Raw genomic sequence first — 72,089 nt, 5'->3', positions numbered from 1 at the left:
TCTACCAAGCGTTTACACAGTTATACTTTTATGTAGTGACAAAGTTACAGTTGGGGGCATCCGTGTCCTGTGGACACATTTCTTGTTAAGCTAACCAGAGCACAACGTGCTCATGGTGAGCTTTTGTGATGGCCTTTTGTCTGTCGTGCATCGCGCACCGTCAAAATTTGCCTTGTTAACTCTCTAGAGGCCACATTTATTGTCCAATCTTCATGAAATTTGGTCAGAAGATTTTCTCAATGATATCTTGGATGAGTTCGAAAATGGTTATGTTTGCTTGAAAAACATGGCTGCCAAGGGGCGGGGCATGTTCATTATAAGGCTATATATGGCTACAGTATAATCTTGTTAACACTCTAGAGGCCACATTTATTGTCTAATCTTCATGAAACTGATCAGAAGATTCATCCCAATAAAAAATATCTTGGACGAGTTCAGAAATGATGCTGGTTGGTTGAAAAACATAGTAAGACCTTGTTAACACTTTAGAGGCCACATTTATTTTCCGATCTTCATGGAACTTTGTCTGAAGATTTATCCCAATAATATCCTTGATGAGTTCAAAAATGATAACCTTTGCTTGAAAAACATGGCTGCCAAGGGGCATGGCATTTTTCCGTATATGGCTATAGTAAAATCTTGTTAACACTGTAGAGGCCACATTTATTGTCCAATCTTCATGAAACTTGGTCAGAAGATTCATCCCAATAAATCCTTGGAGAGTTCGAAAATGATGCCGGTTGGTTGAAAAACATGGCTGCCAGGGTGTGGGGAAGTTTTCCTTTTGTGGCTATAGTAAAACCTTGTTAACACTCTAGAGGCCACATTTATTTTCTGATCTTCATGAAACTTGGTCAGAAGATTTGTCCCAATGATATCTTGGATGAGTTCGAAATGGTTTCAGTTTCTTTAAAAACATGGCCACCAGGGGGCGGGGCATTTTTCCTTATAAGGCTATATATGGCTTTTGTAATACCTTGTTAACACTCTAGAGGCAACATTTATTTCCAATTGTCATGAAATATGGTCAGAAGATTTGTCTTATTAATATCTTGGATGAGTTCAAAAATGGTCACGTTTGCTTGAAAAACATGGCTGCCAAGGGGCAGGGCATTTTACCTTATATAGCTATTTATGTCTTTAGTAAAATCTTGTTAACACTCTAGAGGCCACATTTATAGTCCCATCTTCATGAAACTCGGTCAGATAATCCATCCCCATTATATCTTGGACGAGTTCAAAAATGATGCCGGTTGGTTGAAAAACATGGCCACCACGGGGACAGGGCATTTTTCCTTATATGGCTATAGTAAAACCTTGTAAACACTCTAGAGGCCACATTTATTTTCCGATCTTCATGAAACTTGGTCAGAAGATTTGTCCCAATAATATCTTGTTATCTCTGGTGAGCGACTTTGAGCCTTTCAGGCCCTCTTGTTCCCTATATGGATATATACGACTTTGGTAAAATCTTGCTAACACTGTAGAGGCCACATTTATTGTCCGATCTTCATGAAACTTAGTCAGAAGATTCATCCCAATAATATCTTGGACAAGTTTAAAAATGATGCCGGTTGGTTAGAAAACATGGCCGCCAAGGTGCGTGGCATTTTTCCTTATATGGTTATAGTAAAACCATGTCAACACTCTAGAGGCCAAATTTATTTTCCAATCGTCATGAAACTTGGTCAGAAGTTTTGTCCCAATGATATCTTGGATGATTTCAAAAATGGTTTTGGTTGTTTTAAAAACATGGCCACCAAGGGGCGGGGCATTTTTCCTAATATTGCTATATATTGCTTTAGTAAAACCTTGTTAACACTCTAGATGCCATAATTATTGTCTGATCATCATAAAACATTGTTGGAAGATTTGTCCCAATCATATCTTGGACAAGAAAATGGCTCCAGTTGCTTGAAAAATATGGCCACCAGGGGGCTTGGCATTTTTCCATATATGGTTTCATGAATCTTCATGAAACTTTGTCAGAATATTTGTTTAAATAATATCTTGGATATGAATGAAAATGGTTCTGGTCTAAAGAAAAATGTGGCTGCCAGGGTGTTCACTTGTCATGAAAGTTGGTACGAACATTTTGTTAACCCCCGCCATCGGCGGAGGGATATTGTTTTGGCGTTGTTCGTCCTTCCGTCCGGAGCCATATCTTGTAAGTGCTTTGGCGGATTTCATTGAAACTTGGTATGAGTATATATATGGATAAGAGGATGATGCACGCCAAATGGCATTGTACACCATCTGTTAATAACAGAGTTATGGCCCTTTGTATCTTGAAAAAATGCTTTTTTGAGTGTCAAATATAACATTTTTGTGTCCAGAAGCATTTTGGCGGGGGATATCAATTAAACGAATTTGCTTGTTCTTATGACATCTTGGGCTGCAAAGAACAGGTCAGTTCCTTTGAATCTCAGGTGAGCGACTTTGGGCCTTTCAGGCCCTCTTGTTTTGCCTATACATTTTCAAATGTTGAGAAACTTGTTTGCTAGTTTGAGTAGATACAACACAAGAATACAACATTCTGCTTGACATATGTGGCATTACCGGTAATGGTTGCAAATCATGTTTTCAGGAACATTTAAATATGTGACAGAAAAGTGAAGGCAACTCTGATTTATAAAACCCTATTTTGCTTCACCAAGACAAAATCACCATTAAAAGAATATTTTTGACAGTACTGCAGCTGAAGTAATCTGATAGAAATTCTGATGAGCAGTACAAATGTAATTGCAATACAACTATATCAGTGAAACCAAGTGCATCCATTTTAAAGATTTATTTGATATTGCAGATATTTATCAAGTGTAAGAATTAGGTAAACCGGCTGATAGAGAATAAACTTGCATCAATGAAAGCACCTATCAGAATGCGACTGTCAAGAACATATATCGTCCAGATTTACTAAAAATTGCAGATGTTTATCAAGTGTACTAATCTGATAAGACTGCAGACAAAAAGGGCTTAATGTTGCAGGATTTGTAGATGTTCATGTCAAAACATATCCTTTAAAAATTGCTAATGGTCTTCTTTTGTGACTATTACAACTTTCTACTTATTACTTATTTATTATTTTAGCACAAAATATAATGAAGTTATGCATCACTAGTGTGCCAAGTGCTACTTCAGATGAGATTTGATTTTTAATTGTCATTTTCGCTGAGCATCGTAATTTCTTTTTATTGTCTGTCATCTTGAAATTGTGACATGGGTGCAACAAAACAAAAAATCGTAAATGTCCGACTACTTTGTGTTGCGACCATGCGGAATAATTCAACTTTTGGAATAATTCTCAGAATTTATCAAATTTGAAATGTATTACTGACTTAAGAAATTTGGCGACAATGAACTTTTTATATTCGGAAATATCATAATCGGGTAACCGCAAAATATGTTGTTCTGATAACTGCAAGTGGGTTACAATTTTTGAAAAAATACCTTTTTAATTGTTCGTCGGCAATATCCGATGGGCTTTCGCCATGTCTGTATAATATAGTATGTCCTTCCATCTCTCTGTCCATCATTATGCCTACTTCTTGTTTGGAGCATAACTCGGGAAGTTGTGAAGGGTTTCAAATAAAACTTCATACACCTAAAGAGGGGTTGAAAGGGAAGAGCATAGTGCAAGAACCATACCTTTCCTATCAGGGGTGATTTCCCTTTAGTAAAATACATTTTCTGGAGTTCTTTATTATTGATGGTATTGAAATACAACTTTGAAATTGATAGATGACACTTACAGTAAATGCGAAGTACAAAAATCACAAGTCTCTTAATAGTATTCATGGAGTTATTGCCCTTTGCACTTGACTTCTTTTCCATGCTATTTTTCTTATGCAGAGCACAATTATATATTACACAGCGTAATTGCAATGTGCAGATCATATAAACACAATTATAAAAGGGATTCAAAGTAAATTTGAGAGAAGTTTCAAAGTACAAGAATCATAACTTTTATTTGATGCATATTTTTATCATGCTATGCCCTTTGTTTTGTGTGTGTAAACACCAACTATAAGTGTGAAATGTATTATAATGAACATTCCCAAAACACAGGATTTCAGTTAGGTAACTGTTTTTTCCAGAAAGAAATGAAACTTGTCTTTTCTCCCAAACTCTGAAGGTCAAAAACACACTTGTGGGTGAAGAAAATACTTCAGTGCCTGCAGTACTTAACCTTTCCCCTATAAGAAGCCAAGTGAAAATAGCTTTTGCAACCAGAATAAAACCAGAGCAGCCTGCGAGTAACTCGCAGTCTGTTAAGGTTTTATGCTGTTGGCTGCTCATCGGTAACTTACGGTTGGAAATGAAACCTTTAAAACTTGAATTTAGTGAGAAAGGTCTTTAATTAAATTCAACTTTTTAAGGGACTACAAATGCCTGAAAATACGTATCTAAGTGGGAAAGGGTTTAAGTGACAGAACTAGGCTCTCTGCTTTAGAAATGTTATTGATGCAGTTTCATATGATGTTCTCTGTCAATTTCAGGAACGCTATAGACCCAACCTATCCTGCCAACCAGTTTGTTCTCTATGATGATGTGCCACTATACTGGGACGCATGGGATGTCATGGACTATCACATGGAAACTGGGTCAGTAGTCGATGTGGTATAAAAGAGACATGTGTACACTATGAAAAATAGTGTGCTTCAAATAATTTCCCTAAACGCTTTCAGATACTGCATGACATTAGTTTTTGTGTGAGAGTCTACCTACATTACTGACTGTTCAAGTTTGAGTTTTACTCTCGTCCATTGATTTTTATGCCCCTCTTCTTCGTGTATATTGTTTTCCTGGATGTCCGTCAATCTGTTGGTCGGTCGGTAGACCAGTTAGTTTCCGATCAATAACTCGACAATGAATTGACTGATTGGCTTGATACTTCACAATTCATGTGCATTGGCCTTGAACAGTAGATGACCTCTATTGAAATTGAGGTCACTAGGTCAAAGGTCAAGGTCAGTGCCACAATAAGTGTGAAAAGCGTTTCCGATCAATAACTCATCAACTAATTTACCGATTAGCTGGATACTTCCCGTGTGCATTGGATGGACAGTAGATGACCCCTATTGAAATGTTTCCGATTACTAACTCGTCAGCATTGACAGATTTGCCTGAAACTTCCCAAGTGCATTGGACTTGGACTGTAGATGACCCCTATTGAAATTGGGGTCGCTAGGTCAAAGGTCATGGTCACTGTCACAATAAGTGGGAAAAACATTTCTGATCAATAACTCGTCAAAGAATCAACCGATTGGCTTGATACTTCCCATGTGCATGGGCCTTGGACAGTAGATAACCCCTATTGAAATTTGGGTCACTAGGTCAAAGTTAAAGCTAATTGTCACAATATGCATGAAAATTGTTTTCAATTAATAACTTTAGTCAACAAATTGAACGATTTGCTTGATATTTCACATGTGCATTGGCCTGCAACAGTAGATGACCCCTATTGAAATTGGGGTCACTAGGTCAAAGCCCTGTTTGGGGTGCATGTGTCTTCGACCGTGGAACTCTTGTTATCCCCCGCCATAGGCGGAGGGATATTGTTTTGGCTATGTCTGTCTTCCCGTCCGTCTTTCCGGCTGTCCGGCCATCTGGCTTTTTTTGTGTCTGAAGCCACACTTGAAAGTGCTATTGTGGATTTCATTGAAACTTGTTCGAGTATATATATATGGATTAGAGGATGATGCACGCCAAATGGCATTGTACACCATCTGTTAGCAAAAGAGTTATGGCCCTTTGTATCTTAAAAAAATGCTTTTTTAGCTGAGTGTCAAATATAACAGAAGCATATTGGCGGGGGATATCAATTCAACGAATTTGCTTGTTAACAAAGTTATGGGCCTTGAAAGGTATTCTCTAAAATAGCTGATGTGTGGCTTTTAAATGCATAAGGGGGTATTGTGTTTCACAAACAAATCTCTTGTTATTGTGAGGATTTGCCTTTACAATTAAAAACCATTAATTGCCTCATAGTCAGATGCCATTTCTGAGATTGAAATAACTTTCTTTGCAGACCGTACACTAGTGAATTATGCAACCAAACTTCACATTGTAATTGCATCTGTTCAGGGAAATACAGCGATAAAAAGGAATTCATTTGACCGGATTTCGTCTTAAATTCTGTTATGTCTGTTCAGAAGAGATCTTCAGTACTTAATTTAATGGAAAAATTTGGATGCTTGAGCTTTCAGCATTAAATTTGGCTGTTGTGCAAGGCATTATTATATTGGGAGCAATAAAGCTAAATGAGTCTTTATAAATGATTGGATAATTAACATTAGGGTTAATGGAATACATTTTTATCTCACATTGAATAGTCATGAAACTTCTTGTTTTATTGTAGAATTGTTCTGAGTGTATCCTTTTTCTGGTTCATCTTTCCTTTTTTAAATCCCTGAATTGACTAACTTGGAAAACTGTTGAATTAAAGCATATTTTATAGACTAAGTAACATAAAAATAAAAACACATAAAAGAACAGTACTAATTGAATCAACTTTGGAACAAGGGTACTGATGTACATGTACCAGTTGTTTGTGCAATTCTGTGTTCTTTGAACACTTATAATTCACCTTATCACATTTAGCATATCTCTATAAATCTCTCAGTGTACTTGAGAATCTAATTAAAACGCTTTTCTGTAATTGTAAATGTACGTTCACGATTTAAACATCGCATAATGTGATTAATGCTAATTAAATTTGAATAAAATTGAGAGTTATGTAAATAAATTGAGGGAAAGGTAAATAAAGAATCAATTAGATGTGATAAGAACTACTTACACTATCACTAATTTATTTTCTACTGGCACATGAGTCTATTAAAGTCTCTATAACGCTCAAAAGCAACGAAAATTTCGTTAAGTATTTCGTAAAATAAAGTTAACACCTTAACAATCAGTGTTCCTTATAGCAATAGCCAAAATTTCAACGCTAGATGTGGTATGATTACATAGATTTTTGTAGATACAAAATGCTCGTCTTTATTTATTTGTGGCCACAATTAATTCCAGCGAATATATCTATTCATACGACACAAGAACACCATTTAAGTGTTCATGTGTCGTATGAATAGATATGCAAAACAAAAATAAAAACGAGCATTTTGTATCTACAAACATCTATTTTACCAGACCACATCTGACGTTGAAATTTCGGCAGTTGCCATAAGGAACACTGGTTTTTAATTGGTCAAGTTTATTTTACAAACAATTGTAAGAAATCTTCGTTGATTTTGAATAGTAATGTTACTTTAATATATAAAGCACATGGTTTCAATGTGCATGTTTTTTTTAATAGGCATATGCACATGAAGAGGAATTGTATGCTTATATCAATAAATGATTATAAAGCAAAATCAATATTCCAGTGTTTAATTTTAGTTTCAGTTTAAGAATGCTTAATTAAGTATTTGCTTGTAATAAATATTTTTAAAAAAGCTTTGATAAGCCTTGAAATTGCAACTGAAATGTATACATTGACCTTTAAGTATAAGCCTGTGCTTGATGTTGTGTTTTTACAAACCTAATAGAAGTTATCAAAGCCACTAGTCTCAGATTATTTGCTTATTAAAATATTATTATGCCCCCCTTCGAAGAAGAGGGGGTATATTGTTTTGCACATGTCGGTCGGTCGTTCCGTCCACCAGATGGTTTCCGGATGATAACTCAAGAACGCTTAGGCCTGGGATCAAGAAATTTCATAGGTACATTGATCATGACTGGCAGATGACCCCTATTGATTTTCAGGTCACTAGGTCAAAGGTCAAGGTCACAGTGACTCAAAATAGTAAAATGGTTTCCGGATGATAACTCAAGAATGCTTAGGCCTAGGATCATGAAACTTTATAGGTACATTGATCATGACTGGCAGATGACCCCTATTGATTTTCAGGTCACTATGTCAAAGGTCAAGGTCACAGTGACTCGAAATAGTAAAATGGTTTCCGGATGATAACTCAAGAATGCTTACGCCTAGGATCATGAAACTTCATAGGTACATTGATCATGACTGGCAAATGACCCCTATTGATTTTCAGGTCACTAGGTCAAAGGTCAAGGTCACAGTGACTCGAAGCAGTCAAATAGTTTCTGGATGATAACTCAAGAATGCTTATGCCTAGAATCATGAAACTTCATAGGTACATTGATCATGACTGGCAGATGACCCCTATTGATTTTCAGGTCACTAGGTCAAATGTCAAGGTCACAGTGACTCGAAACAGTAAAATGGTTTCCGGATGATAACTTAAAAATGCTTGCGCCTAGGATCATGAAACTTCATAGGAACATTGATCTTGACTGGCAAATGACCTCTATTGATTTTCAGGTCACTAGGTCGAAGGTCAAGGTCACAGTGACTCAAAACAGTAAAATGGTTTCCTGATGATAACTCAAGAATAATTAGGCCTAGGATAACGAAACTTCATAGGTACATTGATCATGACTGGCAGATGACCCCTATTGATTTTCAGGTCACTAGGTCAAAAGTCAAGGTCACAGTGACAAATAATGTATTCACACAATGGCTGCCACTACAACTGACAGCTCATATGGGGGGCATGCATGTTTTATTTTATTATTATTTAAAACATTTTATTGAAAAATGTAGCTGTAGCAAATGTACATTATATTTAAATATATTCAGAAAGTGCAAGATATGTTTGTTTTGTTTTCTGAATAAGATTTGGTACTTGCTCAATATGTGACTTTTGTTTAGTTCAATGTGGTCAAATTGATTTCGCCGTATTTGATTGAAAAGATAAACACATACAATCATTATATGAAAGCGCTGCTTTTAAAATAAGTGCTATTTATTACAGGGATGTTGCATCTTAAATTTTGATGTACAGGTTTTGTACTACCAGTAATGGTTAATAACATCAAAACAAAATTATTCTAAAGTGCAAGTCTAGACGTATATATATCATTCTAATAAAGATGGAATTTGGAGATAGATGATCTGTATTTCTATAAAACAGTATAAAGTAATTTATAGTTTACTGGTACAATTAAACGATAAGTCATTAATTTAATGGATTTTAATTGGATTTTGAAGCTCAATTTCAATGGTGACCTTTTACTAAATTAAAATCTGGCATTGAACATGGCAATCAAACTAAATTGTTCATGCGGCAAGATAATGCGATTGCTGCTCTTATATTTTCCTCTTTTCAGAAACCATTGATTAATAAAAGATAAGATGCCTTTACTATGCTTTACTGCAATTGTTTAATTCACACAAATGGTTTTCTTATCAAGACAATGTGTTTCTGAATAAATGAGCACAAATGATCACTTCATCAAGATCATGTGTCTCATACATCAACTATTGATGCTCATCCTAAAGTCAAGGCAAGCATTAACCCTTTCCCTTGCAGAAGCAAAGTGAAAATGGCTATGCGCAAACAACATCAAACCAGAACAGCCTGAGAGTAACTCGCAGTCTGTTTTGCTTTTATGCTGTTTTCCCCCATCAGTATCTTAGGGTTAGAAATTAAACCTTTTTAAATTAAATTTTGTAAGAAAGGTCTTTAACTGAAGTTTTCTTTCGAAACTACAAATGCGTCAAATACAAGTGACTTATTTTTTAATGGCAAAAACACGTTTTTACTTTCAAATGTATTAGGTAATCATAAACTCGTCTGAATGGCTCTTGAAGATTTTTTTTGTTACTTTACATAAATCAGATGTTATATTAGTGTAGGTAAAGTCTTATAGATGCAAACAATAACAGCTTCTATATGTATAGCAGTCTCCACATCAACTACCAAAGGATTGGCCCAGTAAACAAACTGGTTCTAACATTGTAAAAAAATACATATTGCCAGTTTGGCCAGATTGAGATGTGATGGTTTACGGCTCACAGTCATGCATTTTGGCTTTAAATAGGGTGCAAGAATTTTGAAAATGAACAAACAGTACTCGCGAAAATGATTTTTGATTTGCATTTTACCAGTGTGTGAGTGCTTACAGTTGACAAGGAACATACATTGTGCTTCATTTCTTCATTATCTTGTATGATAACTGTATTTCTTATGATAGTTAAAATATTTTATACATAAATGTGGTACTGCAAAAACAACATATCTGTTACACAACCTACATTTTGGCGTCCAGTGACTTTTGTAGGAGGAATCAGTGTCCCATTGAAACATTTCCCGTTTTCAAAGATTTATGGATCAGAAACTTACCCAATCCAAACACCCTATCAACAAATGTGTATTCTCTATTTTATTGTAGGAAACCAGTACAGACTGTGATATCAGAAGCTGAGATCATTGAGAAAGGACCACTGAGAGCTTCATTGAAGGTAGGCTTGTTAGTATGAAGACTGAACAATGTTGAGAAGTCATGTACCCCAACAATATGTGGTAACAATATGTCAGACTGTTGTATAAGACATTCTGAAAAGATTAAATAAAGGCAAAAAACAACAACATTTGAGCTGGTGATCCCTACCTGTATGTTTAGCTAGAAATCTACAAAGAGTTAGTTTTTATGCCCCCCTTCGAAGAAGAGGGGGTATATTGTTTTGCACATGTCTGTCGGTCCATCCACCAGATGGTTTCCGGATGATAACTCAAGAACGCTTAAGCCTAAAATCATGAAACTTCATAGGTACATTGATCATGACTCCCAGATGACCCCTATTGATTTTCAGGTCACTAGAACAAAGGTCAAGGTCACAGTGACTCGAACCAGTAAAATGGTTTCCGCATGATAACTCAAGAACGCTTTCGCCTATGATCATGACACTTCATAGGTACATTGATCATGACTCGCAGATGACCCCTATTGATTTTCAGGTCACTAGGTCAAAGGTCAAGGTCACGGTGACAAAAAACATATTCACAGAATGGCTGCCACTACAACTGACAGCACATATGGGGGGCATGCATGTTTTACAAACAGCCCTTGTTATTGAGTTATTTAGTGTTACTCAATATAGCTTATCAGTCTGACTTGTTGTTTCAATTTGAAAATAAAAATGGCCAACTTCAGTGAAATATAGTAAAGTAGAAGGTCCTTAAATCACTGTAAAAGTTGGCTAGGCACATGACCATGCATTTAATATATTTGCAAAAATCAAACTTGACACTCATGTACACCCACCATATAAGTCTATCTTTTGTGCACAAGAACCATAAAGCTAATGTCAGGGTCGATGTCATATTTAGAGGTCACTGGTCAGAACACAGCAGATTTTTCTTCAAGAAAAAAAGGCTTGGCCAAGGCCAAAGCATTACGTACTTCTTATAAAATGGCGCAAATATTAATCTATATGGTATACATTTATTTGATTGTGAACAAAAATCCCATAGCTACATGCACCAAGTACATGAGGAATAAAAATACAGCATGTATAGTCAAGGCCATGCATCAGTGTCAAAATGATATTTTTGGGTATTAAATCAAATCACTTATAGTGATAGTTTGTGTTGGTATCATTATTTGCAAAGTATGCAAGTTAGAATTTCTTCATTATAAAGGAATCATGTGTATTTTGTACATGATTTCAGGTGAGCTTACAGATCAGCGCTCACAGCTCTATCACCCAGTACATCAGTCTGGATACTGAGACCCCATATCTGCGTTTCCAAACAGAGGTAAGTGACAACTGACACAGCACTGATTTTTTTCAGTAAGTTATATTAAGGCATTTTCAAAGAAGATGCCTTGTTTTACTCTGGAATAAGAGTCATACCTTATCAGAGATCTTGTGACATTATTAGCTCTCAACACATACAAATTTATTATACACCAATTACCATTGGAAATGGGGGCTATATAGGAGTCACTTTGTCTGTCTGTCGGTCAGTCTGTCTGTCACATAAATTTCAACCAATCTTCACCAAACTTGGTCAGAAGTTGTATCTAGATGATGTCTAGGTCAAGTTTGAATATGGGTCATGCTGGGTCAAAAACTAGGTCCCAGAGTCACTAAGTGCGTTTCAAACCGAAAGTTTGTCCCAACCATAACTATGTCATTTATCGTTAGATTTTAAAATGACTTGGTACATTTGTTTACCATAATAGAATGGTGTGTCATACGAAAGAAGTACGTCAATATCTCCAAGGTCAAAGTCACTCTTGCCCATAAATGAGTGTGACCCAGCCATAACTATGTCATTTATTGTGAGACTTTAAAGTAGTTTTGAACATTTTTTACCATCATTGGATGGTGTGTCATGCGAAAGAATTACGTCGATATCTCCAAGATCAAGGTCAAACTTTGAGTTCAAAGGTCAAAAATGGCCATAAATGAGCTTGTCCGGACCATACCTGTCGTTCACTGTGAGATTTTAAAATTACTAGGTACATTTGTTGATAATCATTGGACGGTGTGTCATGTGAAAGAAGTACGTCTATATCTCCAAGGTCAAGGTCACACTTGGAGTTCAAAAGTAAAAAATGGCCATAAATGACCTTGTCCGGGCCATTACTATGTCATTCATTGTGAGATTTTAAAATGACTCTGTTTATTAATTTTGTTCACAGTCATAGGACGGCGTGTCATGCAAAAGAATTCAAGAGTTCAAAGGTCAAAATGGCCATAAATGATAATGGCATAATAATTCTTAAAAATCGCCATAAATTAGCTTCTCTTTTTTTGTGAAGACAGCATGTGAAACATTCTGCGTCAATGTAGCATGTGGGGGTATACATCACGTCTTTGACAAAGCTCTAGTAATCAATTTGTTAATACAATATAGGGAATGCAAAAGATTGAACTAGTTGGAAAAAAATAACTGAAATGATTTATCAGATGGTTTCCAACTCACCACTACAACAATGTCATACTGATAAAGTATTTAGTCAGTCTTGGAACCTTTGACATTTTACCATTTCAAAAAAGCATGATTAAATATAAATGTGTATTTTAATAAATGTTTAGACTTGTAACCATTTGGGAGCTTGAAATAAGAGAAGATTGGGAGTAAGTTACTCCCAATTTTAAGTTTCAATACAATATACCCTCAAACTGAAGTTGTTGAGGTATGAACTTTTGCAAACAAATGCTTGAGGAGTCATATATCAAAATCTTGGAAGTAAGAATTCTGAATTATGTTAATCTTTTGCAAGCCCTGGATCACTACTCAAAATTTGCTAAGGATCACTTTGTATTTTCACATTATCTTCACTTTTGTATAACGTTCATTTTAAATTGTTATTTTGCAGGTTTTGATATTAGAATGTGTGTTTTTGATTTTATTTTTATGTACTGATTTATCATTGATGCGTGACGCTGGCTGAATCTAGCTAAGGGGTGAACTTCAAATTACACATACTATAAAAAGTGATCCTTATCAAATTTTGAATAGTATAGTAACAAAATTGCTATAGGTCTAAAAAATAAAGCAAACTGCATAAAATGAAAAGTTTCACTGCAGCAAAGTAATAGCTTTACTTAGAGTAGTGATATAAGTTGTACTATAAAACTTGTAATGTACATACTTTTATTGCAAAATACTGTTAAATTTCCTGAAGACACTTAATAAAAGTCAGCGGCAGATTGTTGATAAATGTTTTTTTTAAAGGTTAACAAAAGCTCTGTGTGGTATACTGTTCAGGTGAGCTGGCATGAGAACCGCAAGATGTTGAAGGTGGAATTCCCAACAAGCGTTCACACCCGTGAGGCCACATATGATATCCAGTTTGGGCACATCAAGCGGGGTAACCATAGAAACACCTCCTGGGACACCGCCAGGTTCGAGGTAGAGGATTTGTCATAAAGATTATTTAAAGTGTCTATTGAAGAATTTTACCCCAAACTTGTTTTTTACATCAAGGTAGTATGTTATGATAGTATTATCTAACCATGCATACAGTCAGCTTTTTAGTTCACTTTTTGTCCTATATATATGTGCATCTTCAACATTTAATCTCTGAACACTCTAGAGGACAAATTAATTTTGAAACTTTTTTATCATTATTTATCTTGTTGTGCATGTAAAATGGAATCTTATGCAAAATGTAGAACTGTGTTTAATTTACAGATACAAATCATCAAATAACAATTTTTGTTAAGCAAGTTGAAAATGCTGGCTATTAGATTTGGGTACAGTAGGCGGTTGTGAGAACAGGCAGCATCAAATAAGTGGTATCCAGTAGATATCTAGTATGCATGGTCTGGTCTGCATTAGACTTATGATACATCAAGCTGGTACAGAGACCACATTTGGATTGTATTTTGGGCATGTCATGTACAGGTCAATATCACTGTTACTAAAAATAGAAAGCAAAACTGTGCCTGCTCAATAACTTTCGCTTTTGATCAAGATAATTACACAAACATTTTTTGTAAACATAGTGGGGCCAGTAGGTTAGGGCAAAGATCACTGTTATATTTATTTTGAACAGCAAAAACAAAAATAGGTGGTTTACAGCTGATAACTTTGAATTGAATTGATCAATCTTGATGGAACTAAAGATAGAGAAAACTTGCATAGCAACCCTTTAGATTATGATTGTATTTTGGTTGTTGCAAGTTAAGGTCAATATCACTTATTACCGTTTGAAAAATATCTAACTCTCAACAACTTGAGTTTGGATAGAAGAAATGCATGTACTGAAATAGATACATAGTGCATGCAAACTTAGTATGGGGTTTTAGTTTGGAGCAGTCATTTAAGGTGTAGGTCACTGTGACTATACGTAAGAAGAGTGGTTTCCAGTTAGTAACTTAATGGAAATATTGCACTGAATTTTTTACTTTGCACTGCTGCATACATTTTTGCAAATTAAAATAAAAATGAAAATGGTAAGTACAAATACTATCACAGATTGAACACAAAGAAAACAGGTCTCTTGATGTGTCATTATTCCAATTTTAGTATTTTGGATAATATTAATAGAACATCTTTTTGTTTAGAGGTTCTCTGACTTCAATTAAATTACAATAAGCCATATTGATTAGAAGACCAATAAAAAACATGTATTTGAGTTTTGATACAAAATTGTGTTTGCAGGTAGCATACGTGTAGACATAGCTTGAGATTGAATATTTATTTTAATGTATTTTAATTAAATCTTAGACCTGGAGTTGTTGTGTTGGCAATTTTCTTGTTAGAGTGAACATTTGATATCTTAAATCATATATGATACTTTTTTATTTAAGCCCAATATCATTTGAGTTATCTATTTGCCATTTTTTATTCTTGCATGATTTGATGTGTTTTGAGCATTCTGTGAAAGATTAATAATACCAGTGCCTCTGATTGACCTGTTTATCATGAGCTTATGACGTCAACTTGCCACATTAATGACATCTTAGTCAAAACAAGTTCTTAATTATTACTAGAGAAATGTGTTTGCTCTGTGTGTAAAACTAGGCTGAGGGGATTATATACCAATTATCAAACACTGCTGTGATGCAATAATGTCAGCATTGATGAATGACAGATTTTCTTGACAAGCGATATTTTGGCTCTATCAATGTGACATATTTTCCCATCTTGCTTATTGCTTATTTATCAGATATGTCCTAAATAACTCACAGTGAAGACCATTGATATTGTTTATCAAGCTACATTAATCATTTTCAGAAACACATCTCTTGTTATGTGTTTCTGACAAACACATCTCTTGTTATGCCCTAAGATCGAATGATCGGGGGTATATTGTTTTGTCTGTCTGTCATTGTATGTGTCTGTCATTGTATGTGTCAAAAAACTTAAACCTTGGTCATAACTTTTGCAATATTGAAGATAGCAACTTGATATATGGCATGCATGTGTATCTCATGGAGCTGCACATTTTGAGTGGTGAAAGGTCAAGGTCATTCTTCAAGGTCAAAGGTCACATATATGGCTTTAAAGCGGTGCATTAGGGGGCATTGTGTTTCTGACAAACACATGTCTTGTTTTCCATAAACTTATAAGTATATTGGCTTTAACTGGCATCAGAAAGGGGTTTCGTTAGCGCAGTGGTTGTTTAAATCCTTTCTAGTTTCATTGACCCTAAATCAATTCCCAGTCCCTAACCATGTGAGTTGTGTTGGTGTAAGCCATACTTAACAGTTTGCGTTTTTTCCAAGTACTGTGGTGTCCTTCCATATGTTATGAAACACTCAATTCAGGGTCATAGTATCAGACTGGAATGCCTTTTCTTATATTGAAAATATCAGGTTTCAACTTCTGGGACATTCCTAAACAACGCTTGTGTTGGATTCTTGGACATTGATTGTGTTAAGATCCGTCACATATATGGGGAAATCATTGGGCTGATGTATGTGTGTATGCCATCAATCAGTGCCCAAGGAAACGAAGACATGTCAATATCAAGTTCCATTATTAATTGGGAACTGGCCATGTTTTGACCTCAGGGATTAATAAACAGTCTGTTGGGACTTATATGTGGAGGCAGACGCGTAAATATTTCTTGACCTTGCATATTAGTCTGGTGTGAGATTTATTAGCATAATTGTCTTTAGAATCTAGAGACTTTCTTTTGTTGACATTTCTGATGTTATGATTTCAAGGTTCGTCCAGTTGTTGTGAAGTGTTTTGGGGCCTGTTATTAAAATTGTTTTGTAACAATTCGTTTCTGTCAACATAATTATGAAATTTTGCATCCAATACAAAATAAAAGATTGTTTTTGTTTTCAGAGATAAAAATATTCGAATTAAGAAGGGGTTTAAGAAAACATTTCTGTATCAGGGCTACATATACAATTGTCGACCAAATAAGAAATAAAATCTAACAAATATATTAGTATATTGTTTAAGAAACTGTACAGATAGTGAGGCAAACAAAATCGGTAGTTAACAGTGTTTATATCTTTAAGCTTTAAATATAATAACAAAAAATAAAGAAATTAATTTTAAAAAAGAACGAACAAAGGAACACACATCTATTTTGTAATGGCAAAGACAAGAGAGACTAGTAGCTTTTTCTTTGGAACCAGCGTAATGCATTTGTTCATATATAAATGATGAACCTATGTTAATCCCATTGATTGCAGGTTTGTGGACATAAGTGGTCTGACCTCTCAGAGCATGGGTTTGGAGTGTCAGTCCTCAATGACAGCAAGTATGGACACTCAGCCTTGGACAATGTGCTCAGGATGTCGCTGTAGGTGAAGAGCTCCAGCTTCTTTTTGTTTGTACCATCAGTGATGTACATTTATGACCCATTTTAATTGAAATTTGGCTTTCTCCTCGGTTTAACCCTTTTACTCTCAGGTTCACACTTTGATGCATTTTTATTCTCTTAGCAAACCAAATTAAATTTGAGATCTTTTTCAATCTTGAGGTACTGAGAAGCAGCAAACAGCATAACACCCGAACAAACTGTGAATGACATGCAGGTTGTTCTGGTTTTATGCTGGTTGCATATATAGCCATTTTCACTTTGCCTTTGAGTGGGAAAGCATTAAGAAGCACATATCTATATATTTTGATACATTTGAAAAACTTAAATATTTGCACTTGTCATGAATTATGGCAAATTAAGAAACATATATTGATTAAAAAAATGAACTCGAAGAAGAAAAAATAAAAACCTTAAACTATAAACAGACTAGGAATTGTATGCTCATAATAGTGCTGATTCAAATTATATGTGACCAAATTAAACACTGAAAAATGATGTTCTATTATTGAGTACTGAAGAGAAAACATATTAACTGTGTTCAAAATGGTGAATGTTCATGCATTTGTAGACTGCGATCCCCAAAGGCTCCTGACAATATGGCGGATATGGAGACACACACATTCACATACGCCTTGATGGCACATCATGGTATTGGCAAATAGTTACAATTGGTTTGCAAGTACATGTACTCACATTCAATTATTTGTTCTTTGTTTGGTTGTGTTTGATTGATAGATTTTTTTGGACATATTGAACAATATTCGATTTACAGATTTATTAGTCCCCTACTGGTGAAATCAAAGAGGGACTGATGGTTTGTGCTCTGTGTGGCTTTCAGTCTGTCACATTTTTCTGGATCCTGCGATAACTTTAAAAGTTCTTCATATTTTTTCATGAACCTTGAAACATAGACAGATGGCAATATTGAGATTTTGCACTTCATTTCATTTTGTTCCTACGTCAAGAATTCTGGTTTCTATGGCAACAAATAGACTAGAAGTATTGCTGAAAATGGTGGATCCTGCGATAACTTTAAAAGTTCTTAATATTTTTTCATGAAACTTGAAACATGGACAGATGGCGATAAGGAGATTATGCACGTCATTTCACTTTGTTATTTCGTCAAGAATTCCGGTTGCTATGGAAACAAATAGACCATAAATATTGCTGAATATGGTGGATCTTGCGATAACTTTTAAAGATCTTCAATCTCTCTAAAATAACTACCGGTAGGGGACTTTTACTGCTTGGCAATAGTCTTGTTTATATTTATTCTCTTACCATACTAAAAATGTTATTAGCAAGCTTGGCCATTCCTACTAGTTCACCTGAACATAATCTAATGCGAGGACATGACTACAGCTGTATTAGTATCTGTTCTAGTATCAAGAATTGCACATCTGCATTTAACATGTTGACTCTGATTAGCCTATGCGGACTGCACATGATATTCTGGGACAGCGTTTTAAGTACTTGCATTAAGTCATGGTTTTCCAAAGGCTTTTGTGCTCTTTCCAGGATCATTCCAGAAATCAGATGTTAACAAACACGCCTACTGCTTGAACAACCCTCTCATTGTACAGCAGCAACATGAGGACAAAACTCCTGCGACATTATCTGTGTTCAAGATGTCTTCAAACCAGGTCATCTTGGAGACAGTGAAAAAGGTGAAGCATTTAAGTTATGTTTTATTACTGTCATACTCAGTTGTCCAAATAAGCTACGGCTGAAAGAGACAGGTGATCAGGAACGTGTTGACATTTTATTTTTGAATATTTATTAAAAATTAGTTCATTGTGTTTCTGACAAACGCATCTCTTGTTGTTTATAATTAAATCATTTAAATTCTATCTTATTGTCCAATATGCACAAATTTCCTCCCTTTTCCTGTGCACAGCATCACAATAATCTCAACATGAGTTGTTTTTGAGCTCACTTGAGCACGCAATATAACAGAGTTGCAGTATATATTGAACTTATTTAATTTTGAATAACTCATTTCTTTTGAAAACTTGCTGAATTGTGAAACATACCATGGTATTCTGCCCTATCGAATTTCATAAAGTGTGAAGTCAACTTTAGTTTTTTGCTATGCATCGGTAACTCGTGATTTGTTGTTTGTGAACAATATTAAATATTTAAATGCATGACACATTCAACAGATTAAAATAACCTAATATGATACTAAACCTTAATTGATTAACTTCTCTATATGAAACTGCCTAAAACATACTTTTTACATCAAAAAGGACAGAAGGTGTTTTAGTAAGATATATATTTTATACAAGATATTTAAGGAGTTAATACATAATCACTATATACCGGACTTTCAATTCTTTTTAACTAGATGTGTATCTGCTAAAGTAGATTATTGGTATCATATATACCAAGTTAGAGTTCATTGCTTTAGTCTATATTCAAATAGATGATGTTAGTACATTTTATATGATGTTTTCTAGAGTGAAGATGACAAGGCCTTGATCTTGCGTTTCTACGAGTCGTTTGGAGGAACGTGTACTGTTACTATGACAACCATGTTGAAGTTCAAACTAGTGCAATTGTAAGTTTTGTCTGAAATATATATACTGTGTGAATTTTCTATGAAAGTAGGGTCATGTTCAAATGTAATGCATGTCATCTGTATGTGCACAGGTTACACACATTTTTTTTAAATGAATTTGTAACTGGATTTAAGTTTCTAATCTACATAACAAATATCTATATTTCAGAGTGAATGGTCTAGAGGAAGATATGGACATGTGGCCTGGTCTCAATCTGACACATTCAGATGGCAGCATCCACTTCACACTGAGGGCGTTCCAGATAATTTCGCTCAAACTTCTTCTCTAGATTGGACACATATAATCACATAGCTCAGTTATATCCAGAGTAGCCTCATTGTATGGATATTCATGGAGACAAATTATATTTGTTGTTATTTGTTTTGTTTTTATTGTGTTAATCGGTAGCTGTTAAAATTTGATTCACTTTATGATTATATGTAGTAATATAATCAGTATTTATCTTATTTTTTCTCTGATTCTTGAACTTGCTTTGTTCATGTGCATATTAATCCTGGCAGAAAATGATGTAGAATTGGTAGGTGTAATTCTTATCTTGCCTAAGTGCGTGTGTGTGTGTTCCCGACCATATCAATTTTCTGTGCATATCTCCTCCAACATTTAACAATCGATTTCTACGTATTTTATTGCCGTTTTGCTTCTCTTTTTTTCTAAATAAACAAATTGCAAATGTTTACTTATTTGGATAACACTCTACCTGTTGCAGGATACACTATCTGGGACAGCTTCTTGTATATATTTACTTTTATCCCACAATAGCGAGCTGAGCAGAGCTCCAGATAAGGATTTGTGAAATTAGTAACGGTACTGCCACTGACAGAAAGAAAAGGAAAGACGCTGCAAATCAATTAGTACATGTACTACCATATCCAAAAATACAGGTAGTACTGTACTACCCGTGTTCTTGGATATTGAAGTTTGTATAACTGACTTTACTAAAACATTTGCAGCAATTATAATAAATATAGTTAGCGTCTTAAACAGTTACTTTATAAGGTTTTCCATTCTGAATTTCTGTTTAGCCGGCCTTCCATTGAGCGCAGACTTTGTTTTTGATGGGTTTACGAGTTACCGGAAATCACGCGACAGAATAGACAATAATACTGGAACCCATTCTATAACTTTTCGGTAATTAGAGACCCACAAATCACTCCGCGCGGACGTATCAGTACGGCCAGATTTTTTTTGTAAATGCGTAAAAGGGATATAAAAGTCGTAATTGTACGTCCAGCTCATAAAAATAAATGCGTAAACCTTCATGAAAAAGCCGTATTTACGGCTGTGCAGCCCTTATCTGGAGCTCTGGAGTTGAGAGTGGAAAAAAGTTTGCATACGACATTTAATACTGGTACAGAGCATATGTATACTATGCAAATGTTTACTTATTTGGATTATACTATACCTGTTGCAGGATACACTATCTGGGACATCTTGTTGTATATATTTATTTTTATGTTGTAAAAATTAGCCATGTGGTGTATGTTTTTATGGTGTAAAGTTTTATTAATTCATATGATTGATAATGTTTTCCCTTTTCTTTGTTGTTTTTCTTAAAGATATAACGCGTTTATGTATATTGTAAACATTATCTTTGTGGTGTATGTTTTTATGCTGATAAGTGTTATAAATTCATGTAAACTTTTGTAAAGTTGTTTAAAAAAGACCACTTTAATTGTTGTTTTTGTTAAAGAAAGATTGATACAATTATACAATTGATGAGATCATTGCAATTTTGTATTTTAGTTTTATCTTCGAAATCAAAATACCAAATCCTTGAATCGTTTATGTACGACTAGCGGCTGACATAATATTGTTATTTTTGCCATGAAGGTTGAAGAATATTACGCACAATAATGAAATATAAACATGTAAGTGTGTACACTGTATTTCAAACATTGAAGAAGCAAAAAACTAAGTTGCGCATAAAGTAAACCGTAACGAATAAACAAACTGCACAAATAAAATAAACACGGACATATCGCTGTATGTTTTTGTGTTTAAAACATCATATTGCTCGTTGCTTTGTAAGTTAAATAATTAATATGTATTTACCAAAAATGAGTTGACAATTAATAACCATATATATTGGTCCGATTGCAAATATGTAAAATTAGGTCTTAATTAATATAGCACCATTTATAAGTGCTTGCAACGTCTTACAAACATTCAGACCTTTTACCGCAAGGTTGTATATAACGGCCACTTGAAACACTTTGCGAAACCGAAATTTCGCAAATTCATATACACTTTTCTTAAAGATTTGCCTCTTTCAGAAAAAGTATGTGATACAAGTTTAAAGTTTGATTAATATTTGATTATGTTTAAATATAAAAAGCGTTTTTTTCACTATAAAATTTATCAGGAAAGTTAGTTACGTTTGCACGCGATGGCTATGACGTACGCGGCAATAGCTATGGTGTGCTCAAGCTTAAGCTATGACTTGCGCACGTGAAAGCTATGAAATGCGCATACGATAACTAATACGTGCGCACGTGATAGCTATGATGTGCGCACGCGATAGCTATGAAATGCGCACGCGACAGCTATGAAGTGCGCAACCGATAGATATAACGTGCGTCCGCTAAAGCTATGACGTGCGTACGCCGATAGCTATGCCATGCGCACGCAATAACTTGTACGTGTGCACGCGATAGCTATGACGTGCGTTCGCGATAAATATGACGTACGCACGTCATACTTTTCCAAGGATAAAACGCATTAGATGAGCCATTTAATATAGAAAAATAATATAATGTGTTATTTCTTTACGAACGCATTTAAAATTTGTAAAATCCGAATTTACGTATAATGGACTCTGATGTTCAAGTCAGTAATCGCCGTTATAAAAGCAAACTTAATAGATTAGGACTTAAAAGATACTAAACGTCTCCGTGCAGGCGCGTGAAATGAAACAGTGTAATATAATTAATCTTGGAAAGTCGCCCAGTTAAGCACAGGCTAATCAGTGACAACACATAATTTGTATGTGGAGCAGACTTCCGTTCAACACAAAAGTGCATACAGATGGAAAGCGTTGTCCCTGATTTGCCTGTTCGGACTGCATATGCTAATCTGGGATAACAATTAAGGCACATGGATTAAGCTAGATTTATCTCAGAATTATAAGACTTTTGTAATTTATGAAATGAGTATTACATTTAAAAACTCCTGTCTTAGCTACACGAAAAGTCTTCTTCAATTGTATTATGTTCTCAGAGTTATGGAACTTTTAATATTTACCTGCTGAGGTGTTTCATTGTGTATCTGCCTTTCACTCAGCAACAACTCACTGGAATCCAAACAACCTTTGTAGAAAATGTAAATATTATCAAAATGTTTTGCTCAATGCGTGTTTTTACAGAGTTGTAGTGCTGAGGACATTTTTTAAATAAGCTTATTGCCCATGATTGCTTTTACTGTTTGTCAAAAAATACTGACTAGAGTCAAATTAAAATTCCGTGCATGAATACCATTAAGTACAGAATGGTAAAGTACAGCTATAAATATTATATATTGTCATCCAAAAGTTTGTATGGATTACTCTTCTATTATTATATTCTAATTGATCATTAAATACACTAAAACACATTTCAATTCCAAATAACTGTTTTTAGACCACAAGGAACTTTTTTTGTTATGTTCTCTTATAGAGGTTGGTAGTCATGGGAGGTCACTGGTCTTGGATTTGTTTTTAGCTCACCTGAGCGCAGAGGTCCAGATAAGATGCGTATTTGCGTAAAATACGCATGAAAAAAAAGAAAATACGCATGGCTTAAAATTTTGTTGAGTAAAAAAACTCCTGGCTAAATTCGGATTACGCATCGTGTGCAATTTCAATGCGTATTAGCCGTTTATACATAAATATAAGTTCATGTAATCATGACTGGTTCCCGTCATTGTGTCCACACCAGTAAAAACGTAGTGACATCACCATCTATGTACAGAATGTGGTTCCCGACCTGATTTACTCCTCAGTCAGAACGGTATCATTTCATTTTGGCCCACGATAAAGGCTGATGTTGACACAACGGACTCTCCGCTGCATTGTTGAGAATCGATATATGCTAATGGTGAACACATTTGACATCACATTCGAAAAAAAACAAAAACCGAATAGCCCAACTTTAAGCATATAAGTTTTGCTATCAGTTCATCTCTTGTGTAGCACTATGGAAAAACCTTTTTCCTTCAAGCACTGTTTAAATGGCAGCCGAAATAAACATATATAATAAACAAGTTTTACGGATACCACCCGCTTACCATTCAGATAACGTGACTAAGCACATGTTTAAACTGTTGCATATATTAAAATCCGGTTTGCAATCAATGAATCAACTAGAATCATTATTTAATGCGAAAACTTGCTTCTTGCTTGTTTTTCATATGACCGTCACGATCTGTGCCGCCCTGACCGGCAGTCCCTGTGTGGTGGAGACCGGTTTGACTTGGCCGTTCGGACCCCAAATGCGGTGACTTCTGGGAAATGGTCTTCAGTTCCGGTTCTGCTATTCCTAGACGATTCTGTTGTATTACGTTCTCCTTGGAAATCCAAGATGTCCTGGGTGATCCTCAGTTCGAGTGATCCAAGCCAGCGACAGAGCGTAAGTACAGCTAATTATCTATTGTCTAGTTTACAATAAATGGCGCTGCGAGCAAAAACTCTATACGTATTTTGAATTTCTAATTGGCCATTATTAACAAAGTAAATTGTCAGCCATCTTGAATTTTATTTAACAACATTCCTGTTTGTCTGTTATTTTAAACATTTGTTAAGTAACTTTAGGTCATATAGTCCCTATTTACCCTAATATTAATCTAGTATTACGCCTTTTCCCGGAACTCAGGCTAATTACTATATTTTTAAGTGTGTTTGAAACTTTCAGATTTCGTCGACAGCGTACTATCGAACCGTGTAATTGCATTCTAAATTTAGTCTTTCTGTAAATAGTTACCTCCTAGTGAAAGAGCAGGTTGACGATGACATAGAAGCCATACAAAGGTTGACAACGGTCATCGATCAAGCTCGGTTGAGTGGACCACTGTCGGCCCCAGTCGACTCTTAAAACTAGAGAGTCGGGGGCACGGCTAAGGTATAAGGATGGTTGGAATGAGCGCATAGAACATCCATATCCGGAGTACCCGCCTATGCCGACGCATTCGGGAATGTACCTGGGTAAACACGGAAAGGTTGAAGAAGGTGGTTATTCATACTCGGGTTTTACGCCGATGCATTCGGGGATAAACCCAAGTAAGGAAAGCAAAATGGAAAGTGGGGGGCAGTACCCGGGGTACCCCATGCCCATGTATCCGGGAATGCACCCTGGTAGTTGGCAGCCAGGTTATCCTTATCCTTATGCTTGGATGGGAGGGCCAGGGGGGTATATGTTCCCACCCATGCCGCCAATGCCGCATGGGTATGGGGCTACGCCACAGGCGGTGCCAGACAGGGTACTCACTAATGATGCGCCCTTGAAGCCTGAGGCCAAGGAAGGGGCACAGGGGGCTCGAAAGAAAATTGCACCCTCAAACGGGGGCAATATGGGAGGAGCCGGTTTGGGACAACAAAAGGCCAGGCTCCAATCTTTGCCCAAATCATTGACGTATGATGGCAAAGGGAGTTGGCAGGCTTTTTTGACGAAGTTCGGGAAGTTTGCCTCCATCTTCGAATGGACGGAGGAGGAAAAGAGAGATTATCTCTGCTTGTGTTTGACAGATAGGGCCAGTGAGTTCTATGCACTGACTACGGATAGGAACGTAGAAATGACCTATGCGGCAGTGGTGGAAAAACTGGAGAGGCGGTTCGGTTACCGTGAGTTGCCGGAGACGGCAATGGTAACATTCTCGAGTGCGACACAAAGAGAGGAGGAGTCCCTTGATGAGTGGGCGGATAGAGTGTTGACGTTAGCCGGTAAGGCATTCCGGGAACTTCCGGATGCCTTCATGACCCAACAGGCCATATTGCGGTTCTGTATGGGGGCCCGTGAGAAAGAGGCGGGAGAGCAGGTGATTAACCAACTCCCACAAACTATAGAGCAGGCTATAGATAAAATGAAGTGGGCAATCCACACGCATGGCCTGATGTATGGACGGCCAAAGGCGGTGAAAAAGGTAGTATGTGCAGAGGATGTACAAGTGGCGGAGGTGAAGGTTGGAGAACAGAGCAAGATCAACGGGAGGGTTGATGCTCTGGAGAAACGAGTTGGGAGGTTGGAGGAGAAGTTGAATGCGGTTATGGGGAAGTTGGACAAACTACTGGAAAGGCGGAGTAGGAGTCCAACGACTTCCCCAAGCCGGCAATGCTACAATTGCAACGAAATCGGACATTTTAAGCGGGAATGTCCGAAGGCGCGTAGCAGGACTCCGTCACCTGTCCGTAATGACCGGTGTTTCAAATGTAACGGATATGGGCATATGAAGAAAGATTGCCCGAATGTCACACCTGATGAGCAGGGGAAAACCCTTGGCTCAAAGGAAGGCAAAACAGTAAGGTTTGCAGATTTAAACGGCAGGGGGTCAGTGTAAGTGGTCCTAGCATGACTCCAAAAGAAGAGGGCCAATCCGTTGTTATATGTCAGGTAAGGTCTGACTCAATGTTTCGTATACACGTGACCTTGGGTGATGACCTTGTTGTGCAGGCAGTTATTGACACTGCGGCGGAAGTGACCTTGGTGTCTGATAGGGTGTTCAAAAAAATACCAGGTGATATACCGGTATTAGAACAGGTGTCGGTTATGACCGCTGGTCGGGATTTGTGTATGAAAGGCGCAATTGTTGGCCCCATAAGGATTGAGATTGGGGGTCAGACATTCACTGAGAAAGTGTATGTCGCGCCAATAGAAGACAGCATGCTTTTAGGACTGGACTTCATGAGGAAGGATGGAATAAAGATTGATATTCCTAGGTCCACAATAAGCATCAGGGACACAGTAGTGTCAATGAGCGAGGATGTGGTGAGTGATAGTCTTAGAGTGGCTAAGATTAAGGTTAACAAGTCTATGACAGTTCCACCGAACTCGGTAGCATTGGTACCCTGTTCTGTGGAGACTAAGCTTGATACCTTTGTTGTTGAGGGGGTAGGAGTGGACCTCATAGTGCCTATGTCGGTACATACAGGTGAGGGAAAGTTGAGGCTCGCTATGCTGAACCCGTCCGATCATTCGGTAAAGGATAGGAAAGGGCGAGTAGTGGGTAGAGCGGAAGAGGCTAGGCTTGTAAAACCGGTGCCACAGGAGTTTTCTCCTGACCGGTTTGTGGAGGGGCTGGAGAATCGTACTGAAGCAGAATTGCCAGAGCACCTTCATGACCTTATGGAAAGGGCACGAGTAGACCTGACCATAGGGGAGCGACTGGCCAATGATTATGATTTCTGTTTTACACAGAAGTGGCTGATGCATGGAACTGAGCCACCTGATAGTGAGCGTGACTTGGTGGTTCAGTACGCATGCATCAAATGAGATGATAGCAACGGTGTGAAGTGAGGTCGATTGCAGTGACAGGTTGAATAACACTCCAAATGGTGGTTCAGCCGTGTGATGCAATCAGTTGGTTGAGCAATATAAATGTGGTAGGCTGTGTAGGTAGAATCGGAAGGCTCCTTTTGGGGCTAACTCTGGTTGTTGGTAGAGGAGGTGTTAGTGCCTGTATCGGGTTAAGTTCCGAAAGCCAGACGTGGAGGAGGTCCTGTCTATGCCTAATGGTATAGGAAGTGGCGGAGGTGATCGTGTAGAGAATGCCATTTTCATCTGATTGACAGGTGAAGGCAGAGCTCAGTTTGATGGTTCACTAAAACCTAGTTAAGCTGAGGGGAGCAAGATAGTTTCCGGTTTGGGAGAAGTAGAAATTATTTCAATGAGTGGTAATTGGTGAAGACGTGATTTCACATTTAGCTTTCAGAACAACTGTGAACCATCCCTTAAAAGTTATTGACGTAAGGTACTCACAAATTGAAAGGCAAAGTATGGTTTTAGAAATACTGTCAATTATTATGATGTCCTTAATAGTGGACCATGATTGCTGAGTGGTAATTGGTGAAGGCGTGATTACACATTTAGCTTTCAGAACAACTGTGAACATTCCCTTAACAAATATTAACGTCTTTATTTGTTAAGTTGTGTATGATAAATTGTATGGAATATGGGTTGAATTGTGCAGGTTGTTCATCATTATTTAACAAGAAATCTACGTAATTGTCGGCACTAAACGTCGATATAGGATGAAATAATGATATGAACCGGGATTCAGATGTGACATTGATAAGTGTGTGCGAGTGCTTGATGTGTGTACATGGGGTTACCTTAGTGAGGGTTTAGGTATTGATGCTATCCCAAACAAAACAGCAGATTGGATAGGGGTTGTTAGTTATGTGAGGAGTACATTGCAAGGCCAAGCATAGCCTTGCTGAAAAGGCCATCGTCATCTCTGATTCAGAGGTGGAGGCGGAAGCTCCGGTCGAAGTTATACCGTAGTCTCGGCAGGCGGAGGGTGCTGATAGTTCGGCTCTCCTCCGAGGTTGAGGACTCCGGTTGAATGTTAGGCAGTGTGGATGGCAAGGAGGTGAGGGTGACGTGGGAGTTGGCTCCAACCGGAGAGGACACAGGACTCAGTCTCTCAGAGATGGAGGTGGATATTCCGGTTGGATGATGAGGTGGAGGTGAGAGAGATGGCCGTAGTCCCAGAATCTGGGAGGGTCCAGTTTGAGGAGGATATGCAGGTGGTGGGAAGATGGTGTGGTCTGAGAGTGGGGGTGCCTAGAAATGCGGCGCCGTCCGCATTGGGTTGTCACTTTCACTGGAGCCACACATTAAGTAATCGGTCATGCGGGCCCAGTGGGCTCGTACACCGGCAGGGGGGGGGGGGAACTAGAGTGGTGTATGGATTGGTGTGGTTTTGACCAGATTTCTGGTGGGTCATGTGGGGGAAGGGCTATGAGCTGTGTGGTGTAATATATGGTGTAACCTGGGGACGGGCAGCTCAGTGGGTGGGAATAAATAATTTTGATATTCTCCTGATGACTTAAATGCCTTAGAATTGGTTATGTATTAAAAAATTATAAGGTTAAACCTTAGACGGGGATTGGAAAGCTAAATTGGGCTAGGGAGGGGGGCTTGTTAGAACGGGGAGGAGTGTGGTGGAGACCGGTTTGACTTGGCCGTTCGGACCCCAAATGCGGTGACTTCTGGGAAATGGTCTTCAGTTCCGGTTCTGCTATTCCTAGACGATTCTGTTGTATTACGTTCTCCTTGGAAATCCAAGATGTCCTGGGTGATCCTCAGTTCGAGTGATCCAAGCCAACGACAGAGCGTAAGTACAGCTAATTATCTATTGTCTAGTTTACAATACCTGTCCCGAAAGCGCTTTTCTTTTTGTGACATGTTCCGCAGCGTCTGCATGTGTTTGTGTTTTATTGTCATGTAAATAAAACAAAAATTAATGGCGAGTCAGTTATAAATGGTCGATCTCTATTAAGTCGACATCGTCATTAGTAACACCAGAAAAAATTGTACGCCCTATTATTGACAGTATATTAAAAAAAACAAAAGTTATTGCTTTATTGTGTACAAAACTGCTTGTAATAGCAAGTAAACACTACAAATACAATTTATTATTAATTCTGGTCCTTTGAACATAAATACTCCTTAAAATTATCGGATTTTGATTTTTACTCATCAATTAAAAAATGCATGAGTGAAATACCCCTCGGCTGAAAAAATTATCTGGAGCTCTGCCTGAGCGATAGCTCGGGGTGAGCTATTGTGATCACTCAGCGTCTGGCGTCCGTCCGTCCGTCTGTCTGTAAACAATTTGTAAACATCTTCTTCTACTAAACCATTGAGCCAATTTCAACTAAATTTCACGTGGAGCATCCCTAGGTCATGGGACAAAAGAATTGTTAAAAAAAAATTGATCACATAACCAAGATGGCCGCCATGACCATATATGGTAAAAACCTTAAAAAATCTTCTTGTCAGAAACCGCTCATCAGATTTTCAAAAAATTTCACAGGGATGACCTTTGAAGGCTCCCCTGAAAAAGTTGTTCAAAGAAATTTGATTCGTCAAAAAACATGGCCGCAGGAGCTCGTTGAACTTTGCATGTTTATTCGTTTTTGCCTATTTTGTGAAAACTTTCAAAAATCTTCCACATTTTTTGTCCGATCCTTTCCAAATTTGCACAGTGTCTTTATATCAATGAGGACACGAACCCTACAAAAAATGAGCATTATTGTTCCATGAAGTACAGAATTACCTCCCCTTGAATTGAGAAAATGGTGTTTATGCAATAAAGTCCAAATTTTTCATCCAATTCTTTCCAAACTTGTTTATATATCAGATTAAAGAGAATAAAATTTTCTTTATTATGGTTTTTCTTTCATGAAAATCCATAAAGGATAAGTGTTATTAATCGTTGCTTAATTAATGAACAATGCAAATTATCGGTATTGATTTTTTTCCTGACATGCCGTCCCAGATATTAACCGCTTTCAGCTGTAGACTGTGCATCAATACATCGCCGTGTTATTGACCTGAAAAATTCATACGCAGTCGGCATTAACACCGGTCATCGAGACAAATTACTGATGTGAAAACAAATCGTAGGCCTACATCGTAGAGGATTAAATAAACAATTACATCTGATTAAAGATTAAAGATTGCTGCCGATTTAAATCAATTTGAGTACTTTTTGCGTATATTTGATGCCGAATGGGAAGCTGTGTTTAGACTTAAGTTGAGAAAAATGGCAACGAGATACTTGCCTGTTGGTAGCTAAAGAAACTTCAGCGTACAGTTTATAACGGGTGGCCATTCCCCGCTGTAGTCTACGGGCGGGTAGTGAACTGGTTGAGAAAAGTGGAAGCTTGTGGAAAAGCGGGTTGAGAAGTTTGTAAGAAAACCCTGAATTATCTGTCTTGTGGGAAGAAGGCATTGCGTCTCCACGCAGAGGGCCCTTATCACATAAAGAATATGAGAACTATCAAGACCAACCAGGTAGGGTTTTTATTTTTTTAAACTAACACCCCGAATTTGGTCGTATTTTCTGTTGCTAAAGTTTACTGTTTATGTTGTTTTGCATCAAAAATCGGCAAGATAGATCTAGCAAATTTGCCATTTTTTTTATTAATAACGTATGATTCATTGATTGTGAGCTTTTAAAACATTTTGATCTTTGAATAAAGCATAAATCAGGAAAAGAATTTTAACAGTAATTGAAAATACGATCAAATACGCCATTTTTGCTGACTGGGACAGGTCTTTTTTAGTTAAATAAAATGTTTTATTGTCCCCAACATATGAGCCCAGCAGCAAGAAATGTTGTTTTTTTTACTTTTTGTAAAACAAATATGGGCAACCTACTGTAATCCAAATTCGCCAACACCTTAATTCGACGATGTTCTATTTTTATCGATTAAATGGATGATTATTGTCTTGGAATCATTTCAAAGTAATACAGCCGAGTTTAAAATTATTATTTTGTGCTATTAAACATTCATTATTTCTTAAATTATTTGCTAAATATTGCTTCATGTAACCGTTACATCGTCAAATTTGGGTCACACCAGGATACAATTATTTAGCATTCAAACAACGATTGGGATAAAAACTAGGGGAACCCATGCTGAAATTTTCAATTTAAACTGTTTAGCAGAAGCCACCATACCCAATTTTCTTAGGTGTATGTGGAGGCTTCTGGCAGCATGATTCTGTGAATATAAATGGTGACATTTGATTCTGCATTAATTAAACATGTATTATTGACTTTTTAAAAGTATGTGTGAGAAATATAATTTATAACCACTCTTACAGGTTTTATCTGGTTCTTCAAAAGCAACACCTGCAGTCGAGTCCATGCCAGAGGGTGCATGTGAATGAATTGCCTTTTGACTAACTTTGTGTTCTTTATCAAATACATGAAGATTTTTTTTAATATATGTGTATGTTGTTTTTTTAAGAAAATAGAATCACCAGAACAGGTACAGGCACCCTTTAAATGTGTCGAATCCAGGAGCTTCTGGGGACCTCTGGCCCCCTTGTCCCCTGGACCCACCGAGGGCCCTGCGGCCCCTTGGCCCCCAGCTTTAAGTTCAGGATTTTCAAAATATCCAACTTTGACCCCTGCAAATGCTTTGCTAAAACTTTGGCTACAGTTTCTAAAATTTGGCTACACAAAATTCCATTCGGCTAAAATGTTGGCCACAGAAATTTTTGGGCAAGAGGAGCCCTGTTTGGATTGTATTTGGGTCATCTGGGGTCAGCAACTAGGCACTAGGTCAAATAATAGAAAAACCTTGTGTAGACTATAGAGGTCACAGTTTTCATCAGATTTTATTGAAATATAGTCAGAATGTTTGTCTTGTTAAAATCTGGATTGGGATTGACTTTGGGTCATCTAGGGTCAAAAACTAGGTCAGATTAAAAAACAAACTTTTGTAGACAGTAGAGGTCACAGTTTTCATTAAATCTTGATGAAATCTGGGTTGGGATTGTATTAGGGTCATCTGGGGTCAAAAACTAGGTCAAATCATAGAAAAACTTTGTGAAGACAATAGAGGTAATAGTTTTCATATGCTCTTAATGAAATATGGTCAGAATGTTTAACTTGATAATATCTGATTTTGGATCGTATATGGGTCATCTGGGGTCAAAAATTAGGTCACCGGGCAAATTCTAGTAAAACCTTGTGTAGATGAAAGAGGTCACAGTTTTCATCACGTCTTAATGAAATTTTGTCAGAATGTATTAATTAATGAAATTTGGCTTGGGATTGTATATGGGTCTAATAAAATTTAAGTTTATGAAGCAAGGTTAGTCAGGTGAGCGATTCAGGGCCATCATGGCCCTCTTGTGTTGTTTTAGACATGATTACCTCCCCTGTACTAAGTACAAAATGGTGTACAAATATTTTGAAATCCCTTTTGAATGTTTGTGGAGATCTAATTTCCATGCTATCCATCTGTTTGCGTTTTTTTTTAATGTCATTCTTTTTCACAATCATAATACAGAAATAAAAAAGTTCTGTTAAAAACATGATACTATAAATACAAGTTCTGTCAAAGTTAGTGCGAAATGCATCTTAAAATTTTTGACCCAAAAGTGTGCTTACTTTCAAAATTGGGGAATACTTATTTTATGAAAAGCATACCGTAATTACTCTATGTTTTTTCGGACACTCTAAGTTTTCGGACACCCTCTTTTTAGCAAAAATAATTATTTTTCGTGACTCTTAATTTTCGGACACACGAGTTTTCGTCCATAATTAATTTCTCTAAGTTTTCGGACAGTATATTTCACAGCGCTATTTTACACAATTTCTATCCTGTTTTTGATATCTCATGACACTTCGATCATGGAGTTTTACAACCAGATTAACATCATAAAACATGGCAGGTGCATGCCTGAGGGCAACGGACCATTACATTTGCGTAATTGGGTAAATAACCTTGTAAACCGGTATTAAACAATGGTTTCTCCCGATAGCATAAGCGTTATGACAATTGCCAGGAGTAGCGCCAATTAACAGTTAAATTATCTACCGCAATGGTACTACCACTTCTCAGTAAAATAACTGTGACAAATACTAAACGCTTCAAAGTGTGATGCACCCTTTTGCAAGTTTTACGAACAATGGAAGGTGTTAAATAACAACTGTCGGAAAGGAACAAACAAAGAATTCATAGTTTGAATTTTTTATTGCGTTAATTACAGGTTCATACTAGCGAGTATCGGTACATCACATGCTTATTTTTTAACTCGTTGGTCAAAGTACAACCTTGTAGTAACTTTCTGTCAAATAAATTAAGCATTTAAAATTATTTAAAATGCATAGCAAACATTTATAACTGTAATTTATACTTTACAGCATGGTATTTTACAAGCGCGTGCTATTACCGGTACTCGTTGATACAATTGAAGCTATTTTCGGACACTTCAATTTTCGACTCTTAAGTTTTCGGACACCTGTATTTTGTGAATATTTTGCGTATCTAAGTTTTCGGACACGAAAAAAATTAATTATTATTAATTGTCCGAAAACATAGAGTAATTAAGGTATGTCTCAATTTCCTCTATTGACATATGAATTTTGATTACAATCACTGCTATAAGTTTATGTAATTTGTTATACTAAAAAATATGCGTTGTTTAAGAAAATGAAATGAAGGGCAATGTTTTTGTTTGATATCATGGCCAGAGTTACGGTTCATGTAATTGTAAAATAATATACAACAAATGTTCACCATATGCAGACAGCACCTCCTTAGCTCGAAGGTAAAGGACGCACTAAGAAGTCAAAGGTCAAGTTTAGGCATTTTGTAGCTTGTTCAGGCTGTAGATTCCTCATTCATTATGCAATTAATAAAATAGTTAAGCACACATGTTCTAAGTTAGTTGTTGAAGATATGTTATGCACAAGTCCTGAACACTAGGGCAAAGGTCAAGGGCACACTAAAGGTCAAAGGACAAAATATGCAGGGTGCAGCTTGCTAAATAACTGGAGGCATTGATGAAAAAAAAATGCTCTATATGTTGCTGACAGGCATCTTGCTAGTTATCAATATACAATTGTTTTGCCTATACATTTTAAAATATGGATATAATTGTAAGCTAGTTTGAGTAGGTACCACACACGAAAACAAACATTCTGCTTGACATATGTGGTATTAATGGTTGCAAATCATGTTTTGAGAAACATTTAAATATGTGACAGTAAGGTGAGTGCAACTATGATGCATAAAATCCCATTTTGCTTCACCGAGACAAAATCACCATTTAAATAATATTTTTGACAGTACTGCAGCTGAAGCAATCTGATGAGCAGTAATTGAAAAACAACACTATCAGTGAAATCAAGTGCTTCCATTTTTAAGATTTATTTGATATTGCAAATATTTATCAAGTATAAGAATCAGGTAAACCGGCTGATAGAGAATAAACTTGCATCATTGAAAGCACCTATTAGAATTCCACTTTCAAGGAAATATATCATTCAGATTTGCTTGAAATTGAAGATGTTTATCAAGTGTACAAATCTGGTTAGACTGCAGACAGAGTAGGCTTAATGTTGCAGGATTTGTGAATGTTCATGTCAAAACATTCTTTAGTCAGTGAAAAGCCGGTGGCCACATTGAATGCTTTGTTTCATGTGCTAGGAAGTTGTGCATTTGCAACTTTTACTATCCTTTAAAAATTGCTAATGTTCTACTTTTTCAACCAAGAATTAGAACGTGATTATTACAACTTTATTATTGTTACCTATTTATTATTTTAGAGAAAATGAAGTTATGCATCACTACCAAGTTTTACTTCAGATAAAATATTCAACATGTGACAGATTTCAACTAAATTTAAGAGAACTATAATACTTTCCCTTAAATGCAATACTGAACGTGAAACTGTGGGTAAGGTTCTGTAAGCTCTCTTAATAAACGCCGAGTGAAGTATTGTGTAGATGTCTCTTGTTACACATCTATTTCTGAAGATAGTGACGCACATTTCATATAGTGTTTTCCATGTCTATTTCATTAATGGTATTGATGCATGTATCTTACACAGTTTCTTTGCCCCAAAAGATAACCATATAGAAATTGTATGTTCTGTCCTTCCATCTCTCTGTCCGTCATTATGCCTACTTCTTATTTGGAGCATAACTCGGGAAGTTATGAAGGGTTTCAAATGAAACGTCATACACCTAAAATGGTTAAAAGGGAAGAGTAAGAAATGAAACGTTTAAAACTTGAATCTAATAAGAAAGGTCTTTAATTTAATTTAAATTTTTATGATAATGAGACAACAGATGCATGACAGAAAAGTGATTGACGCAGTTTCTTATAATGTGTTCTGTCTATTTCAGGAATGCTATCGACCCTACCTATCCTGATAACCAGTTTGTTTTCTATGATGATGTGCCACTATACTGGGACGCATGGGATGTCATGGACTATCACATGGAAACTGGGTCAGTAGTAGATGTGGCATTAAAGGGACACGTGCACACTATGATAAATAGTATGCTTCAACTAAATTTCCCTAAACGCTTTCAGATACTGACCTTAGTTTTGGTGTGTGAGTCTACCTACATTACTGACTGCTCAAGTTCGAGTTTCAGTCTCATCCATTGATTTGTATGCACCTCTTCTTCGGGTATATTGTTTTGTTGGATGTCGGTCCGTCTGTCGGTCGGTCTGTTGGTAGACCAGGTTGTTTCCTATCAATAACTCGTCAAGGAATTGACCCATTGGCTTGATACTTCACCCGGGCATTGGCCTTCGACAGTGGATGACCCCTATTGAAATTGGAGCCACTAGGTCAAAGATCAAGGTCACTGTAACAATAAGTGTTAAAGTATTTTTCCGATCAATAACTCATGAATGAATCGACCAATTAGCTTGATACTTCACATGTGCATTGGCTATGGACATTAGAAGACCCCTATTGAAATTGTAGTCACTAGGTCAAAGGTCAAGGTCACTGTCACAATTTGTGTGAAAATTGTTTCCGATCAATAACTCGTCAACAGATTGACATATTTGCTTATAACTTCCCATGTGCATTGGACTTGGACAGTAGATGACCCCTATTGAAATTGGGGTCGCTAGGTCAAAGGTCATGGTCACTGTCACAATAAGTCGGAAAATCATTTCTGATCAATAACTCATCAACGAAGCGACCGCTTGCCTTGATACTTCCGACGTGCATGTGCCTTGGACAGCAGATGACCCCTATTGAAATTTGGGTCACTAGTTCAAAGGTCAAGGTAATTGTCACAATAAGTGTAAAAATTGTTTCCGATTAAAAACTTGTCAACAAATTGAACGATTTGCTTGATACTTCAGATGTGCATTGGCCTTGGACCGTAGATGACCCCTATTGAAATTGGGCTCACTAGTTCAAAGCCCTGTTTGGGAGGCATATGTCTCCGACCGCGGAACTCTTGTTAACAAAGTTATGGGCCTTGCTAAGTTTTCTCTAAAAAAGCTGCAGTGTCGCTTTTAAGTGCAAAAGGGGGCATTGTGTTTCACAAACAAATCTCTTGTTATTGCGAGGATTAATTGCCTTTACAATGACAAAAACAGTAATTGCCTCATAGTCAGATGCCATTTCTGAGATTGAAACAACTTTCTTTGCAGATCTTTCTCTAGTGAATTATGCAACCAAACTTCACATGACAATTGTATCTGTTCAGTGAAAATCCAGCGATAAACAAATTCATTTGACCGGATTTTGTCTGAAATTCTATAATGTCTGTTCAGAAGAGATATTTAGTACTAAATTCAATGGAAAAATTTGGATGCTTGAGCTTTCATCATTAAATTTAGGGTTAATGAAATACATTTTGATCTCACATTAAATTGGCACGAAACTTCTTGTTTTATGGCAGAATTGTTTTGAGTGTATCCTTTTTCTGGTTCATCTTTTCTTTTTTAAATCCTTGAATTGACTAAGTAGGAAAAGTGTTGAAATAAAGCATATTTTATAAACTACGTAACATTATAACAAGAAAAACCAAAAGACAAACAGTACTTAATTAGTCGATTGTGAAACAAGGGATGTACCGATTGTATGTGCAATACTGTGTTCTTTCAACACTTATAATCCTCCTTGACACATTTAGCATATCTCTATAAATCTGTCAGTGTACTTGAGAATCTGATTGAAAACTTTTTCTGTAGTTATTAGTGGATTTACAAATCATATATTGTTTTTTTTTGCTAAGTGAATGTGAATTAAATTGAGAGTATATAATGTGAATAAAATTAGCCGGAAGTAAATAAAAGATCCAATGAGTTGTGATAAAAACTACTTACAGTATCACTTAATTGTTTTCTACTGGCACTAGTCTAATATCGGTATATAAAGCAAATTGTTCGAAAGTGCATGCACTTTTAACACACAAATGTGAAAGAAGAGGAATTGCATGTTAATATCAATAAAGTATTATGAAAGGAAATCAATATTCCGGTGTTAAATTTTAGTTTAGGTTTTAGATTCTGTAATTAAGAATTTGTTTGTTATAAATGTAAAAAAAAAAGCTTTGGTAAGCCCTGACATTGCAATTTAAATGTTCACTGTGTCCGTTTAGTAGGCCTGTGATAAATGTTGTATGTTTTGACAAACATGATGAAAGATATTATTATAAAACATTTTATTGAAAAATGTTACTGCAGCAAATGTACCTAATATATTCAGTAAAATAGATGTTTTTTTAAGACTTGGTATTTGAACAATATGTGAATATGTTTAAGTTCAGTTTGGTCAAATATATTTAGCCATAATTGATTGAAAAGATAAACACATACAATTATTATATGAGAGCACTGCATTTAAAATAGGTGCTATTTATGACAGGGATATTGCATCATAAATGTTGATGTACCGGTTTTGCACTACTATTAATTGTGGTTAATAACTTCAAAACAAAATTATTCTTAAGTGCAAGTCTAGACGTTCAATTCTCATTCTGATAAAGATGCAATGTGGGCAAAGATAATATGTATTTCATGTAAACAGGTATAAAGAAATGTATAGGTTACTGGCATAATAAAACGATCAATCATTAATTTAATAGATTGCAATTAGATTTGAGAGCACAATTACTCTGGTGGTCTTTTACTAAATTAAACCCTGGCATTGAACACGGCAATCAAACTAAAGTGTTTACGCGGTAAGAGGTGCCTTCACTATGCTTTACTGCAATTGTTTTAAATGGCACAAATGGTTGTCTTATTAAGACAATGTGAACACTGGCATGTATGGCATCATCCTTATTGGGCTATACGGAGGGTACATATTCATGTCTGACCCATTATTTTACTTTGCAGAATTGTGTTTCTGAATAAATGAGCACAAATGATCACTACATCTAGATCATTTGTCTCATACATCACCTATTGTTGCTCACCTTAAGGTCAATGTAAGCATTAACCTTTTCCCTTGCAGAAGCAAAGTGAAAATGGCTGCAATAACTCGCAGTCTGTTCAGTTTTTATTCTGTTTGCTGCTCATCAGTATCTTAGGGTTGGAAATGAAACCTTTAAAACTTGCATTTAGTAAGAAAGGAATTAAATGTTTCTTTCTAAGGGACTAGAAATGCGTCACAATACGTATCTAAGTGGTAAAGGGTTAAGTTAAAGGCATGAAGTGTAACAACAGTTAAATACAAGGCTCAAATTTGAATTGCTGTGTCAATGGCAGAGTTTTGCAAGTGACATATTTTTTAATCACAAACATTAGTTTTTACTTTCAATTTAATAAGGTAATTGTTTAAATGGCGTTTGAAGACTTTTTTCGTTACATTACTGATACTGTAATCAGACATTATATTAGTGTAGGTGAAGTCTTATAACTGCAAATAATTACAGCTTTAACATGTATACCAGTCTCCGGATCACCTACCAGAGGATTGGCCCAAACAGCAAACTGCTTGTAACATTATAAAACAATTACCTATTGTCCATGTTGCCAGATTGAGATGTGATGGCTTACTAAGTGTGTTTTAAACAGAAAGTTTGTCCGGACCATAAATATGTCATTTATAGTTAGATTTTAAAAAAGGCTTTACAAATGACTTGGTACATTTGTTCACCATCATGGGACAGTGGGTCATAGGAAAAAAGTACGTCGACTTCTCCAAGGTTAAAGTCACACTGGGAGTTGCCCATAAATGAGCTTGTCCGGGCCATAACTTTGTCATTTATTGTGAGATCATTTTGCGCATTTGTTCACCATTATTAGACGATGTGTAATGCGAAAGAATAACATCGAAATCTCCAATGTTAAGGTAACACTCTGAGTTCAAAGGTAAAACAGTGCCATAAATGAGCTTGTCCGGGCCATAACTATGTCATTCATTGTGAGATTTTAAAATCATTTAGCATATTTGTTAACCTGCATTGGACGGTGTGTCATGCGAAAGAATTATGATGATATCGCCAAGGTAAAGGTCACACTTTGAGTTCAAAGGTCAAAAATGGCAGTAAATGAGATTGTCCTGGCCATAATAACTATGTCATTCATTGTGAGATTTTAAAATTACTCGGTATATTTGTTCACAATCATTGAACGGCGTGTCACGCGAAAGAATTATGCCGATATCTCAACATAGGGTTTAAAAGTAAAAAATGACCATACATGAGCTTGTCTGGGCCATAACCATGTCATTATTCATTGTGAGATCATAAAATGACTCTGTTCATTAATTTTGTTCACAGTCATTGAACGGCTTGTCGTGCAAAAGAATTCAAGAGTTCAAAGGTCAAAATGGCCATAAATGATAATGGCATAATAAGTCTTAAACATGGCCATAAATTAGCTTCTTTTGTTTTGTGAATACATCATGCAAAATATTCTGTGTCAATGCAGCATGTGGGGTATATGTCACGTCTGTGACAAAGATCAAGTTATGCAGAGTGTAAAAGGATTACAAAAGGATTATAACCATTGACTATAGTGATTATCAATTATCTACTTTAAACAAAAACTGTACTTGTACCAATTGAACAATGAGCAACGAGACAACAAAAAACCAGCCAAAACTTAGTTAAGCCACAAACAAAGCCTGCTGTCAAAAAATACAGGCCAGACAATAGTGATAACAGTAACTCAAGTATGGAGGAACTGAATTCAATACAGGTACAATTTCAAGTCATGAATGAAGGAATTACAAATTTAAGGGATGATGTCAAAGGCATGCTAAAAAAAGATGAAGTTGAACAGCTGATAATGAACACAGTCTCAAATCTTATGAAAAACCTTGAACACAGCACACACACAAAAATTGAACAAATGATCAACGAAAAAGTAAATGATATGCAATCCAAAATGGACAGCCTAGATTTCGAAAATTAAAGCCTAAGAGAAAAAATTGAACATCTCGAAAAGACCAATGAGATAAAAAACAAAGCCATAAATGAGCAAATTGAAAAAACCTATGACGTGAGTAAAACTGCACATAAAAAGGCAAACTACAACGAACAATATACAACATAAAAATCCTCAATATACCAGAAGCTAAAGAAGAAAATGAAATAACACTTGCAAAAACTGTAGGACAAATTCTGAAGACCCACACGGAAGTTGACCTTCAACCAATAGATATAGTGGCATTGCACCGTATCCCTACAAAGAGGGGGCAGATTCGCCCCGTACTTATAAAGCTACGCAACAATACTGCGAAATCTGCCATCATGCGGAAACGGGCTCCAATGAAGAGCACCGGTTACACGCTGGTTGACGATGTCACGAAACCGAACCAGGGCTTAATCAACGGGCTTCTTCTGCATCCAAATATTGACAGTGCGTGGTATTTTAATGGGGCGGTATATGGACAAACTGTTGCCGGTGAGCGAATCAAATTCGACATATATGATAATGTGAATGATGTTATCGAAAGCTTCAGGCAATATAGAAGAAATGGCGTGAGCGGACACCCGGAGAAATGAACATTACTTGCAAAAGTGGTATGTTTCTAATTTTATGACTGTACATCTATATTACATGTAAAACCAAAACAGCACATTTTTAGCTTTAATCTGTTCTATGTTGAACCCGTTTGTGATGTTATCTTCTAAAATTTATGTACGTAGATGTTTAACAAACACCTTAACCTAATCTTTGGAATAATCATATAACTTTAAAAAAAGACATTAATACAATATTTTTCTAAAACAAAAAAACAAAACAATTTATGTCTAAATTTGTAGAAATTGGCAATTGATTAATCGAAAGCAGAAATCACACAAGTATATAAAGATACTAACTAAATAATCACCGGCTGGATAAAAAAAATAGACTATAGATTTATAGTTTCTATTTTTAGCATGACCATATAGCCTTTATCAAAAACTACGATTAATTGCAAGCAGCAATCACATAAGTAAATAAAGATACTAACTATAAACTCACCAGTTGGATTAAAAAATTGACTATAGAATCATACTTCCTATTTTTAGCATGACCATATAGCACTTATGCAATAATACAGTGCAGAACATAGTCCTTATGTAGTTTAAAATACTAATCCCATTAATTTTAAAATCTGTGAAGATGTATGAACTAAGGTTCTGTAAATTACACATCAAAGTTTATAATCAACAGTAAATATTCCCATGTTATTAACTGGTTGTTGCATTAAGATTTGTGGATAATGTATGCATTAATAAACCTACCCTACATAGTGATGTACAAACATTACAGGGGAACTATTGAACTAAATTACATCCTTTTTGAAAGTCAGAAACTATTGTATCCAATGTAAATACAGACATTGTACTTGTTTTTATTATGTTCCATACTCTGACACAGATGATCGTGTTGCACATTTTATGATTGTACTTGTTTTTATTATGTTCCATACTCTGGCACAGAGGATTGTGTTGCACATTTTATGATTGTTTTCCCTATACCTATCCGTATAGGTCTATTACAAACAATGTATTGCTCTTTAAAGAAAAAAATATTGTAAATTGCAATTTCTACTGATGCCCTTAAATTATTGAACATTAAACATCCTTATAATTATATTTTAACGGTTTATCTGATCACATTGATTATTTTCCTTTATACATGTAAGCTTGACAAGATAAAACTACATGTGCTTATATTTGCTCCTTTAAAACTACTCTATGCTTACAATTCTACTGTGAGTGGTAAGAACTACAACTATTGTAAACTAGCCTTTTCTTGTATACTATATCTCAGATGTAAAGATAGATATGAATGTAATTGTTCTGTACAACATACGCAGTTTATCACAATGGTTAATTATTCAACCGGACTTGTTCGTTTTCTTTATTAATGTTTAAAATAAGAGTCTGTAAAGGACACATATTTTAGAACATAAATAAGTTTTGATACATGTTTTAAATATTGTCATGTCTATAAATGAATGTAATTGATATCTGCAACAAGTGAACGTTGATGAAAATTCTTATTATCTGAGATATGTATCCTTTCATTAATTATATGATTAACACGTGTACATGTGTAAAAAGTATGTGTAAATGCAGTTTTTGTGAAATAAGTAAGTCTGGATTAAGTGAGCTTTCCATATAAAAAATTATTGCGAAATGTTCTAATTATTAGAAATATGAATGTCAATGAAAATTCTTTCATTTTAGGGATGTGTTTTTTCCTTTCTTAACAAATGTTTTCAATGAATATAATTGATATCTGCAATACACGAATGTTGATGAAAATCCTTAATTTAATATATCTGGTGATGTTTTTTTCTTTCCATAAATATATGTTTAGCTCAAATGTATTTGTAATAAGTATTATTTAAGTGTAGATTTTTCCAAATTATCCAATTTTATTGCTTAATTAATAATTATTTAAATTATAAACATATGAAAAGTAGAAATAAAATGAACCATCATACATTGTTGCATTCGGGTTTTATTTGTGTGAATCATGAAGACATTAGTTTGTTTGTCACATGTTTATGTTTAACCATACATAATACATCACCCATAAAATTACATATAATATATTTTCATATGTTGTAAATTATGTATTTTAATGTAATTAAGTCCCTATGTTTGATTGTAACCACAATCATTCATTATACCTTAAGCCTCCTTTTGTACTTTTTGTTATTTTTTTCCTAAACTGTATGTTTGTGTTTAAGTTGCTGAATTGTTTGTGTCTAAACATGCAGAAGCTGAAAGTTATGAATATTGTATTATATATATTGCTCCAAGATACCTGTTTTGGGATTCATATTTTACAGCTCATTTTTCATCCTTCTGTGATTATTTCTTTTCACTTCTTCACGTCTATAGAATCTTCATATTTTTGTATCTCTAATTTTTGTTTTCTAATTTTGTATGTATGTATGGACATCTTTAAAATAGAAACTTACTGGACAAACCCACATAATAATATTTACACACCCTCCCTCTCTTTAAATGATTAAATTATGCACTCTGAACGTAAAAGGGCTAAACAATAAAGACAAACGCATTAAAATCTTCAAATGGTTAGACGAAAAAAAATATAGTATATGCCTACTACAAGAAAGTCACTTGACACATACTTTAGCACAAACCTTAAAAGATGAATGGGACGGAGACATCTATCTTAGTGGACAACATACTAATAAACAAGGCATTGCCTTTCTGATAAAAAATAATATAGGGATCACAGTCAATAACTTTAACGAAATAATAATTGGCAGACAAGCAAGTATAGATATCAAAATACACGAAACAGAATTAACATTAATCAATGTTTACGGCCCTAACATAGATGATTCCACATTCTACGAAACATTACAATCCTTTATAATTAATAACAAAGATAAAAACATTATAATCGGTGGTGATTTTAATACTGTTCTTAACCCATTATTAGACAAAAAGAATGGAAACCTTTATACTCATCCTAAAAATACAAACATTTTAAATAACATAATTGAAAACTACAATATGATAGACATCTGGCGTACAATATATCCAAACGAAAGCAAATTCACCTGGCACTCAAACACAAAACCAACAATATTTTGTAGATTAGACTATTTTTTAATATCTGAATCTCTTTGCAACATTATTGACACATGTAACATAAAACCAGGATTTATGACTGACCACTCTCTAGTTGAACTTAAACTGCACAATATACAACCTGAAAGAGGCCCAGGATACTTTAAAATTAACAACAGCATCTTATTAGATACACAATATCAAACACAAATAAAACAGGAAATATTAAATACAGTTCAAAATAATAAAGATGCAAACCCAAACACCTTATGGGAAGTAATTAAAGGAAATATACGTAACACAACAATTAGATACACATCATTAAAACAAAAAGAAACACACAAACTTGAAACTGAAACCATCAAAACCATTGAAACACTTGAAAAACAATTGCATCAAACAAACACAAATGATACCACCGACATTGAAAATGAAATAACATTAAAAAAACAAATATTAGATGGAATCTATCATACACATCTCAATGGAATAATACTAAGAGCGCGTGCTCAGCATGTTGAACACAATGAAAAAAAACACAAAATATTTCGCAAACATTGAAAAACGTAGAAGTGAACAAATAACTGTACACAAATAAGTAGTCAATGGCAAAGATATCACATACATAACTCAAATACTAGAAGAGCAACGTTTATTTTTCGAAACCCTCTATAAACGAAAAAATGTTGAAAATAACACCCTTTTTAAAAATACACATCACGCTTTGAACCAGGAGGAAAAACAACTGTGCGACGGATTGCTTAATGAATATGAATGTGGATTAGCCCTAAAAGAAATGCAAAATAACAAAAGCCCAGAATCTGATGGCATCACAATCGAATTTTATAACATATTCTGGAATGATATAAAAACACATTTAATTAATTCACTTAACTATTCATTTAACAATGAAAACTTAACTACGCTACAAAAACAAGGTATTATATCACTTATTCCAAAACCTGGAAAAAACTTAAAATCCTTATCAAACTGGCGCCCGATTAGTTTACTAAACAATGATTATAAAATTGCAACTAAAAGTATAGCAAACAGAATAAAAAAAATATTACCATCAATTATTTCAAAATCTCAATCTGGTTTCATAAAAGGACGTTACATTGGTGAAAACGTTCGTCTTATCCAAGAATGCATAAACTATTTCAACAATTCAAATAGTCCTGGTCTAATATTCTTTGCAGACTTTGAAAAGGCATTCGATTCGCTTGATCATTCATTTATGTTCTCCTGCTTAGAAAATATGAACTTTGGTGAAAGTCTCATTCAATGGGTCAAACTATTCTATACCGATATTAATAGTATAATCATTAACAATGGCTTCTTTTCAAACAGTTTTAACATCGAACGGGGGGTTCGACAAGGATGTCCACTCTAATCATCGCTATTTATTATTTGCATCGAGTATCTATCACATCACATACAATCAAATAAACACATAAAAGGCATATCACTAGAACCTGACGAAGAATTCAAACAATCCCTATTTGCTGACGATGCAACTTACTTTTTAAACGACAATTACGATTCTTTCCATAACCTAATAGAGTCGCTAACCCTTTACGGAATGACATCGGGTCTAAAACTAAACAAAAGTAAATGTACTGTGCTACGAGTAGGTAAATTAAAACAAAGTAATGTTCTATATAAAAAAGAAATGAAATTTAATTGGACATCCGATGAAGCCACAACGTTAGGAATTACTTTCACAAATAATGAAAAGGATACAGTTCTTAAAAACATACTACCTAAATTACAGAATTTTAAAAACTGCTTAAAATCATGGCATCATCGTAAACTTACACTTATCGGAAAAACACAGTATTGAAAACGTTTGCACTTCCTAAATTAATATATGTATTAACAGTTCTCCCAAATCCACCAAATGTTGTTATTAACGATATAAAATCAGCAATATTTAACTTCATATGGGATGGTAAGCCTGATAAAATAAAAAGAACTCAGTTAATTCAATCTGTAGAAAATGGAGGTATCCAATTAACGAACATTGACTCATTCTTGAATGCAATCAAATGCAGCTGGGTTAAAAGATACCTAGATAATAACAATACGAGTAAATGGAAATTATTCTACCAGAAAATCTTAAAAAAATATGGTGACTCCTTACTCTTTGAATGTAACATCAGCAATACTATCTTACATGAAATTGCAAACGAAAACATATTTCTGTCTGATGTTCTATCAGCGTGGAGTGATGTCACTCATAACTTAGAAACCCAAACCAGCAGTAAAACAATTTTATGGAACAATAAAGACATAACTTTAAACAATAAGACGTTTTTCTATAAAGATTGGTTTGAACGAAGCATTAAATATGTCGACCAATTATATGACTATAGAATTAAGGATTTCTACTCTTTTGATAATATATGCTACATATACGGAATACCTTCAAATAATTTTCTAAAGTACTACACACTAATCAAAAGCATACCCATACATATTAAATCTGAAATCAATACAAATAATACACCATGTACTCAAACAACATTTGTAGAAAACATACTTGGAAGAAAAAACAAAACAAATAAAATCTTAAAAAAATATGGTAACAAATAAAATATTTTACAAACTACAAATTAAAAACCCTACGGAAAACTCCAAAATCCAAAATAAATGGCAAGTTCTTTTTGGAGAAAATGAACTTAATTGGAAACACATATTTACCATGCCATATAAAGCAACTATTGAAAGCACACTGAGAAATTTTCTATATAAATACACTATAGAATTATAGCTACAAATAAATATCTCTTTAAATGCAAATTATCTAACTCATATCTGTGTGACTTCTGCAGTGAAAACATTGAAACTATAGAACATCTTTTTTGGGAGTGCAAACACATCCAGCCTATTTGGAATCAATTAACATCTTTTCTTGAACAACAGCAACTAAACGTTAAACTATCTTTCTTAAATGTAAGTTTCGGAATTAACTCATTGAAATCAATAGACGGTAATAATATTGTGAATTTTATGGTTATATTGATGAAATAGTTTATCTTAAACATGAAGTACAAAAAACAAGTACCAAATTTTAATTGTTTTGTCCATAGTCTTAAACTAAAAATCCAGATTGAGAAAGAAATAGCCCTCAGTAATGACACAATACAAATCTTTGAACAAAAATGGAATCGGATTAAATCTCATAATGTTTTGTCCACTTACATACATTTCACTCTAATGTTAGTTTATCTTCCTAAAATAGTTTTTTTTTAATCTTTCTAAAATAGTTTTGTTTATTTTTTTTTCAATCTGACAAGATCATTGTGAATATACAACTAAACACACAAATACAGTATGCTTTCTTCCGACTTTATACAACTCATCATTTTTCATAACTATTCCTCTGTTGTTCTTTTCTTTTCTCTCTAAAAAAATTATTTATATATATTAGCATATCTTGTATAACATGTCTGAACTTTATTGCTTTATACAATCACTGTGTTGTATGATCATATACATGTTTACATTATATGTATGATATTGAATAAAAAAAAAGATCAAGTTATAATTGTAGCAATATTGTATACATGTATGTGGTACTGAAGAAACAACATATCTGTTACAAAACATACATATTGGCGTTCAGTGAAATTTTGCAGGAGGAATCTGTGTCCCATGGTAACATTGCCAGTTTTCAAAGATTTATGGCCCGGCCACTTCCTCCATCGGGACACCCAAACAACGCCTTTGTACTCTCTATTTTATTTGTAGGAAACCAGTGCGGACCGTGATATAAGAAGCTGATATTGTTTAGAAAGGACCACTGAGGGCTTCTTTAAAGGTAGGCTTGTCAGTATGAAGACTGAAACAGGTTGAGCAGTCTTGTACTCAAACAAGGTGGTAATTATATGTTAGATTGTTATATTAAACATTCTGAAAAGATTAAATATAGGCAAAAACAACAACATTGTAGCTGGTGATCTCTAATTGAGTTGAGCTAGGAATCTACAAAAGTTAGTTTGTATTGATTTATTACTGTAATTAAATACTTATCGATCTGACTTAATGTTTCAATTTGAAAAAAAACTTAAGTGAAATGAAGTAAATTAGAAGGCCCTTAAATCACTGTAAAAGGCACAAATGATCAACTATATTAGATGCTTGCAAGAACAAAATGGCCACCTAAATCAAACCTTTATGGAAATTTTTGCTGATCTGCTCAATGACATTACCATGCATTGAAGGATTTATAATAACATTGCGCAAATCATTTTGCTTAAAAATAGGGTTTGTCACCTCTACAACATGACCATGCATTTAATATATTTGCAAAAACGCAAACTTGATGCTCATGTACAACTATATGAGTCTATCTTTTGTCACAAAAAACATATAGCTTATGTCGATGTCATATTTAGAGGTCACTGGTCAGAACACAGCAGATTTTTTCTAGAAAAAAGGGCTTGGCCAAGGCCAAAGCATTTAAGTACTTCATATGGCACGAATATTATTCTATATGGTAAACATGTATTTCATTGTAAGCAAAAACCACATAGCTTCATGTACCAAGAAGCTCACAGGTCACATTGGTGTAGTGGATATGGTGTTGCGCCTATCGATCGGGAGGTCACTGGTTCGATCTCCACTGCAGTGTTCTTTAGATTTCCTCCATGAAACCAAGTACTGGTTCTAGTCCCAGGTAACGGACTCGAGAGTGTGTCAAATATGCATTAGACTTTCTATGCAATCATGCTAAAATAAATAGGTTTAAACTTAAACTTAAAAAAGATGAGGAGTGAAAAAACAGCATTTATAGTAAAGGCCATGCATCAGTGTCAAAATGGTATTTTTGGGGTATTAAATCTATCTATGTATCTATATATACTGCTAGTCGCCAACAATTAGCATTACAAGCAGGCAAATCAAATCACTTATAATGTTAGTTAAAATTGGAATTATTATTTGCAAAGTATGCAAGTTAGAATTTCTTCTTAATAAAGGAATCATGCGTATTTTGTACTTGATTTCAGGTGAGCTTACAAATCAGCGCTCACAGCTCTTTCACCCAGTACATCAGTCTGGATACTGAGGCCCCATATCTGCGTTTCCAAACAGAGGTACATGTACGTGACAACTTGCACTGTACTAAATTGTTATGTAGTTGTGTTAAGGAACTGTCTATTGAGGTGCCTTGTTTTTACTATGGAATCAGAGCTCACAACAAATGCTAATTTATGATCAATGTGTTTATAAAATATAGGGCACGCAATAGATTGAACATGTATGAAAAAACATTAATTGAAATGAACTGATCCTTAGGAATTGTACTTGGCAGTTTTACTTCATAAGATATTTAATTGTGGTTTGAATCGGTCAAGAAATGAATAATTGATTTATCAGATGGTTTCCAACTCACCACCATAACTATGTCATACTTATGAATTTTTTTAGCTGGTCTTGTAACCTTTGACATTTGTCCATTTGAACAAAACATTATTCAATATAAATTTGTATTTATAAATGTTTAGACTTACCATAGCTTGAAATAAGAGAAAATTGGGAGTTATTTACCCCCAATTATGTTTTAATGCAATATGCTCTCAAATTGCAGTTGTTGAGGTATGAACATTTGCAAACAAATGCTTGAGGCATCCTATATAAAAAATTTGGAATCTTTTAACCTTTTGTATGTTACCCTATATGTATGAATAATTACAAAATTGCTATAGGTTTCAAAAAAGCAAACTGCATGGAATGAAAAGTTTCACTGTAGCATAGTGGTAGATTTACTAAAAGAAGTGTAAAGTTATGCTATAAAATGTGTACATGGTTTTATTGCAAAATACTGTCAAAATCCTAAGGAAACTTAAAAGTCATAGTCAGATTGTTGAAAATACTAATTTCTGAGGTAAACATAAGCAATGGACGTGATAGTTAAGATGGCGAAGTCCATGCCGAGACATGTATTTTACGCCGTTTAATACCATTTAAAACTTTTGCATTTAGAAAAATAATACAAGTTATAATGGGCATAAAACGGCGAAAAATATATCTCGGCATGGGCTTCGCCATTTTGACTATCATGTGATTACCCCCTCTGATAAGCTCAGTGTGGTATACTCCTCAGGTAAGATAGCATGAGAACCGCAAGATGTTGATGGTGGAATTCCCAACAAGCGTTCACACCCGTGAGGTCACATATGATATCCAGTTTGGGCACATCAAGCGGGGTAGCCATAGAAACACCTCCTGGGACACTGCCAGGTTTGAGGTAGAGGATTTGTCATGAAGATTATTTATAGTGTCAATTTAGTAGTAAGTGTATATTGAAGAATTTTACCCCAAACTTGTTGTTCACATCAAGGTAGTATGGTATTTTAGTATTATCTAACCATGAATACAGTCCACTTTTTAGTTGACTTTTTCTATGTGCATTTTCAACATTTAACATGTAAACACTCTGGAGGACACATTAATTTCGTATCTTTTTCATCATTATTGGCTTGTTGTGGATGTAAAATGGAATCTTATGCAAAATGTAGAACTGTGTTTAATTTACAGATACAAATCATCAAATAACAATTTTGTTAAGCAAGTTGAAAATGCTGGTTATTAGATTTGGGTACAGTAGGTGGTTGTGAGAACAGGCAGTGTCAGTGTCCAGTAGATAACTAGTTTGCATGGTCTGATCTGAATTAGACTTATGATATAGCAAGCATGCACATGGACAACATTTGGATTGTATTTTGGGCATGTCATGTACAGGTTAATGTCACTGTTACAAAAAATAGAAAGCAAAACTGTGCCTGCTCAATAACTTGCGCATTTGATCAAGATAATTACACAGACATTTTTTTGTAAACATAGTGGGGCAAGTAGGTTAGGGCAAAGATAACTGTTATATTTATTTTGAACAGCAAATAGGTGGTTTACAGCTGATAACTTTCAATTGAATTGATCAATCTTGATGGAACTAAAGATAGAGAAAACTTGCATGGAAGTACTTAAGATTTTTATTGTATTTTGGTCGTGACCAGTTAAGGTCAAGATCTCTCATTATTGATTGAAATATATCTAATCTCAATAACTTATGTTTGGATAGAGGAACTGTACTGTAATAGGTAGAGTGCATGCAAACTTTGCATGGGGTTTAGTTTGGACCAGTCATGTCAAAGTGAAGGTCACTGTGACTAAACATTAGAAGAAGTGTTTCCAGTTTATGATTTAATAAAAGTATTGCACTAAATTTCTGTGTTTACTTTGTACTGCTGCATACATTTTGCAATGAAAATCAGATTTAAAATGGTAAGCAAAAAATAACATCACAAATTAAGCTTAATGAAAACAAAATGATATGTCATTATTACAATTTTAGTTTTGTTTGCTTACATGAATATAATATCTTTTGTTTTAGTGGTTCTCTGACTTCAATTAAAATGCAATTAGCCATATTGATAAAGAAGACCAATAACAAGCATTTATTTGAGTTTTGTTACAAACTTCTGTGTTCAGGTAGCATACATGTAGACCTGGCTTTAGATTTTATGTATATGCCATTTTTCATTCTTACAAAACTTGATGTGTTTGGAGCATTCTGTGAAAGATTAATTATACCATTACCTTTGATTGAACTGTTTATCATGAGCTTATGACGCCAACTGACCACATTAATGGCATCATAGTCAAAACAAGTTCTTAATTATTACTAGAGAAATGTTTTTACTCTGTGTGTAAAACTAGGCTGAGTGGATTATATACCAATTATCAAGCACTGCTGTGATGGAATGATGTCAATATTGATGAATGACAGATTGTCTCGATTAGAAATATTCTGGCTCCTATCTATCAAACTGACATATTTTCCCATCTTGCTTATTGCTTTTTTATCAGAAATCTCGTTAATAACTCACAGTGAAGGCCAATGATATCGTTTATCAAGCTACATTTCTCATTTTTAGAAATACAAATCCCCATTATGTACTATGTAGGATAAGTAATATATTTCTTGTGTTCAAATCTAATTTTTTCAAACATTTAGTTGATAAATCAAACTTCCTATATCAGAATGACAGAAAATAGTTGTTTAACAAAATAAATAGCTAATCTGACCATAGGTCTAATTCGGGTTTTTGAAAAAATCTTATATTTGTCAAACTTGAACTTTGAATGATGCATTAATTGATAGGTGAACTTTTACATTATTAACTCTGTTTGCGTAATGTTTGTCTAGAATTAGCTATTCTGGCACCCAGAAGACAGCTCAATAACTAGTTTCTTGTTGAAAGCTGTTTGTTTTCCATTAACTGGCATCAGATAGCGTTCTCGTTAGCGCAGTGGTTGTTTGAATCCTTTCTAATGTCATTGACACTGGATCAATGCCCAGTCCCAGACCAAGTGAGATGTGTTGGTGGTAGCCATACTTATCAGTTTGTGTTTCCTGGAGTACTGTGGTGTCCTTCCATATGTTATGAACCACTCAATTCGGGGTCATAATGTCAAGTTCATCATGATTCTTGTATCTGTTTTTGGCATAAAACAATCGTAAGTTTGGAATGCCTATTCTTGTATTGAAAATATCAGATTTTTGCCTCTTGCACATTCCTTTACTACGCTTGTGATTGAATCTTGAACATTTCTTGTGCTAAGATCTGTCACATATATGGGAAATTGTATAAATAAATGGGTCAATCGTGATGTCTAGTTTCTTGCTTCAAATTATTAGGCTGGTATATGTATGCAAGCAATCAATCAGTTCCCAAGGAAACCGAAGACATGTCAATATCAAGTTTGATAATTAATTGGGAACTGGCCATGCTTTGGTCACATGGACTAATAAACAGTCTGTTGGAACTCATGTGGAGGCAGAAGAGTAAATATTTCTTGACTTGGTTTATTAGTCTGGTGCCAGATTAATTGGCATTATTGTCTTTAGAATTGAGCTACTTTCTTTTGTTGATATTTTCTGATGTTATGATTTCAAGGTTTGTCAAGTTGTTGTGAAGTGTTTTGAGGCCTGTTATGTAAATTGTTTTGTAAACATTTCGTTTCTGTCAGCATAATTATGTGATTTTGTATCCAATGTTTGAATTAACAAGGGGTTGAAGAAAACATATTTTTATCAGGGCCACATTTACAAGCGCAGACCAAATAAGGAATAAAATATAACAAATATATTGGTATATTGTTTTATAAACTGTACAGATAATGAAGCAAAAAAATCAGTAGTAAACAGTGTTTACATCTTTAAGCTATAAATACAAATGTACAAAATTAAAGAAATGAATTTAAAAAAAAGAACATCTATTTTGTAATGGGCCATGACAAGATAGACTATTAGTATATATATAATTATATATACAATGTATGTATATATATATATATATATATATATATATATATATATATATATATATATATATATATATATATATATATATATATATAAATATAAATATGAACAAATGCATTATGCCGGTTCCAAAGAAAAAGCTACTAGTCCCTCTTGTGATGAACATATGTTAATCCCATTGATTGCAGGTTTGTGGACATATATGGTCTGACCTCTCAGAGCATGGGTTTGGAGTGTCAGTCCTCAATGACAGCAAGTATGGACACTCAGCCTTGGACAATGTGCTCAGGATGTCACTGTAGGTGAAGAGCTCCAGCTTCTTTTTGTTTGTACCATCAGTGATGTACATTTATGACCCATTTTAATTGAAATTTAGCTTTCTCTCCTGTTTAACCCTTTTACTCTCAGATACGCACTTTGACGCATTTTTATTCCCTTAGCAAACAAATTTAAATTTGAGACCTTTTTTTACTTGATTCAAGTTTTAAATTCTTCATTTTAAATCTTAAGGTACTGAGAAGCAGCAAACAGCATAACTCCTGAACAAACTGCAAATGACATGCAGGTTGTTCTGGTTTGATGCTGGTTGAATATATAGCCATTTTCACTTTGCTTCTGAGTGGTAAAGCATTAAGAAGCACATATCTATATATTTTGATACAATTGTTTAAACTAGTGGCATTGTACATCAAACCTGATATTTATTAATTATTTAAGTCATCATGTTAAGCTAAACAATTATTTGTGTCAAAGTTCAATCTTACCATGTTTAATACTTTCCCAGTTGTAATCTACATGCATAGGTCATTGGGTTTATAACGTTCCATTTTATTTATATTTTCTCTCTGATAGGCGTTTCTTGTTTGATTTAATATTTTTTAATTTGTTTAGCAGTCACATAAACAACCAAGCTATGTAATATGGAATTTTTACACCCATTATTGCTGCTTCTTCCTGTATTTGCGCGATGATTATCTGAGATATTAACTCTATGATTCTACATTCTCAAATCTTTTCTATAAAGAAGGAATGTAGTTGACAATTGTTAATAGTTTTATTTGATCGTTCGTCAAAAAGTTGTAATTCTGTTACTCTTGTATCTTCAATGCAATTGAGTAATTAAATAGTAATTAAATTGAATGCGTTTTAATTCCCTTTTATTATTGTTTAATTTGAGTTACAATGCTATGACGTTAAATTTTATTTACACTTGAATGTATTATGAATATTGCTGGGCCAAGTGTGAGGTTGAGCGCTCTATAACCAGGTTTAAACCCCCAATGCTTTGCATTGACCGTTCCAAGGCGGTGACCCCAGCTTTATTCATATTTTGTGTTTATGTTGGTTTGTATTGTGCTGTATTGTGCTGTTTTGTACTGTTTGTGCAATCGGTCACTTGCCTTAAATAAAGGACCAACTAATTGTTTTTAATGAAAATTCAATACTGCTCCAGCAGCTGGAGTTTCACTTCTTTATATTCTTTTAAAAAAACTAAAACATGTTAAGGGTATTTAAAGTTTCTTATCTTCAGTGCCGTCACAGGTCATTTTGTTACGCGAATGATATTAACAGAGCTCATAATAAAATTGTTTACCTAAATAGTATTTATGGAAAACTTAAATATTTGCACTAGTTATGAATTATGGCAAATTAAGAAACATATATTGATTAAATAAAATGAATTCTAAGAAGAAAAAATGAAAACCTTAAACTAAAAACAGACTTTAGAAATTGTATGCTCATAATAGTGCTGATTCAAATTACATGTGACCAAATTAAAAACTGAAAAATGATGTTCTATTTTTTAGTACTGAAGAGGATACATGTTTACTGTATTCAAAATGGTGCATGTTCTTGCATTTGTAGACTGCGATCCCCAAAGGCTCCTGACAATATGGCAGATATGGAGACACACACATTCACATACGCCTTTATGGCACATCATGGTATTGGCAAATAGTTACAATTGGTTTGCAAATACTCACATGCCCATTCCATTATTTGTTCTTTGTTTGGTTGTGTTTTATTTATAGGTTTTTTTTGACATATTGAACAATATTTGATTTACCTATTTATTAGTCCCTACCGGTGAAACCGGAGTGGGACTTATGTATTGCGCTCTGTGTGTCTGTCAGTCTGTCACACTTTTCTGGATGCTGCAATAACTTTAAAAAAAAATCATATTTTTTCATGAAACTTTTAACATGGACAGATGACAATATGGAGATTATGCACATCATTTTGTGTTGTTCTTGCGTCAATAATTTTGGTTGCTATGGCAACAAATAGACTAGAAATATTTCTGAAAATGGTGGATCCTGCGATAACTTTAAAAGTTGTTCAATCTACCGGTATCTAAAATAGCTATGGGTAGGGGACTTTCATTGCTTGGCAATAGTCTTGTTTATATTTATTCTCATACCATACTAAAAATATTATTAGCAAGCTTGGCCATTCTTACCAATTCACCTGATTATAATCTTATGTGAGGACATGACTACAGCGGTATTAGCATCTGTTCTAGAATAAAGCATTGAACTACTGCATTTAAAATGTAGACCCTGATAAGCCTTGGCGGACTGCACAGAATAATCTGGGACGGCGTTTTAGGCAACTACATTTAGCCAAGATTTCCCAGAGGCTTATGTGTTTCCAGGATCATTCCAGGAAGCAGACGTTAACAAGCATGCCTACTGCTTGAACAATCCTCTAATTGTACAGCAGCAACATGAGGACAAGACTCCTGCGACATTATCTGTGTTCAAGATGTCTTCAAACCAGGTCGTCTTGGAGACAGTGAAAAAGGTGACGCATTTAAGTTATGTTTTATTACTGTCATATTCAGTTGTCCAAGTAAGCTATGGCAAAAAGACCAGATGATCCGGACAGTGTTCAATGTGATTGTCCAATATTGACAAATGTCATCCCTTTTCCTGTGCACTGCATCATGGTGAGCTATTGTTGTACTTATGTCGGGCATCAGTTGTACATGTCTCGTCCATCCTGCTTCTTCAATTTCTAGCTTATTGTTAGCACACTAATTTTCACATTGTTCAGCCAATTTTAATGAAATATGATTATTATGTTCATCTTAAAAGCATATAGGGTGTATTTGAATCTAAGACACATGCATAAAAAACAAGGTCAATATGCTAAATCTTCAACAAACCTTGTTATACCCCCACAAACAAAGTTTAGGGGGGTAAATAGGAGTGAGTTTGTCTGTCGGTCAGTCAGTATTAAGAGTCCGCTCTTTAATTCAAGTTGTTTTCATCGGATCTTTACCAATCTTGGTTAGATGTTGTATCTAGATGATGTCTAGATCAAGAACGAATATGGGTCATGCTGGGTCAAAAACTAGGTTATGGGGTCACTTAGTGCGTTTAAACATTGAGCATGGTGTGCGCTGTCTATTTCAAGTAGTTTTTATTCCAAGCTTCACCAAACTTTGTCAAAAGTTGTATCTAGATGATGTCTAGACCAAGTTCAAACATGGGTCATGGCAGGTAAAAAACTAAGTCACAGGGCACTTAGTGCGTTTTGAACATTCAGCATGTTGTCAGCTCTCTAATTCAAGTAGTTTTCATCCAATATCTTCACCAAACTTGGTCAAAAGTTTTATCTCGATGATCTCTACGCCAAGTTTGAACATGGGCCGTGCCGGGCCCAAAATTATGTCACAGGGTTACTTTGTGCGTTTTTTAACATTCAGCATTATATCTGCTCTCTAATTCAAGTATTTTTCACCCTATCTTTACTTTACTCAGTCAGAAGTTTTATTTAGATGATCTTAAGGTCAAGTTTGAACATGGGCCATGCCGGGTCAAAAACTAGGTCAAGGGGTCACTAAGTGTGTTTTAAACATTAAGCATGGTGTCCGCTGATTTTTATGAAGACAACATGCAAAATATTCTGTGTCAATGCGGCATGTGGGGGAATTCATCACGTCTGTGACGAAGCTCAAGTTACTGCTCTAGAGGATGTGACCTATCAAACTAGAATGCATGTTTTGCAAATGACCATTCCTATCTTCACAACTAACAAGTTTTTAAAAATATTCAAAACACAAACACCAGGTTCTACCTGGATACAAACTTCTGTATCCTTTTTTGGTTCTACTTACATGCTTATAAAGCAAAAGCAAATTTATTATGGTGCACAGCAATCGTAACACGTTGCCTTCTTAAGTTCTGCGTTTTCTAGTTTTGGAATCAAACCAGGATATTGTTTTCCCCGGTGTATCTCCAATCAAAATCTGATGGCTAATACCATTTATTTTGGTGAGACATTTCCATAATCTTAAGACGAAAATAGCACCTCTGGTCTCCATCTATAGATCATTGGCCATGAGCTTATTTAATATAAATGCTAATTTTCTTAACCTTTTATGAAGAGAGGAGTAAGGCAATTTTCATATAAAAAAGACATATTTCATGGAAAATTTGTCTTAGTTTCCCGTTTTATTAAATATCATAGATTGGCTTGCTTTGTTGAGGGAAGATAGTGATTATCTTTAAATGTTTTTGTACTGACTGACATCCCATTAAAGTGGTAAATGTATAGTTTGAGAAGAAAAATGAGGAAATTCATTCAAGGAATTTGTTCCCATAGCATAATTGGGTGTTTAATGAATGAGAAGTTTTTTATGCTTAATAGGTGGTGATGGCAATTGTAATTTTTATGTCCCCCACAACTATAGTGGGGGAAATATTGTTTTTGCTCTATCTGTTGGTTTGTTGCTTTGTTTGTTTGTTTGTGCAAACTTTTACAATTGCCATAACTTTTGCAATATTGAATATAGAAACTTCATATTTGGCATGCCTGTGTATCTCATGGAGCTACACATTTTGAGTGGTGAAAGGTCAAGGTCATCCTTCAAGGTCAAAGGTCAAATATATGGGTCAAAATGGCTACTTTAGTGTACACATTTGCAATATTGAAGATAGCAACTTGATATTTGGCATGCATGTGTATCTCATGGAGCTGCACATTTTGAGTGGTGAAAGATCAAGGTCAACCTTCAAGGGCAAAGGTAAAATCTATGGGGATATAGTGTTTCACAAATACATCCCTTGTTTTTTATGTTTTTAGTTCGCGTTCTGTCAGATAACAATTGGATGAAAACAATACTTTCTCACCTGAAATAGTTATTTAGAGTTTTAATTGATTGCTAAGCTGCAACTTCGTAATATCGCGGTCCGTTATATGTTGAATACCAACGATCTTGAGCAGTTGAATTGTTTCGACTTTTTAACTTCCTCAAATGTTTTGGTCGGTGTGTAGCCCAATGAGTGACTAAATTTTATCACCGTGCGTAGTTCAACGTTGTCAACTGACGACATGATTTCGTTACGTTAACCACTGTTGTTTTTACGTTTTTACTGTCGTGGGGTTACAGCTGAGAATGATGTAAACAACTTTGAATATTTAACCTACGTGTGACGTAGATATGTGACGTCAACGTCACGTGAAATTTGCCGTAAATTCTGTTTATCAACGACATTTAAACCAAATTTAAATTCGCGTAATGCTCATACTTATAATAAAATATACGCGTGCGCCGCATGTCGTTACTGAGGTCTCTATGGCAACGCGTTTCAATCGCGCTTTATGGAATTCATGCATTTTTAGCTTATATATAAAGTCCGTGAAAATTGGTTTGTATGATATGTAAATTTTATTGACTTTTGCCAGCAAACTAATAAGTTATAGCGAAAATCCACGAACTTCTGGAACACCCCTCGTATATCGAGAGTCGATCGTGTACCCCATTTTTTCAGCCATTTTAATTTTCTGTGTTATATGACAGTCATCATTGCAGTTTGTTCCAGATTGTTTACCTTCATTTTGCATCACGTTCACGCTTGTGTACTGCAACAAACAATAACCAGACATGCCGAACATCAAACGTCATTTCACGTGTCGCTTGTTTGACAACATTTTCTATTGATTTTGCTTTTAAATGACATAATACCAGCTGTCAACCTTTTTCTTCTTGGTAATCGTATCAGCAAATTAGCATTCAGGTTTTATTTGTGGCTAGATTTTTTTCAATTGTCATAAACAATATAACTTGGCAATAAACATCAGATTACTAATTTAATTATAGGCATTTGACAATACATACATGTAATAATGTTTTATGTTATACCAATATATCACATAATGCAATAAGGTAGGTTAATAACTATACTAAACCATACATATAAATGTACATGCATGAATTTCATGATAAATTATATCGCGATTCGGATATAGAGCCAGTTGCAGTATACATTTAACTCTTTCGAAAACACGCTGAATTGTTTTATGATAGAAACCAAGGTATTCTTCCTTATTGAATTTCATAGTGTGTGAAGTCAACTTAAGCATTTTGCTATGTAAACTTATTTCTTGATTTTTTTGTTTGTGAACAATTTTAAAATCCAAGGTACATCCAACAGAATGGTATTGCGTAATATGTAAACCTTAATTGATTAGCTGCTCTATATGAAACTGCATATAAACATGCTTATACTTTGGACATCAAAAAGGGTAGAAAGTGTTTAAGTAAGATAATTATTTTTATACAAGATATGTAGGGAGTTAATAGATAATTACTATATAATAGAATTGCATTTCTTTTTAACCAGGGGTGCATAGGCTAAAGTAGATTATAGGTATTTTATATACCCAGTAAGAGTTCATTGATTTAGTCTTCATTCAAATACATTGTATCATTACATTTTATATTTTGTTTTATAGAGTGAAGATGACAAGGCATTGATATTGCGTTTCTACGAGTCGTTTGGAGGAATGTGTACTGTTACTATGACAACCATGTTAAAGTTCAAACTAGTGCAAGTGTAAGTTTTGTCTAAAATGTATGTACTGTTAGTAACGGTTTCGCATTTAAAAGATAATGTAATCTCTTGCCTTACAATCCATCATGTACAAATGTAATGTCTATCATTTTTTGTAAATTAACCCTTTACCACTTAGATACGTATTTTTTGACGCCTTTGTAGTCCCTTAGAAAGTTAAATTTAATTAAAGACAATTCTTACTAGATTCAAGTTTTAATGGCTTCATTTCCAACCCTAAGATACTGATAAGCAGCACACAGAATAACATCTGAACAGACTGTGCAGGCTGTTCTTGTGTTATGCTGTTTGCACATCGCCATTTTCACTGCTTCTGAATAGGAAAGGGTTAACAGGTTACACTCATGCTTATTTGTTTTAAGAATTTGTAATTGACTTAGTTAATAGTTTCTTATCTACATAACATATCTATATTTCAGAGTGAATGGTCTAGAGGAAGATATGAACATGTGGCCTGGTCTCAATCTGACACGTTCAGATGGCAGCGTCCACTTCACTCTGAGGGCGTTCCAGATAATCTCGCTCAAACTTCTTCTCTAGATTGGACACATATAATCACATAGCTCAGTTTTATCTAGAGTAGCCTCATTGTATGGATATTCATGGAGACAAATTATATTTGTTGTTATTTGTTTTGTTTTTATTGTGTTAATTGGTAGCTGTTAAAATTTGATTCACTTTATGATTATATGTAGTAATATAATCAGTAGTTATCTTATTTTTTTCTCTGATTCTTTCACTTGCTTTGTTCATATGCATATTAATCCTAGCAAAAATGATGTATAATTGGTAAGCGTAATTCTTATCTTGCCTAAGTGCGTGTGTGTGTGTTCTTGACCATATCATGTTTCTGTGCGCATCTCCTCCAACATTTAACAATCGATTACTACGTATATGATTGCCGTTTTTCTTCTCTTTTTTTTTATTAATATAAAAATTGCAAATGTGTACTTATTTGAAATATTATGCACCTGTGGCAGGATGCACTATCTGGGACAGCTTCTTGTATATATTTACTTTTATCCCACAATAGCGAGCAGAGTGTGGAAAACAGTTTGCATACAACATTTAATACTGGTACAGAGCATAGGTATACTATGCTTACCTAGGGAAAGTCTGAATAGCTTATATAGCTAACATAATATGTCTATTTTCATGGTAGCAATCCAACGTACTAAAACACTTGTTTTCATTGGACATTTTGTAAATGTAATTACATAATATAGCAAAAGAAGCATTCATGATTATAACACAAGGTACTTTGCTTACATATTGAAACAATTATCCATGTGGTGTATGTTTTTTATGATGATCAGTTTTATTAATTCATATGATTAATACTGTTTATAAACGTTCCTTTTTTGTTGTTTTTCTTAAAGATATAAATTTGTTGTCGTATATTGTTAAGATTATCTCTGTGATGTATGTTTTTATGGTGATAAGTTTTATAAAGTCATGTAACCTTTTGTAAAGTTGTTTAGTAACGACCACTTTGTTTGTTGTTTTAGTTAACGACACAGGCTAAATACAATAAACAATTAATGAGACCAATGCAATTTTGTATTTTTGTTTTTATCCTTGCAATAAAAAAAACTAAGTTGACCTTGGTAGTCTTTTCATTTACAGCTGGGGGCTGACATAATATTGTTATTTTTGCCATGTATGTCCGTCCATCAATCCTTAACCTCGCTTAAATGATTGTGTTCCATTCTATGTTTAGAATACTGCCGATTGTTGATTAATTGCATTACCTGAAAATAAAGTGGTGAAACCATACAGGAAATATATCGTCCACAAACCATTTTCAGGTTACGTAGTAACAAATCCTTGGCAAACTGTTCATGGCAATTTTTACTGTATGTAGTCAATTCAGAATGAACGCACTGTACAGTGAGCAATCGAGGGGCAAAATAATACATAGTACTCGACCATCTACACACAAACATTATTGATAGTAATAATATGATGAACTATTTTTTTACAGAAACTATTGCAACTATTAATATTAATTGAAGAGCTTTAATGCTTCAAGCGGCGATTGGTGTATAAAAAGACACGACATCGTTTGATTTTTATATCAATATGTCAAAGTCAAGATAACAGGGGCCATTTATTTAAAAATTAGATTTATATTGTAAGTATACGTTTTTGATAAAAACTTTACTATTGATGACCGTCAAATGATTTATAATGCAATATTTTTAGACCTTATTCAAAATGCAAATATTTAGTTTTTATTGAACTTAATTTATACAATTTATTTCAGGGTTAAAAGTACTGAAAGGTATATATATATATATGCACACACAATATAAAATATAAAGAAGTGAAACTCCAGCTGCTGGAGCTGTATTGAATTTTCATTAAAAACAATTAGTTGGTCCTTTATTTAAGGCAAATCGCAAAAAAATTAAAAAAATAGTAAACATTATTTTAACTAGTTTGCTGATATCATATTTGCCACGTATCCTTGTATGTATGCCTGAGATGAAGACAAGCACGATTTAAATGACGTACTTCTCAGTTTACAGCAAATGGCATTTCAAATGAGGCACAAACATCTTCAGATGCTTAATGTAAATTGAATTAATTTGTCACAATCGTTTAATTTGGTTTCTCATTGTTCTATTTTAGCTCCACACGTGGGTGACATATGTCCCATGCGACATTAAACCACGCGTGGATGTTCTAGCGATTACGTCTTAATTTGCGTGTAACGTCTTATTAGACTCTTTTATTGTCACCCAGAGTTGTAATTGTTTTTTTATTATACGGGCGAGTCACGCTAAGTAGTATAGTCTGAAATATTTATAGCACACACATTTTAGTTTTAATTGTACTTTTAAGTTGGAAAAAAGCTCTTAATAATACAAACATCTACACAAATTGCCATTTTTAGAAAACGATAAATAAAACGCCCTTCGCATTCTAAACGCATTTAATTTACCAAAATTCAACGAAATTGCGTAGTCCTCAAAGTCAGGCATATACTTTGTCTTAAACGCTAGGTAAATATCTTATTAAAAATGTTTAAAAACATATTAGCAAAACAAACTAGTCTTATCAAGCCGTTAACGCGCGTCAACATATGTGAAGCCACATTATTAATTTATCCTGTACTATCACAATAACAACACATGTACAACGGAATCAATTTGTTATGGCCCCGGTTGGATGCCATATAGCAGTCGGACAGTTAGTCTTCGGTAGTGTTTTTTTGTGTATAGGATTGATTATTAAATAATAACCTAGCGACAATGAGTGCACACATAGTTTACCATTGTTACGTCTCTCAGTAGCTTAGACAATCGTTTTAATGGATATGTCAGATTGCAGCATGCTTTTCGATGTTGGTGAATAGTTAAGACATAACCATGAGCTCTTATGTGAAGCAACACGTAGTGGTTGTGCTGGTCTTTTTGTTTGAGGGTTTGTAAGCTGGGATCGTTGAATATTTGAGGTTTAAAATTGCCATTCTTTTATGTACGCATTAAATGAACACGTAGGTTTTACCTACGATTTGGGACAACATACCTGTCAAGGCATGAACAATTCCAAAAAGCCAATTATGCTCATACACTCAAACTAATAGATCAATACAAGGTTCCCCTAGCCCCAGTAACAATTCAATTCCTAAGAGTCATGAATTTTTAAACTGCAAGTGAAGCAATATTTTTTTAATCCAACTAAATAAAAATGAATGGTCGCAATAGCATTAATTTCGAAATATCGACTATTCTTGGCATATATAGCTATATTAGAATGATAAAAGAAAAGGTTCAATATCACAATGAAACATTCAATTGGATATAGAAATATTTACTGGAAACTTGCTATTATACCAATAAAACGTTTGTTAAATTATCACTTGCTATGTGCACTTCAAATCTATTTATTTTAGCTCGATTGAATTTTATGTACTTACTATTTAATTAAACGCTCTTTGTAACTGTTATAAAATTGAACATTTCTTAAATTTAAAACAGCAAAATACATCAATATATCAAGTTAACTTGTTGCATAGGCACGGTTGCATCATATTATTTCAGTGATATTGTCTCAAAATGAAATGTCTATCATGACATCCATTCCGATTTTCTCCATCAGAACAAAATTGGCAACATTTTTTAATTAAGATTTTAGGAGATTTGCTTGAAATATTTACTTTTTCCATCCACATCGTTTAATTTGGTACATAAAAATCTGGAAATATTGGTGTTAATAGATTTAAAGGGAATATCAGTATTCTTCACACAAGCATTAATAAGCTTTGTGTCGCGTACGTGAACAACACTGGCCAACACATGTGCCAAGGTCTATGCACTTATTGCCACAGTTGCGGCTAAATAAATAAGCGATAACATGGTAATATCTTCGTTGTTCAACCCATTACTTAGTAGCTTTTCTTTATTAGGCTGCGGCTGTGTGTATGTCATAAATCAGTACCCAAACAAATTTAGGCGCGATTGGAAGTTTAGGCATTTATTGGAAGCAAGTTTTGTTTTGGTCACTGTTATAAAGTTGCAGTCTGTCGTAATTCTAATGTCTCGGCAATACAGTAAGAAATCTGAAAAGTACATGTTATTGTTCTTTATTATTTTATATGGCATCATATTCATTCAAGTTATCATATTTTATTTTATTAACCAAAAAGCTGGGAATATAATAGAAGCATCGTCCGTCTGTGTGTGTGTGTGTGTCGGACTGTCCAGATTTTTAAAGCAAGACTTTAGCATTATTTAACATGGCACAATAATCATTGTCGGCTCTGTACCTCAAGATCAATGTAACATAGACGTACACCAATGCACGTACCTTTTGTGTTTCTCGTTTGTTGAAATAATTTATCATCTTTTACAAACCGTAGAACATTTATATAACGATGGTTTAATAATAGACCGTATATTCCCCTCGGAAAGCTTAGACAATCTAAGTAAGTGTCATTAAGCTTCGGCATAAACGAATGTCATATATCGACATGTGTAAAACCACAGGAAGGACGGAATGATCCGTATTCCATATCTATAATGATCCCACTCTTTTTTCAAGTAAGCTGCCAGTCTTATTCTCCCAGTGTTTAAAGATATTGGACCTAACTTTCTTACAACTTGGATCACCGCATTGGAACGGGCAATGCAAAGCAATGCTGGTTTCAACTGGTTTTATGGCTATCCGAACCTCACACACAGACTTAATCACAAATCGAACGCTCGTCTAAAACTATCACAATCAAATGTAAATATCAGGCATACAATGAAAACTAAAAGCCCCAAAACGCGCTGCATTGCAATATTTCTACACAAGTAGTGTTCAAATTAAGTGAGAACAGGAATTAAAACGATCACAGGAAAGCTTTTTTAATTTATTATGAAACAAAGAAATATGGTCCTTTTATAAAAGATTGCAATTTATAAAGTGAGAAATGCATCTACAGAAAATTGTAATAGAAACGAAAAGAAAGAAAACTCGTAAACATGTCTAATTAACATAACAAAAATCGCTCTTCTGCATTATGCAATACATTTTACCAAGTGCACACATCTTCTTAGTACACTAATTAGATTCAATTTTATCAAAAAACATTGTTCTTATCTTCTCATATTACCTCTGGTCAATAATTTGATAAAAGTAAATGGGTCATGCTCATAAATAACCATTAACAATTAAGAAAAATAAAACAGACCGTGTTTAGTTAAACAAACATTGCATTGTATAAACAATCATGCACGGTCTGATGTGTAGTAAGGTAAATTTCTTATCTCCCTTTTTACATAACATTCATTTACTTCTTTGTGGGAATTTCGTCCTCTCGCCAGTGTTCGTTCACCCATGAAAGCTCGCGCAGTTGTGGTCATGTCCAATCGTTATTTAGAATTGATCCGATGCAAGATTTTCATTGGTCATTCAAATGTACCTGTTGATTTCATTATGAAATTACTGACCACGCTTGCATTTGCCAAGACCGTCTAGTGGACGCAAGTACGTAGTCGTTGTTTTTTCCAACCTGATACAGTTTTCTTTAACGAAAATTGTGTATTATTGCATTATGAAATGTGTGTAAATTAGTTTAATTAATGTGATGTTCATTTCATTCATATTTTGTAGTATCGTTCGTTTTGTTCTGTTTGTAAAATAGTGTAATTGCTTTGTTTAGGTCTTTTCCGTTATGGCTATATTGGTCATCGTCAATAAATACAATTAAACCCCCACGGCTTTGATTGAATGATGTGCCCGCACTTCCACACCCACAACAATTGGCGCCCAATGTGGAAAATGAAAACTGTTTAACTAACCAGATTGGAATAAACAACGACTATGGACTTGCGTCCAATAGACGGTTTTGGCAAATGCAAGCGTGGTCACACCTGGTGTTAACACCTTTTTTCAAAGATATTTCCCAAATAGAGTAGAAATTGATCTTTAAACATGTAAGATCAAGACTTGCAAAAATAAAATGGTTGCACAGAAAAAAATCAAAATAAATGATTTCAGAATACAAATGGATATTATATTCTGTATCTTGTTGAAAACTGTATATATAACCATGGTAACAAACATGGTTCAACTTTCAACTTAATACAAAAATAAAATTAACAAAGCTTGAAATTGTACAAATAATGATATCTACACTTTAATGCAAAACTGGACTCGGTAGGTTACATGCAACCATTAGAGGTTACACAACACCAAACTCGAATATCTGAAATTTGAAACAAAATGCATACATTAAACAAAATACTCTGCAGTCTGTGCAAATTGCCATTCCCCAAACCGGTCTGGTGGGCGACGTTGGCGTACGGGTCTGCTTTGTGGAAAATTCTCATGTATAGACGGGGTAAGAGAACTGCTACTAGAACTTGATTCGTGGGAGAGAGGTGAACCCACAGGACTTTCTACAGGAGTGGAATGACTGCCTGTGACTGACTGGTTGCTTGGACGTACAAGACTGGGCTGTGAAATAGAATCAGGAGAGTGAGATTGAGAAGAATGAGCATTAACAGGGGTACTGATGCTGGTCACTGGGCCTGGAGTTACAGCAATACAAGTGTTAGGGTTCCTTCTCTGTGGAATCCTGTAAAGTTGTACAAACGAATCAGAATTTGAACTAGAGTCACTATCACTACCAGAATTTTGACTAGGCTTTGAACACGTTCTGACCTTGCGGACAGTTTGTGATTACTGTTCAGGTTCTGGGATAGAAACAAAAGGTAACAACATGTTCCTGTACAGAGTTCGAATAGGTCCCTTGCGGTTCTCTCTCTGTACTCTGTACACAGGCTGGCCTTCATATGGAATATCAAGAACAGTGTATGGTTCTCTCTCCCATTTGTCAGCAAATTTATGTCTGCCTTGCAGATTGACTTATCTAACAAGTACAAGATCGTTTATGCAGATCTGATTCTCTTTAACTTTACTGTCATACAGAGCTTTGTTTTGTGCTGCACGCTTTTTGGCGCACTCACCAGCAACTCTGTATGCGAATTTGAGGCGTTTGAGCTTTTCTTTGTAGCATTGTATGCCTGTACCAATGAAGAGATGTAGTCATTCCAATTTGACTTCTTCTCATCACACAGAGTACCCAACATGCGGAGCAAGGTACGGTTAAACCGCTCTGCTGATGGATTACCTATGGGATGAAAAGGTGTGGTCCGGGTTTCCGAACATTTGCAAGGTTGCAAAGTTCCTTGATGACCTGACTCTAAAAGTTTCTGCCTTGATCAGAATGGAGTTGCTCAGGGAATGAGTAATGAGCAATAAAATGTTCGAACAAGGCCTTGGAAGTTGTGGTCGCCTTCTGATTGCAAAAAGGGATTGCCTTGGCATAACGGGTAAAATGGTCCGTTATAACCAACACATCCTCATAACCACCTTTACATTGATCAACTTGAAGAAAATCAATGCAAACAAGTTGCATTGGCCTGGAGGTCTCAATCGGAATTAGATTCGCAGAAGAAACAATTGGTGTTTTCCTGCAAATACAACTCGTACAGTTAGAAACATGGCTGTCAATGCACTGTTCCATGCCTGGCCGGTAAAAACGCTGTCGAGCAAGCCATAGAGACTTGTCGCGCCCTGGATGGCCAACATCATCATGCACACCCGACATGCTATTAAGCGATACGTGTATGGCACCACGAGTTGTCTCACTTGTTCACCATCTAATATGGAATTGCGATACAAAACTTCATCAATAAGTAATAAGCGATCAAAATCCCTAATCAATGTTTTGACACTGACTGGTAGATCCTTAAAATCTTTAGTTTTTGTACCACTATGAACCATGTCAATGACTTGTGAAATATCACGGTCACATGACTGTTCTTTTGACCAATCAATTTGGTTTACTGTACAAGCCGAAGGTATTGCATCCACAGTAGCCATCTGTGAAGCAGACACACCTGCCAGTCATTCAACGGCTGGTTGCTGAAAAGAAACAGACTCACAAATAGCTTTTATAGCATCAGAGAACAACTGTGGTCTCCGGCTAAGACCATCGCAATCTGAATTGAGTTTACCACCTTTGTAGGTAATGTCAAAATTGTACATCGATAAAGCGGCGACCCATCGCTGACCGGTAGCATCAAGCTTTGCTGTAGACATGACATACGTTAAAGGGTTATTGTCAGTTGTAACAGTAAATGTTGTGGCATACAAATGGTCATGCAATTTGTCTGTTATAGCCCATTTCATAGCAAGGAACTCCAATTTGTGTGCAGGATAGTTGCGCTCACTGCGACGGAGACCTCGGCTTGCATAAGTTATAACACACTCAGATGAGTCTTCCTGTTGCTGTAAAAGTACAGCCCCTAACCCAGTGCCAGGAGCATCAGTATGCACAATGAAGGGTTTGGAGTAATCTGCAAAAGCAAGAACAAGGGGAGAAGTTAATTTGGACTTGAGGGTGTTAAAATAAACTTGTTGGGCATGGCCCCAGGACTAAGGAATGGTGGTTTTCATTTTGCTTTATGCAAGTCTTGATCTTACATGTTTAAAGATCAATTTCTACTTTATTTGGGAAAAATCTTTGAAAAAAGGTGTTAACAGCTCCAAATAAACCATATACTGATATAGATGTCTCATAAATTGTAAGTATTGTATAAAATTGTATCATTTTTAAATGAAAGTGGTGAAAGTTTATTTTTTGTTCAGTGATTTTGAACAGACACCATATCAACTATTTGCATTAAAATAATATTTAGTATGGGAATTTTTCATTTGAATTGTATGAAATCCACATAAGTATTGTTTACAACTTTTGTTTGTTTGTGCATCAGATGTGTTTAAAGTGTTAATGAATTTTAAACATTTTCTAAGTTTGTCTTTTCACTTGTTACATTTTTTATGATTTAAGGTCATGTAACATGGGAGACAACTCTTCTAAATCTTGCATTTAAGTTTAACAGTAGTGACTCCCCTTTGACTATTAATGTTTTCATAATAGTACAATGTACATGTAATTGTGTGTATCATTTATGTTTTAATTGTTATTCGAGGTTCGATGTTGTTTTTTGTAAGGCCTGCCTTATTTGTCTTTCACTAATTTTGTGCCTTCTATTAAATTGTAATTGTTGTAATGATTGTAATAAAAATATTTATTTCCTCTTCGGGGAATAAGCAATATTAAAAGTTATAATGCCAGGAGACATTTTGAAGTAGGAAGGGACTGTGTAGGATAGGTCACTCTGTGTAACTGTATGTGTCTATGTCTCATGTATTATGGTTTATGTCCCTTGTCTTGTATGTGTCCATTCGCTTCTCTTGTGAGATTCAGTCCCTTGTCCTGTGTGCGTCCAGCCATGTACTGTGATGTCATACTTGTTTTGTCCAGTATGAATGTGAATTATCAAATAAACAAGATTTGCATTGGTCAGTTCTAAAACCCTTGTAAAATTCAGTAAAAATTAATGACCATGCTTTCCTTTGCTCATAAGCTGTCGAAAGACACACTTGTCTTAACACAATTGCTGTGTGCACTTTATCTACCAACCTGGTGAGTTTGAAATTATTTGTATTTGCATCTATTTATTTTGTCTGCATTGCAAATGAATCTTATTTATATAATATATTGTGTTTGTGTTTGTAAGGTCGCGGCGTGTTGTAATTCTGTTATTTTGTTTGTACTTGTAGGTTTCTGTATTATATATATATATATATATATATATATATATATATATATATATATATATATATATATATATATATATATATATATATATAATTCCCGATATACTTTCGGGCTCATAAACATCCGAACCTTGGAAGGGCGTTAGTTGTTTCCAATTCCTTCCCCACTACAGATGTTTAATGCTTTATATTTTACTGATATGCTATACTTACACAACATATGTATCCCGGAAAAAGCAACTTTTTGGAAAAACCCACTAATCTGCTGGTACAAATAAACATGCCCCATTTATAATCCTTTCAAAATCACACACCTTATCAACCGTTATAATTTAAAGTAAGCTATCATTGGTTGATTTAATGGACCAGCGTTATTTGTACCGGTTAGTGATTAGTGAGTTTTTCTAAACTCGTGCTTTTCCGGGATAGATCTATTATGACACTCATTTCAACATCATCATACCCTGTCTAGAACAATTATTTGTGCCACATGTTTACTTTGGTGTGGTTTTGTGAATTGTTGAACCAAACTTTTGTATTGTTGTCTTGTCTCCTATGTTTCGCCTTTGAACGACTGATTGCAAATTAAATATTTATCTTCAACATATGTCCTGATGCATAAATGTAAATGGCACCTCCATCTACAGATAATTCGAGATGGGCTTCTTAAATGTAATGCATTTGTTATTAATCAAATATGAAGAGAAGAGTTAGGAAATTTTAAGGACCAAGTCAGATCTCACATTCAATACATATTGATTTCCCGCTGTACAACATCACGTTACGTGTTCCGGTTAGTTTTGTTTTGAAGAAAGATAACGCTTTTCCTTAATCGTTCGTAAACTCCATGAAATCCCATTATATGTGCGTTTTGCAGAGATTGAGAAGGAACATGCACAACTACATTTAAGTAAATAGTTGTTTAGGGCAATGTATAATCAACATGTGCATACACGTATTAAAGTATCAAAAACAAATTAGCAACACAGCGCATTCTACAATGAACAAAGGTGAACACAGGTTTTACAGCATATTTAAGCGAACATTGTTTACACCATTTTAACGCGAGTATTCACGATTTGAATGTCAAGTTGTTTTTCTCATTCTTTAACCAATCCGTTAATATGAACGGAGAATGTTCAGTGAATATGTTTGCTGAATAATCATTGAACCATAAAGCAATTTATTTTTTTCTTTTGCGATATTGACATATTTCATCCTATTTGTTGCGAAATCAAATGCTGTGTCTATTAGTTCAATGAACAAAGCATTCGTGCTTTTGTGCATGAATGAAGTTTCTACTATACAGACTAAGATTATTTTTATTTTTATAAAACTATCTTTTCAGGGGTTTCCATATATCTGAACTGTATTATTCTTTTTTTCTTCAACCTTTGTTCTGCATTATTTCTTTAGTAATATCGCATATGCTTTACGATTTAATTCGTGTTTTTTTTGCGCAAGTAAATAGTAAGATGCATCTTTTAAAAACCTCGTATTCTCGATCGTTGAATAAATATATTCGTTATGTTTTACGGCTTTCATGATCGTTTGAAGTGAAATTAAAGGAAGTTGCATGTTTAAATGACATTATTTTTGATTATC

General features: G+C 34.9%; 2 protein-coding genes across 8 annotated transcripts in view; both read left to right on the top strand.

Annotated features, from left to right (window-relative positions):
• Positions 1 to 21,670, top strand: part of LOC127850232 (alpha-mannosidase 2C1-like) — an 85,422-nt gene extending 63,752 nt beyond the window's left edge. For all 4 annotated transcript variants that reach the window (XM_052383100.1, XM_052383099.1, XM_052383102.1 and 1 more), the window contains exons 25-33: positions 4,500 to 4,604; positions 10,258 to 10,327; positions 11,538 to 11,624; positions 13,590 to 13,733; positions 16,982 to 17,091; positions 17,681 to 17,760; positions 18,631 to 18,779; positions 19,572 to 19,672; positions 19,842 to 21,670. In XM_052383100.1, coding sequence (XP_052239060.1) covers positions 4,500 to 4,604; positions 10,258 to 10,327; positions 11,538 to 11,624; positions 13,590 to 13,733; positions 16,982 to 17,091; positions 17,681 to 17,760; positions 18,631 to 18,779; positions 19,572 to 19,672; positions 19,842 to 19,962 — 967 coding nt within the window. In that variant the 3' untranslated portion in view covers positions 19,963 to 21,670. The remainder of the gene's footprint in view (positions 1 to 4,499; positions 4,605 to 10,257; positions 10,328 to 11,537; positions 11,625 to 13,589; positions 13,734 to 16,981; positions 17,092 to 17,680; positions 17,761 to 18,630; positions 18,780 to 19,571; positions 19,673 to 19,841) is intronic.
• Positions 21,671 to 26,669: 4,999 nt separating this feature from the next.
• Positions 26,670 to 62,108, top strand: LOC127850233 (alpha-mannosidase 2C1-like). 4 transcript variants are annotated; one of them, XM_052383106.1, is made up of 10 exons: positions 26,670 to 28,994; positions 35,538 to 35,642; positions 47,919 to 47,988; positions 49,178 to 49,264; positions 50,275 to 50,418; positions 53,685 to 53,798; positions 55,363 to 55,442; positions 56,153 to 56,301; positions 60,241 to 60,341; positions 60,779 to 62,108. In XM_052383106.1, the coding sequence occupies exons 5-10, from the start codon at positions 50,348 to 50,350 to the stop codon at positions 60,897 to 60,899; spliced, it is 636 nt and encodes a 211-aa protein (XP_052239066.1). In that variant the 5' UTR covers positions 26,670 to 28,994; positions 35,538 to 35,642; positions 47,919 to 47,988; positions 49,178 to 49,264; positions 50,275 to 50,347; the 3' UTR covers positions 60,900 to 62,108. The 4 variants fall into 4 exon arrangements, with proteins under 4 accessions (XP_052239066.1, XP_052239065.1, XP_052239063.1 ...); XM_052383105.1 differs by having other exon boundaries at positions 49,178 to 49,270; XM_052383103.1 differs by having other exon boundaries at positions 28,688 to 28,994; positions 53,685 to 53,794; positions 60,779 to 62,107.
• The last annotated feature ends 9,981 nt before the right edge of the window (positions 62,109 to 72,089 follow it).

This window comes from Dreissena polymorpha, chromosome 11 (genome assembly GCF_020536995.1).
Source record: "Dreissena polymorpha isolate Duluth1 chromosome 11, UMN_Dpol_1.0, whole genome shotgun sequence".
Lineage (NCBI taxonomy): Eukaryota > Metazoa > Mollusca > Bivalvia > Myida > Dreissenidae > Dreissena > Dreissena polymorpha.
The sequence above is the reverse complement of the archived record's forward strand: the minus strand, read 5'-3'. Positions and strand labels throughout refer to the sequence as shown.

What these genes read in the sequence shown, in the direction of transcription:
- LOC127850233 (XM_052383103.1), top strand. Translation starts at nt 50,299, where the DNA reads ATGTTGATGGTGGAATTCCCAACAAGCGTTCACACCCGTGAGGTCACA. An exon ending in AATGTGCTCAGGATGTCACT is followed by an intron (nt 53,795 to 55,362) that starts GTAGGTGAAGAG and finishes TTGCATTTGTAG; the next exon opens with ACTGCGATCCCCAAAGGCTC. An exon ending in TCTTGGAGACAGTGAAAAAG is followed by an intron (nt 56,302 to 60,240) that starts GTGACGCATTTA and finishes TTTGTTTTATAG; the next exon opens with AGTGAAGATGACAAGGCATT.